This window comes from Perissodus microlepis, chromosome 10 (assembly GCF_051167445.1).
Source record: "Perissodus microlepis isolate ML-2025 ecotype Zambia chromosome 10, ASM5116744v1, whole genome shotgun sequence".
Lineage (NCBI taxonomy): Eukaryota > Metazoa > Chordata > Actinopteri > Cichliformes > Cichlidae > Perissodus > Perissodus microlepis.
Genome location: NC_140470.1, coordinates 12,310,727 through 12,382,815, shown reverse-complemented (window position 1 = coordinate 12,382,815; position 72,089 = coordinate 12,310,727). Strand labels below are relative to the sequence as shown.

The window sequence follows — 72,089 nt, the reverse complement described above, 5'->3', positions numbered from 1 at the left end:
GGATCAACATAGTATACTTACATTGATTTGAAGTGATTTATTTAAGTATGTAGAGTGAAATTTGTTTTAATTCATTCTACACAAGTTAAAAACTTTAGGAAAACACAATTAAATCTTGTTGTTTGAACAACTACTGCAATTACTGCAAGTCTTGCTTAATAAACCAATATGGGGGCTGATGATTTCACTCATTTCAATCGAATTATTTCAATTAGATTTGTTTTCATTTGTTACACATTTAGAAACCCACTACTTTACAAAAAAAGTCACAATCAGATTATGATAACATTAACTTTATTAACTGGATTTAGTGGACAATATAAAAGCTTATCATTTTTGTACACCTGCAAGCATTATTCCACTTCAAAAGGTAAAACGTTAGAATACTTATTTACATAGGTAATATGTTGGAACCAAAGCTTCCACAACTAAAAACAGATGCAAAATTTGCTCAATATATCAAAAAAATGTTGCGTGACCCATGGGTCAACATTTTTCCTCCAAGTGGCGTGAAACAGCGTGCAATCGGCTTTGAGATGTGTTTTCTCACCTTTAGTGGTGTGTCAGAGGTATCACAGTGTCAGGGGTGATGCGTATATATAAAATTCAAATAAGAACACATGTCATTATTTATATAACCAAAATTAAACCCAAATGAAGAAGCATTGTGTGCAAAACTAATAACAGCCTGTGATCCAATAACCTGTAGAACCACCTTTAGCAGCAATAACTTGAAGCAATAGTTTTCTGTATGACTTTATTAGTGTTTCACATCATTGTGGAGGAATTTTGGCCCACTCTTCTTCACAGCGTTGCTTCAGTCCACTCCTGAGGTCCCACCACAGCGTTTCAGCCAGTTGAGTTCTGGACTTTGAGTCATTGCAACACCTTCTGTTGCAGATTTTCTGCTTTGCTTGGGATAATTGTACTATTGCATGACCCAGTTTTAAATAAATAACGACGCTATAAAACATGCTGTAATATGTCATGTCTTGTTGTATTTATCTTATTTTAACACCAGCTAAGGACAAGATGATCGTTTATTATGTTTTGATATGGTAACCATTAATTAATTAAAAGAGGATCTACTTTCTTTTTTTACTTTTTACATGATTGTATAAGACTATTTCTGCACAACTGCACTTTACTCTGACCTAATCAGCCACCCTTGGGATTCCTTGTCTGGGTGCAGTATGTTCTGTTCTTGTACCTGGAAGCTTGACATGATTTTATTGGAGGATTTCATGTTTCATGTAATATATCTGAGTTGGTTTTCCCCTCAGTTTGCTCACTCTCACGCTTCATGTTAAGCCTTTCTCTCCATGTTTCTATCACAGAGAATCACAGTGGGTTGAAAGTCATTCTGAATGAAACTGCCCCACAAAAAGGGAACAGGTCACTTCACAGAGGAATTTTAGAAACATCACTTTGTAATGATTCATTTTGGGTACTGCTCATCTCCTCATGAAAGTACCACCACTGACACAAAAACTCCAATTTAAAAACATTTTTGTGTGCGATTCATTTCCCTGCAGAGTTCTCACACAAGGCTAATGGAAACATCTGTTTGCCTCTGTGCTATTTGCCGATGATGTCGTCCTTTGGGCCACATCTGCAATCTCTGGTGTACACTTAAGAAGTTTACTGCTGTGTGTGAAGTCAGAATCACATTCACATAATCCGCTGTAACTATTATTGCCACAGTGAGGTAAAGAATAAACAAAGGCGGCAGCTGTGACCTGTTTGTTATTAGTTTGCGGCAGGAGTTCATCATCTTCAGTTTGACATGTGGCTTTCCTCTGGCTGTCTTGGCTAACAACAGATTCTTAAAGTATTTTATGTAAAATCATAAACTGTTGGAGCTTATTGGCTCTTACATTATAGCACTGATGTGCCAGGCCAAGTTGAAGTGCTTCAGGGGCTCCGCTTAGCCCTGACATCAAGCTGAAGCAAAATGCCCCGTCATGTTTCTGAGGTGCAGCACGTTTGGCAGCTGATCCACAGTGTGCACTGGCTTTCTAATTCAGCGCTTGTTTTGTAGACGTATCAGTGCAATCACGCAGTCGACTGAGAAAAAAGCCATTTGGAGTTTCACATTTTTTAGGACTCATTGTGATTGAAGTGTTTGTATTCAGAGCGCTATGTGTACTCACATCAAACAGGTATATTTAAAAAAAAAGGTTTTTCAATCTGTGGAAAATTACAGAGATATTTATGTCCATGTAATGAGAATGTTTTGTTTAGTCATCGTTTGAGTCACTGAATCATTCCCTAATCTACTTTTTTTTATTTCAAGCAGTTACAGTTATTACAAGTGATTAAACTGTTTATTAGCTGCAATCTGCAACTTCGAAACCTGTTCGACAGATGGGCTTTTAAGGAGCAAGCATCTATAAATCTCCGTCACATAAACGTGATGGTTTTGTCTTAGAAAGGATTTGTTTTCATTTGTTTATGAGAGAAGTAAACCAAATTTCTAATGCCAATCTTATAAAGTCTGCGGTCGGGTAGTGTTTCATTATTTTTTCCTCTTTCAGCTCAGACTGTGAGGCAGGCACTGAGAAAAAATATTTATCTGAGTAGGCTCTAAGATAAAGTTTGATTTGCCAATTAAACAAATAAGCCAGGACCTATAAATTCTGAATACTGCTGATGAAAAATCCATTTTATTTTGCTATTCTGGCAGAAAATAATGAGTTTGATGGCAGCCTTTAAGCTCTGCAGAGAACCCTGTAAGGACATTTCAGTCTGAGAGGAACTGATTGGAAGCACCTGGTGGTAAGTGTGTCAGACAGGCAGGTTGTCAGACTGTTCTGTTCTCATGGATGGACATGCCTTTTCTGAATAAATGCAACATGTGTATGTTATTCAATGAAAGTATAGGAGCTCCAGCTTGGGTCTCATTTCTAATGTCTCTGGACAAAGCCTCAGTCACACAGGCCCAGAGAAAGGAGGCCCCCAGTCATTAGAGAACAACATGTATTCCCCAACCGACTGGTGAGTGGTTGCTCGCTATCACTCGGTGAAATCAGCATTAATTAGGGTGCTACATCAACTGCAATTAAATTTATATAGCACATTTCATTACATGTAAACTCAATGTGCTTACCACAGATGATAAAAACATAACAACCTGTGTAGGTTACCTTACTGCTTTATGGCAGTGAACAGCACTGGTTAGCAGTTGTTGTTGTTTCAAAGAACAGGACCGCAATAACTGAAAGCACACTCACAACACTTAGATCTATTTCTGGGAACATTTAAAAGATCTGCGCCTGATGACCTGAGAGGTTTAACTGGTTGTAGATAATGAGTGAGACATGTACTCGTGAACATTCAACACTCGCCATTTGCTCTCCGAGTTGCAGCGGAACTTGAAAAAGTGCAACACAAACTGGAAACAGAGAATGTTTGCCTTCAAAATAAAAGTTTTTCCCTTAACGATAACAACTTTTAACAGTCTGTGTTTTTGGTTTGTGCCCTACTTTTCACAATTTCACACAGTTTGCAGTCAAGTCGGTGTCTTCTCTGCAAACTGCCAGGGATTACAACAATTTACGATTGAGCAACCGAAGCAGTTGCAAGGAGGTTTTCGGTGTAGCACTGTATACCTCTTTGCAACCAATTTCAAGATAATGATTCCAGCAACCATTCTCCAACTAGTTGCAGATTATGCAACATTTCTTAGATGCCAGCGGTTGCCAGCAGGTCTCCAGGACTGGATGAATGGGTCTTTAACATTTAATACAAATCTTTAAACTGGATAGAAATTGCCTGCCTACTGCTTTTAAAAACACATGCATATATGATTATTGTTTACAACAATGGAAACTGCATTCACGTTGTTTTACTGTCTGGAGAATCTAAGCATTTAGATCAAATTGTAATGAGCGATTAAACCATCCTACCTTAAGTTTACATGCTTAACATCATGGCAAACTGGCAATAATAACACCAACTGTAGGATTGCTTGCTGCCACTGAGAGCTGAACGTTTAAAAACTTTTACAGTATAAAGTTTATCATCAGTATTATTTCATAAGCAATTTGTCTAATGAATAAAACCTGAAACAAAAGCTGATACAACTGCATAAAAATGGTAGGACGTTGTAGAAAATGTGAATAAAATCAGGAAGCAATCATCTGCAAATCACTAAGACACTAAGTGTGTGTGTGTGTGTGTGTGTGTGTGTGTGTGTGTGTGTGTGTGTGTGTGTGTGTGTGTGTGTGTGTGCGCGTGCGTGCTTTAAGGTGCTGATTCCTGGAAGACAGCACAGACAAGATGACCAGAGAGCCTGCACTTCAAAGCAGGGGATGAAGTGTTTTGTCAACGAACTAGCAGAGGACTCATAAAACCACAGCACCCTGCAGTGCGTTACTCAGACTGCTCTGCTGGTTTACTTCATAAAGCAGAGCTGCCTGACTGCATATGCTGATTAATGCCCCACAACGACTCTGCGAGCACATCAAAAAGGTCAGCTTTGTTTAAAATACTTCATGTGAACCCTTTCAGCGTAATCCATCATTGAAATGGTATGATGGTATATTGGGACCACTGTATATTCTGAGAGAAAAACTCCTTCATTTCCAAAGTAAGGCTGTAAATTATTTAAAAACAAAAAAGCCTCTGTGTATTTTCATCACTGAAAGAATATAAAAGGTAGCAACAGTATCCTCACCTGTTGCCTTTTGAATTCCTGTTTTCAAGCCAGTCTTTCTGAATTTGTCCTTTGCTATGTTGCTATTGCTCGGTTAAGCTCATCCATAGACAGTATGGCAGCAATACACACAGATACATGCGAAATCGTGCTATATAACATATAAACAAAACACTACAATTTCACTCACTTCACTGTCACCTCCAGTGTTGCCAACTCCTCAGTAAGGAAAATCGCTATTGGCTGTCCTAAAAGTCGCTATAAGTCGCCAAATGACGTCATCGCCTAATTTGCATAATTGGTCATGCTAATATAATTGTAACCTACGTTGTTGGAGAGAGAAATAACATCGTGGAAGACACATAAAGTGAGTAAAAAACGTCCTAAATGCAGTTAGAATTTATTTAGAACTACAAATTAAATTTCTTTTAGCAATTATTGTTTTTTAATGTCACAATTCCAACCCTGCTCCTTTATCCGGGCCTGGACCGGCAAAAGTGACCCGAAACTGGCACTCTGGTGGAGTTACTTTGTGTGTGAGAGTGTGTGTTTATAAGTAGTTTTAAACCTTGTGATCCACAAAGCAGCATAACAATAAAAGATGAACTGACTGCGTTACAGTCAGTGCGGGAGCAGCGGCTGCGCTCATGCGCGATTCATTTGCCTTTTGGACGCACAGGTGTGAACGTCTCCTGTATGGGCTCAAAATGTGGTCATAAATATTTTGTACTTGTAAATCAGGATTTGTATGTGTAAAAAAAATTCGTGTGTGTGTAAAAAAGATTTGTATGTGTAAAAAAAATTTGTGTGTGCGTAAAAAAGATTTGTATGTGTAAAAAAGATTTGTGCGTGCGTAAAAAAGATTTGTGTGTGGACTTAGCCAAAAAAAACCCTGTAAATTACAAGTACAAATTTTGACCCTATTTTTCTTCCTTTCATCTGATTGGTCAATGTCATGTCAATCACAAATGTAACAATCCAATCAGAGAGCAGATGGGTTTGGCTGTCGGAGGGGCGCTTTTTTGAACTGCAGGTCCTTGAAGGGTAGCAGCTAGGTCCCCTAACTTTCAGTAGCTGCTGAAAGGATTAACACAAAGTCAGGGCTGACCCGGGACCATGGCTGTGAGTCACAGCATAAAAGTCCTTTCACATCAGACGCAGGATGTGCTGCTAATGCTAACTGCTAACTAAAAGCAAAGGATCCAGAATTTGTTGCGCTGGCTGCTGGGCTCTGTGGGTTTTTGCAGCAGCTCTACCTGTACTAGATGCACCTGCTCCTTGTCTTTTCTATCTCTGACTTTATGTCCTCTACAAGAGTTTCTGGGTTTTTTTTGCTAGTTCTTCAAATGTTCAATAAAAACATGTATGCTAATTGATAACGAAGAAAGCTTTGTAATGAAGACTGTCATTTCCAAAACACTGCCCGCCCCCCCCGCGGTCCGCAGCGCTGTTGAAAAGGCTGTGGAAGTCCCTATATTAAACACGTAGACCTGTGACACAAAAATCCCCAAACTCGGACGACCACAGACTGTTTTCCTTCGTGGTGATGAAGGAAAACGCTGGGTTGGCATGTAAAAGGGCATTTATTCCCTTCAAAGACCTGCAGTTCAAAAAAAAGCGCCCCTCCGACAGCCAAACCCATCTGTTCTCTGATTGGATTGTTACATTTGTGATTGACATGACATTGACCAATCAGATGAAAGGAAGAAAAATAGGGTCAAAATTCGTACTTGTAACACACACAAATCTTTTTTATGCACACACAAATCTTTTTTACACATACAAATCTTTTTTACGCACACACAAATTTATTTTACACATACAAATCTTTTTTACGCACACACAAATTTATTTTACACATACAAATCTTTTTTACGCACACACAAATTTATTTTACACATACAAATCTTTTTTACGCACACACAAATTTTTTTACACATACAAATCTTTTTTACGCACACACAAATTTTTTTTACACATACAAATCCTGATTTACAAGTACAAAATATTTATGACCACATTTTGAGCCCATACTCCTGCCCTGATAGCAGCTGGGGAGGACTATCCTCCGCCTGGGAGCGCTTTGGCACGGGTGAGGTGCCCACCGCAGCACCGCTGCTTGTTGAGAGTAAGAGCGATACGCGTTTTCACGTCAAAAAGTCGTCATAAATAATTCTCCAATAATAGCAGAAAAAGTCGCCAGATTTGTCGCTAGTCGCTTTTTAGAAAAAAAGTCGCTAAGGGGGTCTGAAAACTCGCTAAATATAGCGACAAAGTCGCTAAGTTGGCAACACTGGTCACCTCAAGAGACTCCAGTAGAGGTGAGGCCCAGCAGATAGCTGTATGTTGGGCCTACGAGTGACCACACCCTTGTCAATCAAATCTCAAAAAGTTGATTCAGTTCATCTGGATGTAGCGTTTTCAGTGGGAGAAACGTTTCATCACTCATAGAAGTGCTGAAGAAGTCTCAGAGACTTAAAACGCTATATTCAGATGAACAGAATCAACTTTTTGGGATTTCTTTATCTGGATGATTGCACATGCATCAAGACTTGTCAAAGTTGCTGCAACCTTTACTTTTAGGTTTGACACTGACTAGATGATCAGTGTACTGTATTTGTAGTCTAGGCATATATATATGTGTGCCCTCTCCTCCTCAACGGGTAGGCTGATCGGAAGGAAACTGCAAGAACATTGTGACACATCATTAACCTATATGTTTAAAAAAAAACAACATTTTTGTATATATCATCGTACCCCTGCCTATGTGTTTGTTTCACGTCTCACTTTCATCATGCACCGCCTGTACATAACTTACATTTTTTTTATCCGCGATAGAATTTTGTTCGAATCACCACTAAATAGAAAATGAAAAACTTAAAAATTAAGGCTTTAAGTATCACGGACATATTGCTTAAATGTACTATGTCCTTTTATTAGGCCTTTAAATGTCTTTTTAAATGACAGGTTACAGATTAGGTTTTTACCAGTGGTAATAAAAAGAAAACCGTCGTTTCACACAGATCTATTTTTTTTTATTGCTTGCTTTGGGAGACAGCCTGAAGTGCCCTTTGAAGGAACAGTTTTCAGCATGTCCATGTTGACTTAATCTTTCATTCCTTTCTCACAAATGTATGACTTCTCAGATAGCAAATGAGTGATAGGAGATTTTTTTTTCTTTGTAAATTTCTCATTTTAAGCTGTGTTTTTCTCAGGTTTTTGCTCCATCCTTCAGGGCTCTACAGGAATTCTTTTAAACTACAATGACAAACTACAATGACCCTGATATGCAGCCCTATAAAAGTCTTCATTAGACCACAAACAGGCACTTACTAGTGTTTGTCAGTTGGATGACCTGGTTCCATAAACACCTGAAGAACATGTTTTAATTCATTTACAGTGAACACACATCTTTATGTTGTAGTATGATTAGTACAGTTAGCTTTTCCCCCCATTTAATATGTAAGTCCTGATTCCTTTAACACCATCACATAGACTAAGAAAAAATAATATAAAAAACCAAGCTGACGTGTAGAGACAAAGGAAAGCAATGACGACATCCATGTTCCATATTGCTGTTAACTTATTCCAGTATGTGTAGACTCGCATCGCTCAACATTTCCACTGCTATCTCCCAGGAGAAAAGCTGTTGTGTTACTCAGCCATCAGCGTGCTGTTGTCATGGACTGACTGGCCCAACGCTTCAACAACAGCCTTTCTGGAGGTTTACTCAGATTGTAAAGGAGTCAGCAATCCAGCCCAGCCCCACCCTACTGGAGCCCACCATGTCTTTGATGGCAGAAAAACAGCCATCAAAGCAGAAAAACCACATTATCTTTCTCAGGCTTCCCTTCCAAGCTAGCGAGAGAGAGAGAGAGAGAGAGACTGTCTGACGAGGGGGGGGAAAAGGCTGGGTTGTTACTGGAAGCAGAAAATAAAGAAGATACTTGAGGTGAGGTATCAGTGCTAGGACAGCCATCTGGTTTTTTTTTTTTTGGTTTTTTTTGTATTTTTGGTTTTTTAAAATTTGGTTTGTTGTGGCAACAGTAATCCAGATAGCTGTACCCCATGTAACATTTTAGCTTGTTAATGAAAAACAGCTTTTTTTTTGTCCTGTTGGGAATGGAGAGTTGATGTCACCTGGGTTTATCTGCTTTCAGCAGACAGTCTGGGTCTTACCTTTAGTTTGATTCAGAAACTTGTTGTTGAAAAGTACCTTTGGTGAAGTTTTGCTGAGTAACTAGAGCGCAGTTATGGACAATATGAGGATTTACTGATATTGTTGAGCAATTAGCAATAATGTCACTCTTACTATGTGTGGTTATTGACAGCTTACACCAATGAAAATGTCAGAAAATCCAGCGAGCATTTCCTCTGACTCTTATAATTCTTCTTTGTTAAACTCATGAAAGTGTAAAAGTGGCGCATTATTGTGCTAAGCTAAGCTATTTGGAAAGCTTTTCTCATCGGGTTTCTCTGTCACTGATTCCAGCTTTGTGGTATATTTTCGTAGGTGATTATATCAAGTTGTGGTCGCAACTAATGAAACACTCATGATAAAAGTGAAGTAACTGCAAACGTTCTTGCCTCAACACTCACACGTCTTTGAAAAAGTGAAATGATTCATTGACGTGTCTATAGATCAAGGACCACATATTCAGATTCATGAAGTTATGTTTTCCAGACTTTCGGTGAGGAAAAAAAATCATAACACAAATGCAAACCCCTGTTGAAGACTTTTTTAATTTTACAGTACTATGCAAAAGTTTTAAAGTGGTCTTGAGAGATAGTCTCCAGATCTTTCAGTGTTTGTTGGGTTTTTTTGGACATTGGTTGCTTTATCACATATCCCACATTTTTAGCCCAGCCCATTACCTGATCATTTTCAGAAGAACATTGTTTGTTAAGTAACTTAAAACTGACCTATGAATGCTTCAAGCATTACAAAAAGGCATTTAACTCGAGCAGTATTGCATCAACTTTTTTTAGGTACTTTGTTAGCCTGTTCCATAAAGACATATTGCTAACATTTCTTTAACTGAATCTGCAAAAGTTTGACGGACATAAAATAGTATAGTGTGAACTTTTGACAGTGTACCATCTGTTCTTATATAAATGGTAAGTTCAGAACAACAGTCTGATGGAAATCATATTAATACCAGTCTGAAATCTCCCTAATATTGCCTCTCAAATCCCTTTCACGCACTTTCAATCCAAAGATTTTCCAATTCAAATTTAGTTGGGGCTAAAACATAGAGTCTTTGCCCAGTTGCACAATATTTTGCAAAATGGTGCATGCACAAATTGAGAAAATGTGTTCTTTAAATTATCTGTGAAAATAAACTGAGTGCACTCAGGAGCGATTTGTGAGCTTGTAACATTGGTGGAGAAGTCCACTAATATTTGCGGTTCCTACTTTGGCTCCATTTAAGGAGAAATTTGAAAGAAGTAGCACAGAGTAAAACAAAATGCGTGACAAATGTGGCTCCGCACAAGAAAACACTTTACATATTTCTAATGAAAGACGATCTGCATTTGATCAGTGTTAAGACTTGATAGTCAGATATATCACAAACACATGCTACTCTAGAAGGCATATGTTCACTTCAATATATGCAAAGAGCTTCAGCTTGACATCCCTCACTGAGCGATCAGAGCAGTTTGTTAACTTTAATAAAAGCCTTGGAAAATACAGAGCAGAGAGACATCAGGGGTGTTGGCTCTACATAGTTCAGAGTTTTCTCATTTGAAGTTAAGCTGAACTTTGTTCTCTAACTTTATGACTAAACTGGAGTATTTATCTTCATTAACACCAACTACATTTTAATTAGGGACCTCATCTAAATATTTATTCTGTAATAATCATTAATTAATATTTAGATCCATCAGTTAGATGTCTTAAAACTACTTGCCAGTCTGTTTTTTTCCACACTAGATGCAAATGGTGTATGGCGTGTATCTGTGTACAAGAGAATCACAGGGCCTGATCCATTCATTTATCGGATACTATTCAGAGGAAAAGAGCAAGCTCACGGACACATGCACACTCTATTCCTGACAACGAAGCTAGTTAATAATACAATTTGGAAAGTTTGCTGTTTCATTAAGATGCTTGCTGTTGTCACCAATAACCACAAGTAAATCAACCAACAAAGAAAGCAAAATAAAGCTGTAACTGTAAACAGTTACAGTGTTCATGTTAAACATGGTGAAAGTATGTGAAAGATCACTGTGAGGGAAAACCTCAGGCTTCATATTGCCCTAAAAGCTTGACTTCCATTGTTTTTTTCTACTCTCGAGCCAAGTTAACATCAGGCCGCCACAGATGAACTTATATGGTATTATCAAATTCCTTTTTGCAAGAACAAACCATGGGCCAGCAAATCAGAATAAAACAGGCGTTTGGGGTGGGGTAAACACGAGCTAGAGGGAGAGAAGAAACCGAGGGGCTGCAAAAAGGGCTGTTAAAGATAAAGATACTCAAGTTGAGCCCAGGAATTAAAAAAAATACAGAGTTGGAGCATACTAGGGTACTTTTAAACTTTACCTGCTAATGGTGTAGTATTCACTAGATCTGAACAGATCCTCTCAACTGTGAATATGTCATATGGTAACTGTGCTTTAACCCAAACACACATTTTTCTTACCTCCCAGCTCCCAAAAGTCTGAATCCACTATAGATCATTCAAACATAATCTTTCATTAAATACAAACCCACAGACACAGAAGACATTTCTGTATACCAACACAACACCTGGCTTTAATAAAAAATTTAAGGCAAGAACCAGAAAGAGCACAATTGTCAAAAAAATGTTTGACCGTGTATATGAACATCTGTATGAGAAGGAAGGCTGACGTGCATTTTCATGTGTACACATGGGCACCTTGACCCCGACTGTCAGTGAACATGCTCCTAGTATTGTTTTATGGCTGAAGCACCACAAGCTCAACACCTGTACAATAAATCACTAACTTAATCGCGTAGGTATCACATAACCCAGCAGGACTTTACTGACATCCACAGAATTACCCATGGTGGAGGGCCTGACATGGGTGGCAGGAGTTGACTCACATGCTTGTCATAGATGGTGCTTCTCAGGTAAGGAAAACATCCATCCATTGTCTGTCGTCTATATAGGCTCGAGACAAAGGGCCCTGAACCCTCTTCTTGGCAACTTCCTCAGCTCATCTAGGGGAAGACCAAGGAATTCGCCAAACTAGCTAAACGAGAGACATAATGTCTCCAACATGTCCTGCATCTGGCCCAGGGCTTCTTCCCAGTAGGTCATGCCTGAAGAAGCTCACCTATAAGCAGTTAAAGAGGCATCCTAGGGAGATACCCGAACCATCTCTACTTACTCTCATTTTAAGTAAGTAAAGTAAGTTTATTTATATAGCAGCAGTCTGTTTAATAAGAGGTTAAAGTATATATTTTCGAGCTTGCCAATGTAGTGCTCTGTATGTTAATATAAAAATTTTAAAACAAATTCTAATATCAAATGGGAGCCAATTTAAAATGGAGTGGTGCGAGCCTGCTTGCTACAGTGCGTTACGCCACTTGCTCTAGCATTTGGTATCGCTTGGAGGTGCGAAAGGGATTATTTATATTAGCTAGTAAATAAGGTATTACACTAACGTATGTGATAAATGATATGCATGTGCAGTGTTTTTCTTTTCTTTTTTTAAAGGCAATTATTGGAGAGCTAGTCACTAATCCAGGATAAACAGTCAGCTATGGTGGAAAGGCTATCCAGCTGGTGAGACTTAAAAAACATATAGGAGAATATCATCGGCAAAGAAATTATAAGAAATGCCGGAAAACGATTGAATGACACAGGCTAAAGGAATGACGTAGAAGAGAAATAATTACGGATCAAAGACTAAACTTTGTGGAACTCCACATCAATAATATGTCTTTGTCAGGTTTATTGCTTCTACTCAAATAAACCTATGGTATAATAACATTTCCCCCTTTCCAAAATAATGTTTTAAAGTAAGTTTAAAATCATGCTGATAGTGTTTATTTAAAAAAAGGATAATTTTGCCTTTACGTTCATAAATGATTACCCCTGTCATAGTTAGTATTTACAATGGTTAACCACAGCAAATAGATCCACATATTTGATTTAGCACATATTTTTACACCAGACACCATTTGTGACATGACCTTCCCAGAACTTTTTTTGGCCCCAGTCTTAAAATACTCCACTGAAGCCTGTTTCATTGTTACTAAACCTTCAAAACTTCATTCAACAGCTGTAAATAATTACCACCTGACCTCTTTACAAACATATTTGGTTTCTTCTATTTCACTAGCTGAGCTAATTTTCTTTGTTGTTATTTTAAACCAGTTTGTAGTGTCTCCGTAGTGTAGTGGTTTACACATTTGTCTAACACATGAAAGATTCCTGCTTCAAGATATGAAGCAGACAGAATTGCCTGGAAGGTTTGCAAACTATATCAACTCAGTTACAGACCAAAGATCATTTTAAATTATATCTCTGTAGCTTTGTATACGGTGGCCCTGAGAGGCCAAACGGACTGCAACTTAAGAAAACACCAGCAATAAGATAAACGCTGCAAAAGCACACAAAACACAACGGAAATAGGAAAAACGAAAACAGAAATAGGAAAAAACAGATTTCCAAAACAACAAGGGAAGTGTTTCTGGGGAGACAATAACCCGACGGACCAGTTGCAGGAACCCAAAACATGTTAAAATGCCAAGTTTTACTGTAGAAATGACGACTTCATGATAACAGCACCGTATGGGAATGCTTTGATAATTCACCCATTATTAAGGATGTATTAAGGAAAAAGTATTGCATGACTAGGGGTGTGGTAACTTGAAATTAAAGGTCGGTGCTGTTTGTCATGACTTTGCTCTTAGGCTGTTTTTCACTTTGTGGACTGTCTCCACTGAGCAAAAGGTGGCGTCACAATGGCTATATCCATTTAATTTGCTGATAAAGGTTAGTTTAATAAGAAAAACACCGTATTGTTGTAGTTACTTAATAAAAGATGCTGTTTCTGGCCAAATGGAAATGACAGAAAAAGAAACCTGTGAGTTTGATTCTGATTGCACAGAGTGGAGGTACACCAGTTCTTGTTTCCATACAGACAGTAGAAAGCATCCAGAAAAAAAATTATGTGAACACTTAAATAAATCAGACCAAACTGGAGGGTGATATGAGATCATGAAGTTTTATCTCAGCAATCACAGTCCAATCAGTACCATGGGAGTGGGTCAAAGACACTTAAGGAGTGAAGACCAGCTAAAGCCTGCACGATAACATGAGGGGGAACACTGCATCCACTGCACTCATGTTTCTGGCTGTTTTTGCTTTGTTTTTGCAGACCCCATCCCTTCAGCTCAGAGTGTTCTGAATCGTGGCATGGAACAACCTTCCAAAAAACAGGAGAAACATTTCAGAAAGTCCCTCTGTTTGGAGCCAAGTGTTAATGCAAACCCTTTGACTCTACAGGAGGCAGTGAGGAGGAGGAGGTGAAACCAACCCAAGCTGAAGAGCAGCACAGGCGAATGATATCACTTCTCTCTTCATTAGTCCAGCTTGCATGTGATCTCACCCTATATTCACAGAGATTGAATATCTACTTTGCATTAAGTCAGAGCACAACACATAATGTCAAAAGTTACTCTTTTAGAAGAAGCTGTTTATATACTCAAGTCTAAAGTGTAAAGAAATTAGCAGAAAAGAGAATCGTTTTTCATCTAAAGTTTCACCCTAACCAAGAAAATTTAGATTTTAAATATATTTTCTATTGTAACAGAAGAGCTAAAGGTTATTCCAAACAATTTGGACAACTTTGGCGTTTCATTTGGCGTTTATCATTACAAAAGAACAGATTTGAATCATTGTAGTGTCCCACAAAGACTTGTGATTAAAATGTAATTGCTTTTTGCAAAATTAGACAAGACTTTTAACTTTATTCAAACTGCAGTTGCCATTTTGTTTGTAGTTCATTATGTCATCTGCAGCTTTTGGGGGGTTTATTTCTTGTTCAGTGGGGAAAATCTACTCTGTTTTGTCTTAGAACAGGTCAATTAAAGTCAGGTTCAATATCTGAAGTGGAAATGCAACAGCAGACATGTGATCATCACTGACCAGTAGAAGTTTGATTGTGTTAAACTTCATAATTGAAAAACTGTTTCTTCACAAAGTCCCTTTCATTGAGTGTATTGCTGCCAGCTCCTCTGTAATCAAAAACTCTAGATGAGTAACTGGGCTCTGGTGCATACATCACAACTCTGGTCCAGAGCCAAGGAGAAAAAGTCAAAATTGCCCACTTCATTTCTCGATTGAAGCTCCAGATTTCCTGCAATGTCCTCGATCCATTTTGTTACAGACTTACTGGAGTTTCTGGAGAAGGGCACATTTCCAAATGTTTCTTTTTTCAGTGTATATTAGCACAACAGAGTCCACCAAACACTTTATGATAAACTCCTCGCGAAAAAAGTGGCTTATGGTTTACAGTAATTTTGTGGGAAATGATGAAGTTGGTCTTGACTGCACCGCCACAGCTTGGTAAAAAGCCCTAGTTGCTTTTGCGGATTTCTTTTTTTTTTTTTTAGCAAAGTTTCAGATGTCAATCTCCATAATCTCCATTGTGCAACAGTCACGTTGTTGTGTTTCTCTGCATGTTTAGGTTCATAAAGGCAATTCAAGATGTAATCTCTAAACACAGCAATCTGCTCTCCACAAACTAAGGTCATGGCTTTAGCTCTGACTTCACCACATAAATACTGCGAAGTCCATGTTTCATTAAAAACTCTACATACTCAGGCTTTTTATTATTTATTTATTTATTGCATGTGTGTGAATTGCAGCGTTAGCAAACTCGCATCTCTCATAAATGTGTTGGCACTGACATCACAAACATCAGACCCAAAACATTCATGGTAAAACTGTGTTCACTTGCACACATCTACATCCATAAATTTAAAAAAACAACAACAAAAAAACAGCAGTCATCTTAAAAATAAAAGAAACAAAGTAATATTGTGATTTACGACAAATTGAGAAAAAAAACAAAACAGGAAGTCATTCTCTGTTGGGGAGTTTATCAAAGAGTGTTCTGTGGTTGAAATGGGACAAACATGATCTATAATATTACTATCCATTTATGTTTATATCCTAATTATCCGGTCGTTAAGTCTGACGTCACTAGCCGTGTCTGGGCCTAAACTCTGCTGCAGGTCCATATATCAAACGATCACTATGGCATTACTGAGAGTTGAAAAACTGTCTAAAGTCTTTCATCTTTAATAAAATGATCAGCCTTCTGCTCTACCAGGTGTAACAATTGAGTTTAACATCCAGGCATCCATGAAAACGGAATTTATGACATTTAATGGAGTTAGAAGTTAGCAGGAAGTTAGCTCGCTAGCTTCTATCTAAATACAATATAGCGTGTCCTGACTGCGGGGTTTTGGAAACAAATTAAAACGTACAGCTCTGTTATCACTTCCAACATAAATGAAGACAGAAAACTAAACAGCAGTGACGTTTGTAGGGTAACTGAAGTTTGGCTAGCTGGTATATAATGATGTGCTAGCGACACAGCTATGTTAGCAGAATATAAACAAGCTAACTTTTTTTCCACTCGATAAAAGTTAACGTGAGTGTTCTCGGTGGTCAGGAACAAATGTAATCGCATGGCAGGATGCTGTAAAAGGACCAAACTTCAGCCAGGAGAACAACTGAGATAATCCATCCACAATACGAGGTTAGTCATTCATATACTGCTGCATGGGCTGGGCTGTAGTTACATCCTAAGGTTTTAAAAACTGAGCTTAATGAATGATTAGCGGTAATAAAAGCCGAGGGAGGTCAACAGTGATCACTGACTGTTTTAGGAGCTTTTTGAGATTAAATAGAAGAAAATAGAAAACATTAAACATGTTAACAACACAAAAGCCATATTAAATGCAGACTACTTTAGGCCCGGAAGTAGGATTCGTCACGTCATCACTTAACGACCGGATACATTGACCTCAGGCAGGTCGGTCAGAGAGAAACAACTGACTGAATGTGACCCGACTGAATGTACAATGGCCACTTGAATACAATACAGTCCAATGCTTAGCTTAATGGCTTCTCCATATATCCTAAGAAATGCTATACAGCCATAGCAAAAGTACACATGAAAAACTAGTGATCAGATATACAAATAAGAGTGATAAATGCCATTCATTTCAAGACAGAAAACTTGGCCAAAAAATTAATAAATAAAATGAAATAAAATTCAATTAAATATACAGACTGTGTGAGTCAATCATATTTGCAGAAAAGTTAAGAAAAAGCAGGATCTGAACATAATTGTTTGCAGCCTTGTTCCAGGTATTTCTTAGTGTTTTCCTCACACCTGAGGAGAGCAGTCACAGCCTAAATCCAATTATAACCATTTTCCAGAAGTCTCAAAGCCCCCATTAAGCTATCAGACCTCATTTGACCCAGGTCACTTAACAAACAGAAGTGTCAGGAGCCGACTGCTTGACTTCCACTTAGGTGTTGATAACGATATGATCTCGGCCATTTCTTAGGGTTACTGTAGATGGGTGAAGGGGTGGGCGTCAGGAATAGTCCTTTAATTAATGTTTAAACAGATTAAACAGGCGTCTACAGCCACTTTTCAGATCACAGTGAAATTTTTGAAATGTAAATGAGTTTTAATGACAGCCATACAGAATTTGTAAGGCTTTTGTCTTTTTTTTTCTTGATTGATATGAAACTGACTGTTTGTCACCATTTACCAAGATTACCTCATTTCTGCTGTGCAGTGTCGTGCTGAGCTGCCTGGGGGAAGGCTCAGGTAACAACTCCAAGGAAGTACCTGGGGAGCAATGCAGTCAAGCGCCAAATCCAAGCCCAAAAGGGGGGGGAGGGGGGGGTGTCTGTTTTGTAGCTGTCTTATCTGACTGATGACATTAAATGAAACTCCTAGATGTACTATTGCAGATATATTTTCACCGCATAAGAAGAAGAGTAATGCACAAAAGTTTTGGAGTTTCTGTGCTGCAGCTGAACAAGAGAATTATTTCATGATCAACTTATCTAAACCTCTTCTAGCCCCTTGTAACACTTTCTCAGGACATCTTACTCTGCACCACATTTTTGTTCTTCTAAACTAGCTGAGTGCAAGACTCCAATCTCCCATAATGTTAGCCCTAATCCCCCATACACTGATTTACACACTGTCCACACAGCTCGGTCTGCTCTCTGTCTGCACAGAGATCAGAATAATGACTTGCTGTGATTCCTGGATGCAGGTCAAATATGACTGCCTTTCCTGGGGCTGATATAGTGTCTGCCGTTTCAACACTCCTCATTGACCTCATACATGGCAGAAAAATAACAGGATTTCTTCTCTGTGCAGTACATGTGAATTCTGATAAAGTGCAGAGTATTTTCTGAAGTGGCAACTGCAAGCATGCATAAAATTATAGAGCATTTTAACCTAGCTCACCTACTGAGAATTTTCAGTAATATTTGAAAATATTATCTTATTAAACTTCTATCTTTTCTTTTATATGGTCTAATGAGGCATGAAGAACTCAAACTCAGGCCTCAGTGACACCCTTCCCACTGTGTTATATCTGTTTAAACAGAGAAGACCACAACTATAAGCCTGGTTTTCGCCCAGGGCTTAAAAAAGCTACTTATTAAAATGACAGGTTTTATACTTCCTTTGAGCTACAGGCTGTATACTCTAAGGTAAAGAAAGTGTACTGTGGTATGGTAAAAAGAAAAAAACTTTACGAGCATGTTTCATAATGTTCCGTTTTCAGGGGGCACCTTTTTCCCCCGTCAACCATTTACAGATGAAAAAGAGAATTCACACTCACATGTTTCATTTCATCGCCATGAGACCGTTGCAGTCTTGAATCTGCAATGTAATCTCCACATGAAAGCTGCAGTTTTTCTCTTTAATCTCTTATCAGCAGTTAAGACCATAATGTACAGATGTATAATTTTATGGCTATAGATGTATAGCTATGAAAACTATACGTCTATCTGTGTGTCAAGCACAAAAGAGCAGATGCGACCTTATATGGGCGACTGATGTTATGCACCAAAATACTGGAATACCAAAAACAGCACATTCTTTCACTGAGATTCAGAGAAATGGCTCTAGTGATCATTACCTTTTCAACTTGAAAAATGATAAGCATTTCCATATTCAACTGATTAGCACAAACAAAGAATGGCATAAAGACCCCTGTTTGGCATGTGCTCCATACCCATAATTTCAAATCTCTTTCAAATAAAGATGATTGATCTTAGTAAGCTCTAAGTAAAAGAGCTTAGATTCAGGACTCAAAGAAAGAAAAAGTCAATATAGGAAGCAAAGGGAAGTAGCAGAAAAGCATGCAGCTCATTAGAAAATGTTAACTTTAACAGGGGGGCAGGCTGACACTGACTGAATATAAGGGGTAGTAATTATTTTAAAATGGGCTGAACCACTATTGCTATACAGGCTGGACAGAAGGAATCATGGATACAAAACCACCTCTCAAAAGCTTTAACCTAGCCCTGGATGGATGGATGGATGGATGGATGGATGGGGTTGGTGTATAATCTTTTTGGCAAATATAAACCTGCTCCTGATGAACTTCCAGATAAACCACAGTTAAAGTCAACAGTTGTTACAGTTTCCAGAAGTCAGTGATAAATGCTTTGACTCACACAGTTGTTTCAAGTTGGGGTCACTATGAGGTCAACATCACCCTTCACTTTTCCCTTATCCATCGTATCATATTTCTCCTTTTTAGCCTGTTTTAAGTTTATAGTCTCAGAAATGCATTCACAGCATTGTTGCCTACCACTATGCCCACTTCCATGCAACCTCTTTCCTTCTACTGGTCAAATAATCAAATAAACTAGAAAAGGGGTGGAGTACAGGCAGTAGAATTGCTACTGGATAAAGTCATATAGCAAATGCAATTCTTTTTGAGAACACAGGTTTTTTTTTTCTAAGTAGATGGAAGTAGGGCAGGGTGTGGGGTGTAAGAGTTCCTTAAAGGCTGCACTGCACATCTGCACTGTGCAGCAGAGGACACACCACTAACAGGAACCAGATTGGCTTTATTGCAAGGTCACGTACTACAATCAGCAGTTAGGCTTGCTCACGCCAAAAGATTAAATTCTGTGTCATACAAGACGTATTCTTACGTCATTGGATATACAGGAAAATGGCAAGGAGTGGTGTACAAAGATTTCACAAGAATGCTGATTTTAATTACAGATTGAGTTTGTAAACAAAGTATTAGCTTAAAGGTCAGGAAACACATTTGTTAGCTGGTCGTATTCACCTGCTGTGAATAATCACTACATGTGGAATGTTTGCACAAATGTCCATGAGACTGTACATTAATCATTACAACACTGAAATTCCACTGTAAAACTGAGACAGTTCATGATGCTTCAGCAGCTGCTGGGCTTTTCTGACACTTTCTTAGCTGTGGTTGGTCATGCCTCATGTCACAACTATTGCAAACTCATAAAGAACATCTGTTGTTTGGGACCATGGTGAATTATAATGAAACTAGTTTAATACTATTGTCATTATCATCGTGTTACTGATATGAAACTCACGGCTTCTTTCTTAGGTACACCTTGCTGGTACCAGCTTCTACCTCCTTTTGCCTTCAGTACTGTTAATTTTTCGTGGCATAGATTCAACAAGGTCCTTGAAACATTCCTTTTGGTCCATATTGACAAGATACTATCACACTGCTGCACGTGCATGGAGTTAATCATCTGCTCCACCACTACCTAACGGTGCTCTATTGGATTGAGAGCTGGTGACTGTGGACGCAACTCGAGTACAGTGAACTCAATGTCATGTTCAAGAAACTATTTTGAGATTATTTGAAATTTGTGACATTGACCACAATGGTTTATAGGGATGGACATGGTCAGCAACAATACTCAGGTAGGCTGTGGTATTCAAGTTGTACTCAGTTGGTTCTAATGAGCCTAAATTGTGCCAAAACAGACGTCCTACACAACATTTATGATCAAACACTGATCATAACATTATGACCACGTGCCTAATATTGTGGCAGTCCTTCTTTTGCTATCAAAACAAGCCTAAAACATTGAAGCATGGACTTCACTAGACCCTGAACATGTGCTGTGGTATCTGGCACTAAGAAGTTAGCAACAGATCCTGTAAGTCCTGTAAGTTGTGGGGCCTCCATGAATTGGAGATGCTTGTTCACCACATTGCCCAGATATTTGATTGGATTGAGAGCTGTGGAATTTGGTCAACACTTCATGTTGTTGTGCTTCTTTTGTCTTTGTGACAGGGCATATTCATCCTGCTGGAAGAGGCCACAGCTGTAAGGGAATTCAGCTTCCATGAAAGGATGCACATGGTCTCTAACAACGTTTAGGTAGATGGTATGTGTCAAAGTAACATCCAGGTGAATGGCAGGACCCAAGCTTTTCCAGTAGGACAACTTCCATTTCTCTGTGGTCCAGATCCCTATGCAGCCTCTTACCCAACAAACTGCAATGAAAAGTGCAGTGTGTATTCTGATAATGTCTACCACAACCAGCATGAACTTTTTCAGCAATTTGTGTAACAGTAGCTCATCTGTTGGATCAGAGCATACTGGCCTTCACTCGCCATGTTCCTCACAGTTTCATTAACCAAAGCATTGGACACATTGACCTGAGGAACATCTAATGAAGATTTTACCAGTCATCCCAAGGAAGCCTACAACTGTGCACAACAAATTTCACTGTTTTCACTAAAAATTAAAAAACTCTAAGGGTGGGGGGATGATTTTTATCAGATAAATCACAATATTTTACAATATACTTTAAATGAATAATAATGCTTATTTGGAATGATTCAGCAATTCCTGTAATGGATCTAAGTTATGAACTTCCGTGGGTATTTGTTGCACTAAGCAATTTGTGGTTAAAATACAGCTGTTCCCACTCATATGTGGCCACCAGCAGTGCAGTTTAAGCATTTAATCCCCCCTGGTTTCCAGTCACAAACAAGTCCCAAAGCATGAGACAGGAGGTGGGGCCCCACCAGTATCAGACCATGATCTCATAAGAAAGGAAGTGAGATGTGCTAAATGTTCCTAACATTAACTTTATGAAGTCCTGCTGACCAGCAAGTGGAAACAATAGGAGTGGATTTACACCCTGACGACTGACAGTTTATATGTGAGCATATGTGAACAACTCCCCTGTTGTTGGATCTGTGCGCATCCAATATACAACTTTTGCTCACACTGTGGTCTTAAAGCTTTAGAAACTTTGTGTGTGTTACAGAATTATTCTGCTGGAAACACACTAAATTGATAGAAAAGTGTTTTACATTGGAAGAGATAATTGCAGAGCAGGGAAGAGCGCGCATTTTTGAGACTTTGTCAATCACCATGACAGAACTGCAAGATTTTTTTTTTCTTTTTACAGACGAACACCGTCTTTGAACTGATTGTAATTATTTCAGTGTTTCAGAGATTCTTTGCAATAGGCTGCCATACTGAATATTTAAGGATGCTTGACAGTTGTCTGAGTACCAGCCACCAGTGACCCTGTTACCCTGTCGTGCTTAACACGGATAATAAGTCTTTCAGTTCAAGTACAGAGTGCATGCAGATACCAAGTGATGCAGATTTTTTTCCCCTCACTGAAATAAAGATACTCACAAACACACACTATATTAGCCATCCATATTTAATAAAATTATGTTGCCATATGGAAGCACTCTATAAGAAGTGGTGACTTTTTTTCCTTACTTTTTTTCAATTTACCATTCAAGCAAAACATAAAGTGGTTTTGTAAATTATGCAGTTAATTTATCCCTCATCAGGGAATTTGGCTGTGAAGAAATTGGTATTTTTTTTAACTGCTCTCCGGATCAAAAGATCACGGGAAGACTAAAACACAATACTTATACACACTTATTTATGAAATATCAGTCGATTTTTAACTCCTTTCACACAAATAGTGTTTGTACAGTGAAAGAATGTGTGAGAAGAGCTGGATTATATGAATAAGTTACCTGACACAGAGGAGTAATCAAAGAAAACTAGCACAAAATCATCTTTGTGACGGCTAAAGTTCACTCTTTGTGTTGAAGACAGGGGGATTCCCCAACAGTGCTCTCAACTTCAAACATTTATTGACTCAGTCAGTACACCTGTCTGAAGTTCAGCCCCAGCTTTCATCTGAGCAAATCCTTCACACTGCTGATTTCACTCACAGATGTCAGAGGGCTCAGCTGAAGGCACTAATTGCACTGAGAAGCACAGTGAGACCTCTAGCAATCATTAGATAAAGGGCGACAAAAGACAGAATAAAACTTTATATAAAATCCTGGAAGAGCCTCCTTCATTTCCTTTCAAGCCCCGGAGATCTGTCGAGTTCTACATCTGAAGATCATACTTCAGGTAGATATCATGAACATATGCACTCATGCCAGCTGTGAACTTACCAGGCTCCAAAGTAGGAATGTGCACGATTTACAACCACATCAGAATAAATGAATGCATCAAGATAAAAGACAACAGTAACAGTGCATGTGTTTTCCTAACAGCGAATAACTGTGTTAAGCATATTAAACAACGTCATATGTTGTCTGCAACAGAGCCCAAGAGCCAAAAAAATGAGTTTAACTGGGTGACATGTTAACCAGACGTCAGTTTGCGTGATGATATAAATATGAAGCCAGGATCAGTCCTTTTTCTCATTAATCTGCGTGATTGATGCCGCTTTGTTGTGCCATCACCCTGTGGACTCCATTGACTACAGGCTTTTATGAATATGTCACATCCTGCACAAGTATAAGGCAAGCTGCATCTCCATGAACTGCTTCCACCAGCGATGCATCACCTAATCATCTTATCACTCCCCAAAAGACTAAAAATGGGGCAAAAGAGTAGGTATGTTTGGGATAATGTGGGACACTGTCTGAAACGTTAACAGATTTAACTTGAAAAGTAAAGAAATGGAGGCAGAGGACAAATACATGGTATTTTACTTGGATGCAAACTTTTTATAAGCTGAAATGGAAGCTCAAGCTTTTTTTATGATAATGAGATAAGTGATAAGTCTATCACACATATGGGAAGTTGAAATGATCATGAAATAATGATAGGAATTATATAAATATTATCTGGCAGACAATCATTTGTCAGACAGATATACAATGTTGTAGAGCATAGGTGTCAAACTCTGGCCCGCAGCCTAATTACATTTGGCCCGCGAAGCCATACCAAATTACTATTAGAGCTGGCCTACTGGTATTATACAGCTAATATATATATATATTGTTTAGTATTAAGCTTTGCTTGTTCCATATTCAGTTTTCCAGCAAAACTTATTTGAGTCCATAAGAAAAGATTCATTCTTATATCTGGAGGAAGATTTTTTTTCCAATAAATATTAATGTTAGCCCGCGACTTTGTTCCAGTTTTGAATTTTGGCCCACTGTGTATTTGAGTTTGACACCCCTGTTGTAGAGGGTGATAGCTGGCTCACAGAGCCAGCCTTCCTAATCAGTTTCTTCAGTCTGTTGTTGTTCCCAGCTCTGATGCTGCTCCCACACAGACCACAGCAAAGTACACTGAGCTCGCCACAACTGACTGACAGATATTTGTTTACCTGTGTATTCCATTTATCTATCAGACAAGCTGCTGAGAGTCGTGACTGTCATTCAGACCCGAGCCTGTCTGGTGATCAGTTCTGGGATTCAGCAGGCAGATTTTTGTAAACTAATGACGATCATTGTTGTCTCAATATGTGTCTTTGGTCAAGCTCTGTAGCAGAGAATGCTGGAAGTTCTCATCACACGACTCGGGGATCAAAAATTCCAGCAGCAGGTCACAGATGCAGTAAAGCAGATGCCTGCAGAAAAACACAGATGTAGGAAAAAGACATCAGGAAAATGACATTCTTAGATTGATGATATAATAGTATAAATGTGAAAGGTAAGAGGAGTTTGCAGTTCTATCTGAAACATTAACATTGTGGTTGTACTGTTTAGTGATAATCAGAGACCAGCACTGATACAGTTTCTGTTTCTTGTTTGCTTAGTGGTTTTGGTTGCTGACTCACTTGTTTATCTGGTGGTCCTGCAAAGACTCCAGCATAGTCTCCAAACTCAGTCTGTACTTCTCATTACCCAGCATGTCAGTGATGAGCTCTGCTCAGACACAAACAGTGAAACATACTGTCAGAAGCTATGAAAATCAGGGCAGCATTTAACAGCAGTAATCTGATTTGAACAGCTGTTATTCACCTGGGAGCAGCTGCATCAGGCAGTCCAAACATTGCTCCTTTGTTTTCTCCTTTTGTGCAGCACTTCGCTCAGGCTGTGGTTGAGCAGGCAGAGTGCCACCTGGCCATACAGCTTCCTGCAGCACTTGTAGGTAAATCACCCAGCAAGGAGCACTGGTAAGGTGGGCGACACCTACATCCAACCATCTGATACAGAAATCAGTTCAATACTTTAGTGAGTGCGTCCATGTTCAGGACATGTGCCAGTGTGTCAAACAGACAGATGGGGAATTAAATGCAAGCTCATGAAAAAGTGTGCTTTAACCAATTAAAGGAGAATGCAAAACATGAACCTTAAGCCAGAAGTGAGGTCCCAGAGGCAGATATCAAGCCAAAAGTTGTGACCAGTATGACCATTTAATGATAGCATAACATTAGGGGTAGGAAAAGCCCATTTCCCACACACCATGTGGTAAAGTGGGTCCAGTAGTTATTTAGTTTAGCAAGTAAAGCACAAAAACCCATAACATTTATGTGTGTGTGCTAAAAAACTCCTGAAAGACAATCGGAGAGAAGATCGTGCACCATTGAAATCCAACTAACCACCACTAACCTGTCCTTGTGTCCTCTAGATCTGGCTGAATGAAGGAAAAATAAATGACTGTAAATATGTGACCTGCTCACAAAATAGACCCCATAGCCAACTGTTGAGGCCTTGCTGTGATTTATTGTAATGAATAAAAATTCAATATTTTTTCCTGCAATGTAAATAACAGAATGACAGTACAAAGACTGCGAACAACCAAAAGGACATCACACAAACTATGGCAGAGAGTAGACAAACACCAGAAAAGTCCTCTAGCAGAGTCACCTGAGGTATAAGTTTTATCAAGTTGAAGTTTCGTGTTCCAGGTAGGGAGAGCGTCAGTCTCCTGATCCCTAACTGGGAGCTGGTTCCACAGGAGAAGAGCCTGATAGTCGAAGGCTCAGCCTCCCATTCTACTTTAAGAAACTCTACCCATACAGTATGATGATCATTCAGGACTTTCTATTCAAAGAGAAGAATTTTGAATTAAGTTGTGGTTTTAACAGGCAGCAAATCAAGAGAAGCTGATATGTTAGCACTCTCACTGTGGCCTTTGAACTGAAGGTTTTTCAGGGAGATTTTACCTGTTTACAGTAACCCACTCTAGAAGTAACAATCTCAAAGTCATTTTTCTGTCTCACTCTCACAGGATGTTTCTAAATTTGACAATATTGCTCAGATGAAGTGAAACAGTCCTAGAGATTTGTTTAATGTGTGAGTTGAGTGACATATCCTGTTCAGAAATGGCTCCAAGATTCGTCACAGTGTTACTCGAGGCCAAGGTAATGCCATCAAGATTAAGTATTTGATTATACGCAATGTATCTGATATTTTAGAGAGAAATAACACAATCGTTTCAGTTTTGTCTGGGTTTAGAAGTAGAAAATGACAGGGCATCCGGTACTTTAAGACTTGCCTGTAGTTTTACTAATTGCTATGAGTCATCTGACTTATTATCACAGGGCGTCCCAAGGTGTCAGAAGTTATTCGCCCATTGTGTAAGTCAGGGGTGTCAAACTCAAATACACAGTGGGCCAAAATTCAAAACTGGAACAAAGTCGCGGGCTAACATTAATATTTACTGAAAAAAAAATCTTCCTCCAGATATAAGAATGAATCTTTTCTTATGGACTCAAATAAGTTTTGCTGGAAAACTGATTATGGACCAAGCAAAGCTTAATACTAAACAATATATATATTAGCTGTATAATACCAGTAGGCCAGCTCTAATAGTAATTTGGTATGGCTTCGCGGGCCAAATGTAATTAGGCTGCGGGCCAAATTTGGCCCGCGGGCCAGAGTTTGACACCTATGACTTATGGCAAAGTTACAGTCTCAATGTTATTCTTTATTTTTTCTCAGTGTCTTCTTGAGGGACAGTATGTGTATATGTGTACATGATATTAAATGAATGTTTAAGTGCAGGTTATTGTGCAGACTCAGCACAAAGCATCAAAGAGTTGATTTGTAGTGTGTCACATCAGTGTGGTGGCAGCTGTCCTGGCAGCCATTTTTGGAATTCCATAAGATACTATGATTCATATCAGTATGTCACACATAAACACATTGTATTGAAGGACACAAAAACAGAATCTTATGAGAATTACAAGATTCTGCTAACATTCTGTCCACATTTGATGACCTGCTTACGATGTGAAATCATCATCAATGTGTGTGGGCAAAACAGAAGCAACTTTGGATTTCTAACTACAAATCCATTCTCTCTTGTTTCTTTTTGTCTTTATCCCACTCTAAAAGTTGGATGTAACAGTGAGACCAAATTCACAACCCAATAGAAACAGACCCAGGTACATTTACTGCAATATTCAAACTGAATACAGGCTGCTGGCCATTGACATGTAGTATCCTTTTGACTTGAAGTCACCTGGAACTGTAGCTGTGCTGTAAACAAATAATGAAGCACAGTTTGACCAGAATAAGAACTAGAATCTTTAACACACTAAGATAATAAAATACACAAGCTATTTGGCTGGTAACTGGCAATAAGCCAGAGGACTAATGGCCCAGAAGGCCCAAATGAAACTAGTAATGTCCAGACATCTAGCCTATATTACTTAATATTCATTAACCTATTTAAAAAGCACTTTTGCTCTGTTTCAGGTAAAGTGTAAATCTGCACCTCTGATTTGTGTGATTACATTTTCTCTTTGTCTTTTTCTGCTGCAGCAGCCAAAGTCTGATTTATTAATGACAAACCAGTGGTAGAAGCATCATAACATCAAGAAAACTGGACAGTTAAAGGATTTTTCTTTTTACATAAAAAAGAAAAAAAATGTTTGATGATCTGAAATGTTTAAGTGTGACAAACATACAAATAAATAGGAAAACGCTTTTTCACACCATTGTCATATAAAAGACTTACTTCCTTCATTCTGTTCATTTACCCCATTGTGGACCACTAAAATTTTGTATACTATGTAGTATATACCTTATTTACTTTATTTATTAAATTTTGGGGTTTTGTTTTTTTGCACTACATTAGACAACATCAAAATAGCGTTGTCAAAAATGACAATAGCGTTGACATTTTTGTTATTTGTGTTTTGTAATCTTTATAAAAACCTAGAAAAAAACACCTCTTAATCTTTGGTATATGGCGAGGCGCTGTGGACATCCAAGTTTGTGATTGTGTAGATTTTTCAAATCAATACCATGCTTGCATCTACTGAAAATCTCTGTGAAGCTTAAATCTCAGTGACCTTGACTTCAAGGTCAGAGGTCAACTTTTCTGAAAATCGGAGGAGTTTCACATTTATAACACAGGTATGTCTACTAGGAGGCTGAAGGGTAGCACTATATATTTATAAACAATCAAAAACAACAATTTATTTCCAATTTGTATGGAATTTATTTCTGTACACATGGTGTTTTAGGTCGGATTAAAGGACTGATGTGATGGTAAGGTGTCCGCTGCTCTGCTTTGAATATTGGTAGGCTTTTTTTTTTTTTTAATTTTCACAAGAATTGCTACTTCCCCTAGAGTTTTGGCCACCCCAGCAATCAGAAGATTCCCTATGAGCAAGCATTTAGCGACAGTGGGAAGGAAAAACTCCCTTTAAAAAGGAAGAAACCTTCGACAGAACCAGGCTCAGGAAGGGACAGTCATCTGCCGCGACTGGTTGGGGTGGGGGGAGTGAAAATTAAAAAAAAAAAAAAGCCAAAGTGATAATTATTGGAGCAGCTTAATTAATATTTCCAGTGTAATTTGCTGTTAATATCCTTTTCCAACCCCAGTTTGTGTTTTTATCACTTTTGTCCAGGGTGGAAGATGCCATGCTGGAGATTGACTCTGTATGGTTTTTCAATGTTGATATTTGGGAACCTGTTGGAGAGGCCAGGGTTGAAAAAGGGATGCCGTAGAACCTGAGAGGGTGTTATCCGCTGGTGTGCATCCAAGGCCAACATCTCTTTAATTAGGCTGACAAATAAGCGTTGGCCATCTTCTGGTCCTCGTCTAAACATCATTATTTGTTCGAGGTCATCCAGACGTGTCAGTTTTATGTATCTTGTCTCCAAAGATTCATATCCTGTCTCGTATTTAAATTGTTGGGCGGTCTTAAATGTCCAGCGTTGTTGGTTGTAGTTGTAGTTGTCTTTTGTGAAATAGTCTTCAGTGTACACGCCAGGATCGAGAACATGATCTGGCGGCTGACCCTGAGTCTCTATGATGAATTTCAAAACATCATAATATTTTTTTCCAGGGTAGAGTGGCATCCCTGTAACAAGCTCAACAGCCACCAGCCCCAGAGACCACATGTCACATGCTTCGTTATAAGGAAGGCCAAGCATAACCTCAGGTGCACTATAACCAACCGTCCCCACACGGTCACCAGGCATCACTGCAGACGCAGGACATGCGAGGCCAAAGTCTATAAGTCTGACTTTGATGGGAGACTCATAGCGATTTACAACCATGATGTTTCCAGGTTTGAGGTCAGCATGCACTATTCCCAAAGAACCCAGGTGGGACAGAGCATTTGTGAGTTGACCTAAAATTGGCCTGACTTCGCTTATGGGGAGACGCCGGTTATTCGGGTCCCGTATGTAGTCCCACAGGCATTGGTCTAGGAGTTCAAATTTCAGGCAAACCCGCTCTCTGTCAAGGAAAAAGCCGTTCCATTGAACAATGTTGGCGGCATCTGGATCCAACCTTCTCAGCTGTTCCAGGATGAAAATTTCCAGTTTTGCCTGTTGCAGAATATCAGTGCGGTTCTTGTTCACCTTAATAGCCACAGCTTGGTTGGTTTTGGTATCACGGCATTTGGCTACAATACCAAAGCCCCCTTCTCCGAGGAAAGCCTCTACCTTGTAGTGGTTTCCCAAAATGCTCCCTTCAACTATTTCAAGCTCATCTGAGCTGAAGGATGGGCTGGCTGACGTGTGGACGAATACTTGCTGAGAAAATTCAACCGAGTTTTGAAAACTGCAGTTGATTTTCTCTGATCTCTTGCATTTCAAGTTTGAAGGGTGCTGAAAGACCACAGGGTTTTGTGGTCTTTCAGCACTCATGTCAATGCAAGGGGAACTCTTAGGGTTGAAAAAGGGATGCCGGAGAACCTCCGACGGTGTTATGCGCTGGTTTGCATCCAAGGCCAACATCTGTTTAATTAAGCTTACAAACAAACGTTGGCCATTTTCAGGTCCTCTTCTAAACATCATTACCTGTTCGAGGTCATCGAGACGCGTCAGTTTTATGTGTCTTGTCTCCAGGGACTCATATCCTGTCTCGTACTGAAATTGTTGGTCAGTCTTAAATGTCCAGCGCTGTTGGTTGTCGTTGTCTTCAATGAAATAGTCTTCAGTGTACACGCCAGAGTCTAGAACATGATCTGGTGGCTGACCCTGAGTCTCTATGATGAATTTCAAAACATCATAGTCTTCATTTCCAGGGTAGAGTGGCACCCCTGTAACAAGCTCCACAGCTACCAGCCCCAGAGACCACATGTCACTTGCTTCATTGTAAGGAAGGCCAAGCATAACTTCAGGTGCACTATAACCAACCGTCCCCACACGGTCACCAGGCATCACTGCAGACGCAGGACATGCGAGGCCAAAGTCTATAAGTTTGACTTTGATGGGAGACTCATAGCGGTTTACAACCATGATGTTTCCAGGTTTGAGGTCAGCGTGCACTATTCCCAAAGAACCCAGGTGGGACAGAGCATTTGTGAGCTGACCTAAAATTGGCCTGACTTCGCTTATGGGGAGACGCCGGTTATTCGGGTCCCGTATGTAGTCCCACAGGCATTGGTCTAGGAGTTCAAATTTCAGGCAAACCCGCTCTCCGTCGTGGAAAAAGCCGTTCCATTGAACAATGTTGGCGGCATCTGGATCCAACCTTCGCAGCTGCTCCAGGATGAAAATTTCCAGTTTTGCCTGTTGCAGAATATCAGGGTCGTTCTTGTTGACTTTAATAGCCACAGCTCGGTTGGTCATGGTATCACGACATTTGGCTACAATACCAAAGCCCCCTTCTCCAAGGAAAGCCTCTACCTTGTAGTGGTTTCCCAAAATGCTCCCTTTAACTATTCCAAGCTCATTTGAGCGGAAGGCTGGGTTAGCTGACATGGTGAAATGTGTCGGCTTGGTCAGTGAATTGCTAAGTAACGCGAAATTCAATCAAAACTCTCCAAAAGGGTTTGCTTACTGTCAGGTCAAGGTCCGTTGAGCAGCAAAGGTTAACAGAGCAAAGCTCCTCCTACTTAAGGGCTTTTTCCCTCAGCAAGATGATGACATCACAAGGGATCAAAGGCATTCTATTTTTCATCAATGGCATTCTATTTTTTCAGTTGAAACACTGAAAAAAAATAGTGTTTCAACAGGGCAGGCTGGCGCCCTGTGGGAGGCAGAGGTGATAGGGTAAGGATGCAGAGGATAAGAAAAGATCTTATCTGTCAGCTCATCAGCAAGCAGCCGCAGAATCACAGGTGCAGCTTGGCAGGGGATGGAGAGTGAAGACAAAATCAACAATGACTTATGGCATAAGTCATTGTTGATTTTGTCTTCACTCCTGATTTACTTACAGTGTAAGTAAATTGTTCCTGATTTACTTACAGTGTAAGTAAATTGTTCCTGATTTACTTACAGTGTAAGTAAACTGATTTACTTACAGTGTAAGTAAATCAGGAACAACAGTTCACAAACAGCTGCAGATGCGGAGGAACTCTTACCTCTCGATGAAAGTCCCGAAGAGCAGTCTGATGGCCTTCTGGATGTTCTCAGTGCACAGCCAACTCCACTGATCCCTCATCAGCAAACACAAGATGTTCAAAGCGACATCTGCCACAGCTGTGTCTGCAGCACGCACACAAACACACGCGCACACACACAAACCCCCATTAATTATACATTTATTTCAGCACAAGGATGGTAATCTTCACAACTGAATTAAAAAAATATTTGACTACTTGTAAAGGCAGAACACACCATTAGTGGTAGTGGGCAAAAACATGGAGTTACCTTTGTGTTGTTAATAAACAATCAACCAAAAAAAATTTTAATGAGAATATCTATTAATAGATGCTGAGGTCAAGATTTTTCACTGCAAGTAAAAAAAAACATTCTTACAAAATGTGGATTCAAAAAGTCTCCAAAATGTGTTTGTGCCCTATTGCTGCAAATCGTCTACTGCTCAGCTACAGCCACCACAGACATTGGGCTTTGCTGCACCCATGTGGTAAAACTGTGTCAGTGCATCTTGCCAATGTGGATAAATCTACTTCAGACAAACTCAACCTGTGCCGTGAGTTTTCCCTGAAGTCTTCTTCACATCTTGCTCACACCTCTGCTTGTTCTCTTTCCCATTCAGTCCACATAACAGTGTTTCCTGCTCACCAACAAAATTCTCGAGGTGGGACAGTGACATGCCATTGAGGACCTAGAAAATCAGAATAAGCAAATGATTTCTGAAGAAAATGTCAACGCTCTCCCACATTAGTCTGAAACATGTTTATGTTGATAGTTCATGAAGAATAATAACTTACAGTGCTGCCTTCACTGAAGCAGTATGTCACTTTAGGATGTAGATCAGGAATGTTGGGTATATTGAAGGCTGGGGAGATTTTGCTTGGGAAAAGCCTCCTGAAGCACAGAACATAAAACAGGAATCCCCGTGTTACAAAAATAAGTGAATTAAATCCAACATAAAAGAAGCTGAGAATTAACTCACTGAATTGATAATAAGGAAGAAAAGTAGATTTGAATGTGTGTGAAGACTGGTATCAGGCAGATAGAGCTCTTACCTGTATTTTCTGTTGTCCATTGTTCTTCCATCAGGATCTCCATCAATGTCCTCTGTTGGGCTGAGGGGTTCTGGATGTGGGAAAGCTGTCTTCAAAGTGTCCAAAGCATTTTCCATCATCTTTCAATCAATCAAACATATGTGAGATAATTAAATTCAAGTTGTAGAAAAAAGAAAGAAAAAGCATCCAGTTTTTGTCTCATTCTGAACATGATTAGCTTCTTGAGTATTTATTCTTCTCTATTTTGTGCGTTCTTGAGTATTACAATGTGGAATTTCTTTACACATTTTCACAAAAGGTCCAACTCCATGCTCAAGAACAAGGCATAAAACTTCTTACTTAACTCTCGCAGGGGAGTAATGGAGTAAATTTCACAAAATGCAACTACTTATTGGTTTAATTTTCTGTTAGCTTGTTCCTACCTTATCAATTCTTGACTTGGCAAAAGGTTTTCTTCCAAAATATGTACAGACACCTGAATTGAGAGCTAGGAACTCCTGCATGTCTTCGTTGTTGGCTATCTCAGGAATGCTGCTTAATTGCTAGAAAACAATAAAAATTATATCACAAGAACAAAAAAAAAACCCCAAATATCAGAATCCTGCAAATGCAAAAGTTATAATCCCAATGCTTACTTTTAGGAAGACATCCAGTTGGCTTTTACGCACTTCAACCTTCTCACCGTCTGGACTGCTGAATGAGAGATCAGGGAAAATCCTCTTTGGGCCCTTGACATCTGAAATGCAATAAATAAATAAACGTGGCATCTCTTCTTGGACTACTAGGGTTTGGTGATGTCTTAAAGCAGAGGACGATGTCTTACTCTTGATTAATTTCTTCATTTCGGGCTTCTCCTCTAATCGTGTCTGCAAGTTGAGGAACTCGCTGTATCTGCGATTGACAGCGTGACAGGCCGCATGCTGTGGAGTGGCGCTGCCATCACTGGTCGCTGTCTGAAACTGTTAAACAGAAAGAGGGGTGCAGTATGCAATCATCAATAATCCAATTTCATAAGACAGCTTCATTGTACCAGGCTGTGACATGACTGTACCTTTACAGTGTAAAGAATATAGGGATGTGTGCCGGTGCCACGCTGCTCTTTTGCGGTGACGGTGCCACCAATTCTGACATTCTGGATGTTCACAGGTGCCACTGCATTGCTGGGGGAATCCAAGTTATAAGAGGGTAAACAAAGCTTTCTTCTAGGGCAACCTGGAGATTTCTCTTCAGCTATGCCTGCTGGCCACTGGGAGTCCACCGGCACCACCACCTTCTGTCCTAGATTTCTCAGTGGACCGAAGCATCCATAGGCTTCATCATCTTTAGAAGTGAGCATGCTGCAGAAGTTGTTTGAAGGACCACACTCGCAAAAGCCTCCTTTCAGATCATCATCGGAGTCAGACTGAGTTAGCGAGTCCAGTGAAATTATTTTGGACTCTGACGAGTTGGAGTGATGGGCAGATGTAAGCGGACAGCAGTTCACTTTGTATGATGTGAGCAGACCTGGGCGGCAGCTTTGAAATTTCCCAGCTGACGCCAAGCTAACCATGCTGCTCAGTGAGGACTCCGTCTCATGGATCGTGCTCCGGCTCTCATTCAGGTCATCAAGGTCAGAGGTGCTTTTGCTGGCGAGACCAGCTTGATCGGAAGAAGACAGTGACATGCAGGTGGCCCAGGACTCCTGGTCGATCTGACATTTGTATAGGGGATCTACTGGGAGGTCATCCACGTTGATTTCCTGGTGTGGTTCTCTGCATCTGGTAAGTATGTCTACAATAGTCTGGTTGAGCCAGTCAGGATCGGATATCCTGGTTATGAGCGGTAGCAGCACGTTGCAGGTAATAAGTTCTGTAACCATGTAACCTCCTGTCCTGGTTTCCATCTGTGGGTATGGAACCAGCACGTGTAGTACAAGGTGAACTAGAGCTCTGGAGTAGCTGAGCTCAGCAGCTTTGCTGCTCACAGCTGGATGAGGGGTGTCTACTTCACTGTAGAGCTGCCAGAGGCTCATGCTTCCCTTTTGTGTTGACTGTATCTGTCTTACTGTCATGTAGTTCTGCAGGTGACCCCCGTACACCTCCAGCAACCGCTGAACCATGGCTTTTCTGTCCACTCGCCGGGCATGCTCCTTCAGTTCCATCACTGACTCCAGCATCGAATTACGCACCGCACGCTCAAACTCGCCCTCCACCTCGGGCAGCAGAGTGCGATACCACGAGGACACAAAGTCACGCACTGCTTTGTGGACAGCGCTGTGGATCTCATGGTTCAATCTCCACTCATGCTCAGGTGAATACTGAGGTGGGTTAATGTTGCCAAGAGGCAAGAAGTGCTCCAGGTGGAGAACGCTGTTGGCATCCAGCAGAGCCCGTGACCCAAGCCAACCTCCGAGAACTACCAGGAGACTGGTGAAGACGCAAAGGAGCCAAACATTAACAAGAAGGTGGAAGAGGACGAGCCACACCAGCAGAGCTCCGACCCCCAACAGCTTCCCCTGCCCAAGAAAATCCAATAAAGACATTATGATCGGCAGTGGAGATTTGTCCTGTTGAAAAAAAAAATGCATATACTGTTAAATAACAAGCAACAAGAACATTATAGTAATGACTAAATTTCAGTATAACTGTTTAATGCAGGGGCGGGGGAACTCCAGGCCTTAAGGGCCGATGTCCTGCAGGTTTTAGATGTGTCCTCTATCCAACACAGCTGATTTAAATGGCTAAATTACCTCCTCAACATGTCTTTAAATTCTCCAGAGGCTTGCCAATGAACTAATCATTTGATTCAGGTGTGTTGACCCAGGGTGAGATCTAAAACCTGCAGGACACCAGCATTTAAGGCCTGGAGTTCCCCATCCCTGGTTTAATGGCTTCAATTCTCACATGATAAAGCCAGCCAGCTACAACTCTCACTCAGATCTATGTTTACACAGTGTTTGTGTCTATGATGGGGCTTTTGCATATCCCTTTATAGGCCCTCCATTAACAAATATATGCATTATAATGTAATCTATTTCCCTCAAGTTTTATTTTACAAATTTCCTTTTTTCATTTGAGACTTTTTTGTAAATTAAAATCTAAAAAGAGAAAAAAGAAAAGAACTAGGAAGCCTCCACAGAGATAAGCATCTAAATCCTCATAATTAAAACGGTAAAACCGGAATATGCAGGGAATTAGAGCAATAATTTAGCATTTTTTTAAGTTGATGTTTTTCTTTGTGTTTTTATAGAAAATTAATAAAACACCACACCTGATATGACATAGGCAGAAGTTGTGTTGTGTTTACTGTAAATGGCCCACAGAATTTGGAGGATGTGTGATTTAATTCAACTGACCATTATACATGTTAAAATTTAGATGGCTTGCAGTGCTGTACTGGATTCAAAACACTGACCCAACAAAATTACAGTTCCAGTAAAATCACTTCTACTGAGAGACTGTTTTATATTTACTGCCTTCATGAGAATAATAAAAAATGATCAGATAACGTCCGAAGTCATTTGGAAGTAAAAGGTCCATATGACAGCTATAAACCTATTATGTTGTTTGTATGGAGTATAATGTTCTACTCCATTAACTGCCCCGTGACAAAGTAATTACGCTTGAATGCACCATCTGTTACAGTATCATGTCAGAGGACTTTCTTCCATGTCAACAGTAAATTGATATCAACTTTAATGGACAGCGAGTATTGCCTGTTGTTGAACTTTTTTCTGCTTTCTATATTTTGCATAACAGTCAAACCTCGAGAGAAATCCAGAGCGTGTTTACAAAAGTACTGTGGGCTAGCAGCAACTGAGGTCAGAGCAGAGGTCAGTGAAGCTCACCTATTATATGCAGCTAGCCCGTAGCCTACTGACAGTGGATTTCTATTAGTTTAGGCTATGAAGCAGAAAAACATACATTACCTGAAAGGTTAAAGGACTCTCTTTGGACAAATGCAGGTCGTGTTGAATGTCTTCCTGCTCCGGTCTTAATCCTCCAACAAAGATTATCTGGATAGACGCACAGAGCCCATATGGACAGCTCTCTGGCTGCTGGTTGTCTACTTGAGACAGTTAAAGAGCAATACAGTCATCTATGTGCAGCTGAAAACAAATGCTAGCGATAAGTATGCAGATTTTAGAGAATAAAACTATGTGACCATAAATAAATGAACAGACACAAAACAAGCATACAAATGATGCACATTTAAGCGCTAGTAGCTAAATCAGCATAAGTTAAATTCCTTTACTCCATTTTTACAGTTCTGCACACTTAAATATTTTAAATTTATTATCTCTACATTTCTTCTTGATTTAATTGCGTACTTCTGTGTTTTCACCAGTGTTTTCTGCAGAGTAATGAGAGTGATCTGTTTTACAAGTTGACCAAAAACTATATATATATAATGTTATGGATACACATAAATGTAGGAATAAAGTGATCGGCAACCCATAACTGTAAAGTAAAGTTTTGAAGTCCTGATTCATATATTCTATATTGTTCTTACTGGTGTATATTAAAGCAATATATTAGTCATGGGAGACATTGGGGGGGGGTCATGCAATAAGCACTTTCTTTGTCTGAGCTCCTTAAAACATTATTTTTTCTATTTGAGATTATGTTACATCACAATGACACAAAAGATTTGATTTTACTACAGTAGATTTATATATTACCAATGCTGTCATCAGAATTTTTATGTAATAAACATCAAGGCTTTAGTCCTTAGCCCTTGACCTTCAGGGGGAGTTGCGCTCTCTGAGTGGTCTTGTTTTATGTTTATTATCCTCAATAGCCAACGATATTCTATTACACCTACACTATGTTTTGAATGAGTAGAGGCAAACCTTAACTTGGAGAACAGTTAAGATAAATTGCATTAGCATAGATGCTACTGCCATAGTTTGTCAGTTGCTTGCTGCTAAAAACATTTGGAGGTAAATAAGTTGTCTAAAGTGCTCCTAAAAAGTACTAAGACGTTTATCTCTCTTCTACTCATATCTTGGTTGTGCAATATTTAGTGATTTCCCTTCCTGTTTCCTTTAACTCTTTCCCATGTGTCGTCCTTTAGTGTCTCCCTGTAAAGTCAGTCATGTCTGTTTGTTTACTTTTCTTTATGTCAGCTTTGTCTTTGTCTCTGCCTCTTGTTTTATTTTAGTAGCTCCTGTCTTTTGTGCACTATGTTCAGTTTTGCTTCCCCCCTCTCTTACTCTTGATTTGTCCCCACTGTGTCCTCAGCTGTCTCCACTTTCCTAATCACCTTCCTGTGTATTTGATTCTCAGACTTTCCTTGCCTTTGTTCTGCTTCTTGTGGGCTGTCTGTGGTTTTGTCCTTATGGCCTTAGAAACACATTTATACAAAAACAGAGTATCTGCAGTATAGCTGTTTTACTTTATCCTTTGTCTTTTCTGATAAATTGGTTCTACTGGATGGCTGTGCTGGCATTTCTCCTGCGGGGTTGCTATCAGTGTGTGAAGAGTGGGAGAAGAGGGTTGCATTGACAATCCAACACAATGGGCAGCACATTGAACACATTTTATAAGTGGTCAGAAACTTGTAAATAACTCATGAAAGAATAAAGTTACGTTGAAACCAAGCACACCATTGTTTTTCTTGTGACATTACCAATAAGTTTGATGTGTCACATGGCCCCTAAGCAAAGATGTTAGACATACAACATAGAAACCTGGAAAATCACCTGTTAGCACACCACGTGGTTTAAAGCAGGTGTAGCTTATGATTGTATAGGCCTGTATGTAGCTGCTGTTGTAAATGTTTATTCTTTTTTTTCTGCCTGCTGTATTTCATAACCTCTGTTTTGTTAGCACCGTGTGTAACTGCAAGCCCAGGCGGGCACAAGTGACTCTCTCCCTCTCTTTCACTCTCTCTCTCTCTTATAGCTTACATAACGCAGTTTACCGGTATCGCTGCAGGCGGCTGTCGCAGCTCCACGCACACTAGTGGGTTTCTGTGGTCTAGCAGGACACGGATATAGAAATCAGGAACTGCATCCATCAGCTGTCATGTCATCTGTGACGGTCGAGCGTGCAGGTAAGCTTCCTCCTTGTTGTGAATACTGTACAGTAATACAGTTCAGATTGCACAGAACGATGCGCTGCTGGTTTCATAACTTACAGGAAGTTGCACGTTTTACAAGCCACGAGCATTTGAAGAGCACTTGATAAAATCGCATTTATCATATTTGCATCTCTATAAATCAGCTGGACTGTTGAGAGCGCGGTGATGGGCGGTTGTGACTGTATGTACAGTAATATCAGTACAGAGTGTTCTTTCAGCCTCACGTTGGTATGTGTGGATTTAATTTCACAGGCCGGTGGATATGAAAAACTCGGCAGGCATTGCACTACCAGAAAACAGAGTAGAACTGAGGCTGTAATCGGAGACTTGGATATCTGCTGTTTAGCTGTTTACAGCACAACCGCCACGTTTATGGGGCTTTTGTAACAGCCCGTCTGCTGTAGGCCAAATATAATTAGCCATAACTTATAGCAGAAAATTTCCCTCCACATCAAACTAATCGTTTCAACACCGATTTATTCAAGGTTTTTCTTTAATTTGTCACCCCCCTGTAGTACAGCACTGGGTGTATTTGGATAAACAAGCTTAAAGCGACATGTTTGTCATTGTCTCAAACTCCAGAAATTAAACTTTTGTACATTGTAATTTCTCTGAGTGGATCTCCAGAATATACTGTTGTTTAAACAATCATGTGCTTTTGCTTTTGTAAAAATGAAGCCCTTCCCTGTCAGTAGTGGCAGGGGTGGATGGTAACAGTACAGCTGACTGTTGTGAATAATTTAAATCATGCGTCTTTAACACTGGAGTCAGAGAAGCAGTTGGTGACTTTTTCACTGAGGATCTGAAGCGGTGGTTAAACGGGGTTCTCTCTAAAAGATCTCAGCAGGGCACTGAGCTGTTTATTGTAGCTTCTTTGAAACAAAGGACCGCCCTAAACTAGAACAGCAGATTTCAATGTCACTGTTATTTTATACTTTATATTTTATGTTCTAGTAGCTGTGACACTTAAATGAACGACCTTTTAAAGACAAGTAAATGCACACTTGAAAAAGTAATGGCAGGTTTTAAATGTTTCTTAATCAAGGTGAAAGTTGGGGAGGCGTTTATTTTATTTTAATTTTTTTTATATCCCCGAGATGCTGACAGAAGGACAAACAGTGTTACGTAAAACTTACCAAGCCAAATGTCATTAAACTCTGCTCAGAAGCAAAGCTTGGGCAACTAAAGAGCTCTAATGTGGCACAGACCCTGAGTGCTTGTTTTCATTCCTTATTTTTTAATTTATTGAGCTGCATGCAGAACTGACAGTTTCACCAGAAAAGTAAAGTTTATACTTGGGTTGCCAGAAATGTTGTTTACAGCAGTTACTAAGTAAAAGGGAAATATTGTCCAACTGTAAGAAGTGTAAAGCAAAAGTTGCACTAAAGAAAGGTAATTTCTGTCCATTCTTTCATTTGGGTTCAGATCAGGCAAAAAATGCCCACAACGGCAAGGTACTGAAGGGGCTGGAGACAATTGCTGCCCTGGTCCGCTCTGTTGAAGAGACCCCTGAGCCAGTAGCTACCAAATTAGAGGGAACCATTCCCTCCTGGATCAATGGCAAACTCCTCCGCAATGGCCCTGGGAAGTTTGAGTTTGGAGAAACACAGTGAGTTATAAAGACCTGCTGCAAAGCACAAAATGAACATTTCTATAACAATGGAGTCGAGCTTTAACATCTGTGTTTCATGACAGCTACAACCATTGGTTTGATGGGATGGCCATGCTGCACCAGTTCAATATTGAGAGAGGTGAGGTGACGTACATGAGTCGGTTCCTGCAGAGCGATACCTTCAAAAAGAACAGCGAGCGGGACCGGATCATAATGTCTGAGTTTGGCACGCTTGCCATGCCCGACCCCTGTAAAAACTTCTTCCAGCGATTCCTTTCTCGCTTTGAGAAGTTTGGTGAGTAAATAAGACAGTGGGATGAAGTATATGTGCATAATGGATCAAAAAGCAGGTTTTCTGCTGCAGTTAAGAAAAAAAGCAGAAGAGCCACGACAGCTAGAGATAAAATCAAGTTTATACTAACTTTGCTTTGCTAAATCCTCCTGGGATGGAGCTTCTTAAGTGTTCTGTATATACCCAAGTTGCATAACAAGGCTTTACAGTGGGGAACCAGGGGGAGCACAAAATGTTTTACATTCACACTGGACCCTCCAGTATAACTACAAACTGTAAATCGTATAGCAGACCAATTTCTTTAAAAGGAGAAAAGCTTTCAGTCCTAAAAAAACATGTCATCCTTTGTTTGTCTTTGCTACAGAACCCACAGACAATGCAAGTGTGAGCTTTGTGAAATACAAAGGGGACTACTATGTCAGCACAGAGACAAACTTCATGCACAGAGTGAACCCAGAGACCCTAGAAACTTTAGAGAAGGTAATGTCATTTGTTATGTGCAGTAAACACATTTATTTGTCATTGTGTAGTCTGGTATAAACACAGTATACATCCTTATCATTCTGTTGTTTTGCAGGTGGACTGGAGTAAGTTCATTGCAGTAAATGGAGCCACTGCTCACCCCCACTATGATCCAGATGGTACCACCTACAACATGGGCAACTCCTATGGAAGAAGAGGTTTGTTCCTTGAGTCAAGTATCCACACTAAAGTCTGCACAGTTACATGGCTTTTTTTAAATTTATTTATTTATTTTTATTTTTTATCTTGATTTAGAAAAAAAGAAATGAACTGTACTTTGTTGGAAGAAAGGAGGTGCAGCAGTTAGCAGTGTCAAATCACAGCAAGTGTCTGGATTCAAATCCACTGGCCGACTCAGGTCTTTCTGTGGAAAGTGCGTCATCTCTGCCTCTCCAGGCATTCCAGCTTCCTCCCAGAGTCCACAGAAATGCACATTAGATTAACTGGGTTGGGTTAATTAGGTTGATTCTAAATTGGCCATAGATATCACTAGTTGTCTGTCTCTGTTATCCTTGCAACAGACTGGCAAACGGTACAGGGCGTACCCTGCCTATCACACATGACAGCTGGGATAGGCTCCAGCTCCCACTTCCTCAGCAACTCTGAATTAGATAAGCTGAAGAGGATGGATGGAAAATGGATGGAACAATGTTTTGTAAAACACTTCTCCTTCCAGGAGTCCTCTACAATATCATCAGAGTACCTCCTGAGAAGACGGAAAGCGAAGACACTCTGCAAGGAGCCAAAATCCTCTGTTCTATTGTGCCTGCAAACAAGTCCCATCCCTCCTACTACCACAGCTTTGGTAAGCCAGCACACCAGGGTACCACTCATTACGCTTGTTTTTTTTCCATTTGCTGCCCTCATCTGCAAAGCTTGGTAATCTTTTTCTTCCTGCTTCCAGGCATGTCTGAGAACTACGTGGTGTTCATCGAGCAGCCAGTCAAGATGGACCTGCTGAAGATAGTCACATGTAAATTAAGAGGGAAGGCTCTGAGTGATGGAATCTACTGGGATCCCAAACAGGAGACAGTCTTCCACCTCGTGAACAAGCACACAGGCGAGGTGAGATGCGACCAGTAGCGGTTTTAGATACGGGCGACACGGGCGGTTGCCTGGGGCGGCATCGTGGTGGGGGGTGGCATCACGGGCATTGGCAAAAAAAAAAAAAAAAAAAATGCTCGTACTCATGCTGCCCCGACGTCAGCCAGCGCATATTGGGAATGGCATAGGCACCGATCGGTTTTCTATCGCCCATTTGCTGGGAGTAAGGGCGCCCTCCGTTTGCGAGGTGCGCCTGCTGCTTGCGGCGCAGAGAGGAGAGGGCGGGGCGGCGGGGGATTCTCTGACCGGCTGGAGCAGCATCTAATAACCAACTCGCAAAATAAAACAAAATAAAAACAAACCAACAAACATGAAAACACCAGACATTATGATACAGACTTATAATTTGCACCGATGTTTTTTCGAATTTCTATGCACAAAAAGTGAGCGCGAGAGCCCTCGGTGCACCTGCTCGCTGCTGAAGTCAAAGTAAACTTCATTGTCATCTCCGCTACAGTCCAGTATATAGAGAGACGAGACAACGAGTCTCCAGTTACAGCTGTGCAAGTAAACAGCACATTTCATTTATAATGTTGTAAATCCAAGCCCATTATGTATTCATGATTTGAATCCTGGGTTGTGTGAAATCTCAGAAATGCACCCTAGACAAAGTGAATCTGTGAACTAAGGTGTAGGTGTGTTAGATCATGTTGTGGTGATCCTTGGGTTGGAAGATGGACAAGAAAAGTTCAAAGCCATCAGGTGCTCAGTTTAGAAAAAATAGAAAAGAAGAGGAGGAGAAACGAGCAAAAGATACAGGTAAGCAGATGTGTCATTGGATAATGGCAGGTCAGAATACTTTATGTGGGCGATCGTGGCTCAAGAGTTTGGAGTTCGCCTTGTAATCGGTTGCTGGTTCGAGCCCCGGCTTGGACAGTCTCGGTCGTTGTGTCCTTGGGCAAGACACTTCACCTGTTGCCTACTGGTGGTGGTCAGAGGGCCCGGTGGCGCCAGTGTCCGGCAGCCTCGCCTCTGTCAGTGCTCCCCAGGGCAGCTACAATGTAGCCACAGCCATCACCAGTGTGTGGATGCCTGGATGTGTAAAGCGCTTTGGGGTCCTTAAGGACTAGTAAAGCGCTATACAAATAGGGCTGGGTATCGTCTCTGATTTCTAGAATCGATTCGATTCCGATTCACAAGGTCCTGAATCGATTCGATTCATTCAATTCGATTTGAATCTGGGAAATTTTGCCTCAGACAGTCAGAAATGTTATAATTCAGATCTGTACATTTACATATTTTTGTATCTATAAAAAGGAAGCTGACACATGCAAGACTTTATCAAAGGTGTGAGCATCACAGCAGAGGCCTTTGTGTCAAAGTAGCTGAAGATAAAACAGAAAAACATGAAGGTGATTTTCCTGGCGAGAGAGAGAGAGAGAGAGAGAGAGAAATGTTTGGTGGTTTTGACGTTTCACCTGAGATTCTGGAATTTTGGGCAAAATACATTTATATAAAAAAATCGATATCACGTTATCCAAGCCAGAATCGATTTTAATCAATGAATCGATTATTAAAACCCACATCTATATACAAATACAGGTCATTTATTAATCCCTAAGGTATTATGTGCGTTACAGTTGCTCCAAGAAGAAATGGTAAAAATAGCAACAGTAACAGACTAAACTCCAAACATTACATTATTTTACAGAGGGAGTGTTCGCCCAGGGCGCCAAACAGGCTAGGACCGCCACTGGATGCGACTGTTAATATTTTTTTTTAACTGCACTTCAATATTATATTTATATACAATAACAACTGATGTTCCTGTTGATTGATTATGCAAGAACTAGCAAGCCTGCATGTAATGTAAATGTAAAAAGAGGCAAAGTGTGGGCAAAGACAGAATCCGTTTAAATTGGGTGTGGATTTGAAACATTGGTTGAATTCCACTCCAGGCCATTAGGGGGCTACCTAGGCTGAAAATGTTCATCTCTGCTTAGCGCCACAAATTTGCAATGACATTGCAGTAGGAAAACTCCCTAGAGTGGCCCCATTTAAAGGGCTACACAGAGAAAACTAGGTGATTCAGAATGTAATGTAACAGATGTAATAAGCATGTTGTGTGTATATATTAAGCTTTTATTACTCTATGTTGATTTTTTTTTTTAAGTTTTTAACATAATTTGTCTTCTGAATAAGTGATGGTGATGTTGAGGAGTACTGTCCTTAAAGGAGAGTGTCCTTGTAGTTTACAGCTAAATGAAGTACTTGACAGAAATTCTGTAACTGTATACGCTGTACCGCAGGTCAGCTCAGTGAAGTACCACACCAAAGCCTTCTCCAGCTTCCATCAAATCAACGCCTTTGAGGAGGATGGATTCTTGATGCTCGATATGTGTTGCTCCGACAACGGCCAAGCCATCAACAACTACCTCATCCAGAACTTGCGTAAATCAGGAGACGCGCTGGATGAGGTCAGTATAATTGCATGAACACATTGTTACAAAATAAATGTAGCAAGAAAAACAGATTTTTATTTTTTTTTTGCACTGTACTTAAGTTTTGGCATAATAAATATTTATAACCGGGGAAGACAATATTGGCTTTGCTAATTTACTAAATAATTTAGTGAGAAAGCTATTCAGTGTTAGCTTTATGGATTTCAGTCTGTTCAGATTTGAATTAACCAAATATCTAAAATGTACAAATATTGTCCCTCTCAGGTGTACAACACCTTGTGCAGGGTTTTCCCTCGGCGTTTTGTTCTGCCACTGCATGTGACCAATGAAACCCCAAAAGACCAGAACCTGAACACTCGACCCTGCAGCAATGCATCGTGTGTCAAAATCGGTGACGACAAGGTGAGTTGACTTCTTGCTCATGCCTTCATTTACAGTTCACCTGTAGCACACATGCTGGAGGCAGTAACTAGAAATGAGTTGTCTTGACAACTCATACAGTGTTGTACAAGTCAACAAGCAGGCAGTGAAAATATTAAGCTTCTTATTTTGAAATTAATCTAAGTGGCAGAAGTAAAGCGTTCCCTTGAGTAGAAATGTTAACGCTACACTACGGTATGAACAGATGCAGAAAATTAAGTTAACAAAATGAGTTCTAGGTTTTTGGGAGGGGGCGGGGGTTGAAACGTATAAAAAAGGCTTTTCATAAAATTAGAAAAGCCTGCTTAAAAGTAGAGATGGCACGATACCACTTTTTTATGTCCGATACCAATACCGATATCATAAATTTGGATATCTGCTGATACCGATATGAATCCGATATAGTGTATTTTTTAATCAATAAAACAGTTTTTTTTAATATCTTGCTGCTTTTTGTATAAGTTCATACTCAAGTTAAAAAAAACAAACACTAAAGCTATTCTGTTATACCTGTATGCAAAAAATACACTGCACCCAAAATATTTCATAGTTCAGCAAAACTGATCAATCTAATAAACTTAAACCTACTCCATCCTCCCTATTCTGGTATTTTAAAGAGTACTTAGCAGAAATATTAAGCAACCTAACTAATAGGGTTCTAAAACTCCCAGCAAAAAAAATAAAATAAAATAAAATAGGGAACCACCTCCCACCCTCCACCTCATGATGCTTAATTGACGTAATCAACTATAATTTGATGCAGTGTGAAAAAAAAATACACAGAAATCAGTTATTTTTCAAGAATAATCAAATAGATTCAACACCTTTCTTCAACAGAACTGCAGACTGCACAGATGGTGCCTTCCCAAAGGAAAAAGTACTATAGCTTACTAGGGTATATTAGACTTAATAGTTACTATATACAGTAATGGACTTCTATACATTTTACATCAGATTAAAACTTTGGGTGTAAGATTCGGATAATTATTTATTAAAAGCTAGACATTTTAAATGAGAATAAGAAAGAAAAGTATGTCTTTGTGCCCCCTTCTCCCTGTTCATGCCCTATCGGCCCCCCTGGCTAAACTTTGCTAGATCCGCCCCTGCACAGTTACCAGCCATCAGCTGCGTAGAAAAAGATCCTGGTGTAGAAAGTAATATTAAATAAATTCTAACAACAGCTTATCAAGCTTAAACGTGCTGCTGTTGTTCAGCCGCTGGTTTCCTCTTTCTGGCGCGAAGTGAGCAATAAAAGAAAAACAAGAGAGACGGACTCGCGACAGAAAAGCCGATCAGCTGATCATTAATCAGTTTCATGATTGAAGTAGCAGCAGAAGAGGGAGAGAGAGAGGCGGTCACTCCATATATCTGTTGTTAAGCTTAACGCGGGAATGCTTTACAAACATTCAGAGATGAACTTACACACTTGCTTTACTTCTCTCTGGGATAACTTCCTCGGAGATGAAATGCCGGATTGCTAGCGAGGCTACAAATACACACACCCACTCTATCACATGAGCCGAGTTACGCCATGTCGCAAGTTTTGCTAGGTGCTTTTTTGATATTTAATGGATCGGATTACATTTTTTTATTTTTCTCCGATATCCGATCCAGTAATTTACGTCAGTATCGGACCGATACCGATACGTAATATCGGATCGGTCCATCTCTACTTAAAAGTAACCGCTACATTTGTAAAACTACTGATTAGTGAATTTGGGATATTTAGGTAACATCAGCACAAAATCTATTCTGTTATCTTAAGAGATGTTTCTGTAGTGATTTTTTATCATTTTTGCAATTTGTGTAGTTTTTGACCTGTGTGGATGGAAGTTTAAATAATTTCTAGTATGTTAGAACAAATGTATGCAATCAGAGTTCACATAACTAGATTGCAGAAACATGAGTCCAGTTAAAGGTGAAGCTCATGGTCACAGAGCTCGCACGCTCGACTGACCTTAGGTGGTAGTTCATCCTCTTTTTCAATAGGTGTTCTGCCAGCACGAGGATCTCCACGGAGAAGACCTCCATGAGTACGGTGGCCTGGAGTTCCCGCAGATCAACTACGCCAGATGTAACACACATCCGTACCGTTATTTCTACGGCTGTGGCTTCAGACATCTGGTGGGAGACTCTCTGCTCAAGATGGACCTGAAGGACAAGACATTCAAGGTGTGTATGATACTGTGCAAAGGGCTCCACCTCATTTAAACACGAGAGACGATGAGAGAGCGTTAGTGAATTTGATCACATTCACTGCTATTATACTGTGTAAATTATTAGTTAACATAATTTAAATGGTATATTGGCTTATTGCAGCTTCTTTCTGGTTAATATCAACTGTCTTCCTACACTGCTGCAGACAATTGTCTATACATTCAACCACATCTGGGCGGTCACAGTAAAAGCTCATGATCTTTCTGAGTTAAAGTTTTATGTATTGTTACTTAGTAAAAAATATTTAAAACGATGCCTCAGATGAACTACACGTGAAATATTAAACCATTACTCTTGTTAAAAGTAAGGCCAAAAATGTAGAAGTAGCATTGGGAAAAATTAACTACATCCTGACTGCTTCCATAGCAACTGTGATTATCAGTGTGAGCAATTTGCTGCTCTGGGAGCATTCGTGTGTGTGTGTGTGTGTGTGTGTGTGTGTGTGTGTGTGTGTGTGTGTGTGTACCAGACTGGAACTGAGCCAGTAGTTGAAGAAGCAAAATTAAGATGGAGAACAAGAGCAACTTTAAAATGTGGAGTTAAACTGAAAAACACTGACACTTGTGAAAATGATCATCCACAGGTCTGGTACCAGAAGGGTTTCTACCCCTCAGAGCCTGTGTTTGTGCCGTCACCTGATGCTGTGGAGGAAGATGATGGTGTCATCCTCTCGGTGGTTCTCACCCCGTCACAGGTAAGCAAATACATCTACCTAATTTGCTGATCATTGTGGAGCTGCATGTGTTTTATACTTTACCTTTTTTCTTGTATTTGACTCTATAAAAAAAAATAAATAAATGTCCGTTCAAACCTTGTTGTGTCTCATGACGTTATCAGAGGTTTGTGGTTTCCTGAATTTGAGGTACCAGCATGTCTGCAAGTCCGCCTAAGCTTGATTCCTTTCCGCTTCAAATTCTTTAATCAGCTGGACACGATCTATCATAAATATTCATGTGGGTGACGAGCAGAGTCATAAATATGCATTGCTGAATTTACGCGAGTGAATTTTTGGAATTAAAAACAGAACTTTCTAAAGCCTTCAAGATTAATGGCAGAAAGTGCACTTGCTGGCTACATTAATGGTGCCAGTAAAAGATTTTCTGAGTAATGTAAGATTTTTTTTTTTTCTTTCCCAAAAATGGTGTTCTACTACATCCCAGTGTCCGTCTTCCTGACAGCACATTGGGCAGCCTGAATCAAAACTGAGCATTGTGCTATTGTGTCCATCTTCCCTATAGCAAATGTCAATTGTTCATTTGCCCGTCTGTTTATTTTAAAATCCTAATCAGTTTTAATTACCCCTGAAACACTGGATGAGGACCCTTTTAATATTCTTTTGTACACACAATGCGTTCTGGTCCTTGAATTTAATTAAAGCTGCTATTCTAAAGACATGCACACCTCTCAAGCATACCTCCACCTGGTGTATTGAACCTAAGTGAAGTCTTTCACTATGTGGTGGTGTGTAGAGAAGTGTGATTTGTTTTGTGTGTGTTAACGCCATCAAACGTTTCTCTCCAGGATAAAGGGACCTTCCTCCTGATTTTGGATGCCAAGACATTTGAAGAGCTAGGAAGAGCCTATGTGCCTGTTAACATGGCTTATGGCTTCCACGGTACCTTCAGTGCCTCTGCATAAACTTCTTGTTTTTTAGACTCCCCATGATTCATGGGCCATGAATACAATGCATCAATAAGCATTAGCCAGTTATATATCAGATGGTACTGAGTTGCTGCTGCTTTTTATGCTTAACATATATACTGTCTACAGATATTCACTACAGGTGGGGATCACCAGACATTATGTTATCACCATATTTCACTGACAATACAAGCAGTGTGCTGGGTATTACAATAACCGGATTTATCATATCCAGTAAGATTATGTTATCTCTCTTTAGCAGTTTGCTGCAAATAGACGTTGGAGGTTGCTGTCCCATTTTTACTCCAATGACTGAGCTGTTAGCTTGTTCTGAATTAGGAGGTAGGTAGCTTTGTCAAGTGAAGTGTGATCAGTGTTGGATGGATTTTCGACTGGTAGGACTTGTAGGGTACAGTTGAAAGTAAATCTGTGGTCACCCAAGTGCCAAAATGTTTTTTAAAAGAAATTTTAATAATTCCAAAAATTTTTACAAATCTGACTTTTGTACTGTTTTTTTTTTTAAATATAATTTTTTAATTAAAGTTTCAACATTAACACTTTTCAGAGGTGAAGTGTCTGGATTCTTTTCACACACTGAATCAGTCAAAACACATGGTTGAGAATAATGTACATAAGTACGATTTCTCACATCAAATATTCTTTTACAGTCTTTTACTGGCAAGTGTTACATGTAAGGTCCCAGGTTTTATAAAGTCAACATGTGTTGCTATTTATAACAATTTGTATAGCAATCAAATTTGCCTCTTTGGCATTAATATATATATTAATCGTTAATTTGTTATTACCTTTGTTCAGATTACGTGTTTCACAGTATAAATTAAGCCCAGAAATAGACTAAGTGGCACACAAATCACTTAAACTAAACAGACCCTATTTTACATAACAATGGGGTCTTTTTAATTGAGAATTGAAAATTGCATTAAAACTAAGTGGCATTTCTTTACCATACAGTTTTTAATTCTGTTAACTTCTGCTCCACTGTAGGGAAAAAATATAACTCTTAATCCACAATTTGACAGCTTTTAATTTCCAAATTACTCTTTTGTGTTACAATAAAACATGCTACAACATGTTTAAACATTTAAAAGACACATCGGGGTCTCCAGCTCCTCAAAAGTAAGGATTGTCTTTAAATAAATGAATAAAACACAAATTTAAATTCCATTAGTGATGGTATAAACCTAAAAATTATTTACAAGGGCTCAACTAGAAGGCAAAAAAAAAAAATTGGTGCTAATAAAATAATTTTGTCACAGTTAAATAACACATTTCTGCATTAAGTGCCAACTCTGATTATGTACATCTTATGTAAGCACATGTATTTTACATGTAAGTGATAACTGTGTGTGCCATTTGTACTTCCTCCACTATTCTAATGCATAATACGCATTTATAGTGGTCTAAATTTGAAACGCATGCTTTATTAAAGTCTGGGTGCGCTTCACCCAGATTTCAGAAGTATACAGAATATCGTTCACAGACGTATTTCTGGGGTAAATGTAATAGGCTAGGAAATGGTTTTACTGTGTAGAGAATTTATTAGAGGTCCTCTCTAAACTATGACTCAATAGAGGCTATTTTTCAAAAACCGATTAAACTCTCTGCACTTACACTAGAAGATGAATTTGAAAACCCATGAATGAAAAAGCTCTACACGGTTGTAACTGAGGTGTGGCTTTTTGGAGGGTTTTTTTTTTTTTTGGTTTCTTTGCTGTTTATAAGAGATCCACACATCATCCACTAGAGGTCAGCATGTGATGACATTTACCTCCCTTCAGTCACGTTCTGGATCTGCAGAGTTGGAACAACGACTCAGTACCTGACCAGGATTTATGTAAATTAATTTATAAATTAAGAAAAAAGTTGTATACTACTTTGTGTCGTGTGTGTTTTGTAACCATGTTCGCTCTCTGTATTGTAAACCTCGTGAACTGCAAGACTGTTTTCAGCTTTGCGATTGTGAATCGTAACGGACCCATTTTCTGTCTCATACAACAGTCTGAACAAAGGGGTGAGGCAGGGGCAACGTCTCTGAAGGAGGTGGGCTCAACATGGCCACACGGGCTATAAGAGGGATCAAACCTGTGACCCTGTGACAGTGGGACAATCTGTAACTGCCAGCCCACCCTGCCACTTCAAAAACACACTGCAAACAGTGGAGGAGCCCGGCATTGAACTTCACAGGGGTTATTTCCAAATCTGTGACCTTAACAACTGTATTTATAGGACACTTAGAAAAGAGTGCCTCTTTGAGGGGGAAAAAAAAGATAAGATAAAAAAAAAAAGGGTAGAACTTTTTTTTTTTTTTTTTAAAGAGGGAAAAAAGGGATTTCAAACAGACTATTATCGAAACTGTGGATTAAAGCAGAGTAACTCAAGCTGCACTTTTCAGTCTGCGTGTGTGGCCAGAGAACAGATGCGCATTTTCATAGAGGATCGTACAAAGGGGAAAAGGAGAAAAGGAAAAGAAAAAAAACTGTTCCCAACAGCCGGTTAAAGCAACAGGACCCAAAACTACACCTCCAAATGTAGAAGTTTGGGGGGGGGGGGGGGGTTCTCTAACTAGTTTTTAAAGTTTTGGGATGCTTTTGTAGGACAGAACATGCATTTTTAATATCTGCAGGAGGGCTGCAGATGGCACTTTGTTACAACAATGGTGATTCAAAAAAAACTTTAACAACAATGCTGCGGCTGATCAAACCTTCAATCAGTGCTCATCACTGGTGTGTTGTTTTGGTATTGTTTTATCTAAATAGAAAAGTTAGTGACTAGACTAACGACGGCACTATATAAATTAGAATTATGTGATTTATTTTTACATCCACCCTGTTTAGTCAGAACAGCTCATGGATCAACTGTTTCAGATTTCTTTTCTGCAGGAAAAAAGTGCTGACAGATACAGCTGCTATCTTTCCTGTAGCAAATCCTCATTAATCAGTTCAGTTAATGAACTTTCTCCTCAAAGTATCCCGCTGTCTTTTCAACACACAGCAGACACTCGCGATAGAAATGTATACCTAAAGATTCTCGCTGAACTCATCTCAGTCTTTTACAGCACAAACATTAAGCAGACAGCAAGTAACATGAACGACTGTGCTCATATGCACTACCCACTGTTTGATTTGCTGCTACAAAGCAGCGGGTTCTGTGGAAGCAGAATAATGTCTATTGAAGCAGCCGGTAGAGTCTCGGGTCACGAATTGTGATTTTCCTGGCAGGAAAGCAGTTTGTGATCAGTCGTGGCATAAAAAGCAAAACATTTATTTTTAGCTTGTTTTTTGATGGTGATATGAATAACTCTAAAAAGCTGCTGCCTTTTGTATAAAATCACAAATGTGTGAAGCCAGACACCCCTGAGAACAGTGCTGCTGCAGTCTTCTCAGGAGGGTTACTATGTTATAGAGAAGCTGGATTTTAGTCTGGATATTGTTATATTATATACAGCAGACTACAGAGTGTAATAATGTAAATATAGTTTAACTGCATGTATTACCATTTTGTTTTTTGGGCTTTAAAAAAAATTACTTTGACTAGAAGATGAGCCCTTAATGTGCATTATTGCAATACATTGGTTGTGATAAATTTTGCAGGTTATGCAGGCAACATGAGTTTATATTTTAAGCTCCACCTGACCAACAAAGTCCAATATTCTTTTTTTTTTTTTTTTTTTTTTTAATCTTTGGTCTACTCTTCACGTCTTTGTGTTTCTATCATTTAGTCTTCAGTAAGTACTCGTGCTTTGCGGTGAGTTTTTTGTCCATCAATGGCTAAAAGCAGCATCTGGAATCAATGCAGAAAGCAGTGAGGTTGAACTGAAAGAGCAAAGTTGCCATTTGGGAAACCAAAACAATGTGCTGAAAGAGACTAAAAATCCCAGAGTTCAGGAGAACTGACAGACATCACACCAACAATCCTCATCGATCTTTAAGCTGTTAAATACATAGAAAGTCACTATGCAGTATAACTGTTTGCTTTGTACCAACCACAAACTCACTCACAAAATACATATATATAAATATGCTGTGATTTACCATAAATATTTCACTCATAAAAATTAACCGTGGCAACATCATAGAGAAAAAGAGCGTCTCCCAGTGTGTTTTGATATTTTTTCCCTACACATGAAATTCAAATTTGGCACTTTCGCCCAACCACACGATTGTTTTCATGTGTTTTGATGGAGCTCGGCCCAGTCGGACACTGGGTAAAGATGGATGCTACATTAGCTCAACAAACACGCCCAGCAAACATTTTGATAGTGAATGTCACTGTTCTCTTAGTCGAAATATAGAAATGAAAGTGGTAAATGGGCTGTTTTGTTATATAATGTTTTTCTACTCTATGGGAGCCCTCGGAGAGCCTCATTCATACAAAAAAATATGTACAAATATTTCTCTACACCTGAGTGCTTTCAATCTCCCATTTACACACATTCATACTCTGATGAATGCATCAGAGAGCAACTTGGGGTTCAGTATCTTGCCCAAGGATACTCTGGCATGCAGACTGGAGCAGGAAGGGATTGAACCACCAAACCTCCTTAGGGGATGACTGGCTCTACCCCCTGAGCTTAAGCCATCCTTGAGCTTAATGGACTTTCAATCAAGTTTACAAGAATTGTTTAAAAATCCTCCTTTCATCAAATGTGAAAAGATAAAATTCTCACTTGAGCGAAGAGCAAATATGTGCAAAGCAAATCCATCGCAATGGAGATTTAAACCGATGACCTCTCACTTCTTAGCCAACTTAGCGAGCCAACGCACACCACACCACAGATTTATAATGTTGACGTGCAGCAGAGAGATTGCTCAAGCAGCCAATGAGACAGAATGTCCATGTAAATATATGTAAATGCAAAAACACATGAGAGTCTGACTGGGATGTTACTGTACATGAAAACAACATCAGCGTCTGTCAGTCTGTTTACGCGGTCATGCTGTGACCACGTTTGAATCTCTGCTCGGCGATTACTATATAAAACATACAACAAAATCAGATGTAAAAATACAATCAAATCTGCAAATTCTTGACCTCTTTTTGAGTGAAGGCGGAGACTGCTTCCAGGTGCAATAAATAAAACTAAGGAGGGATGTCAGTGAAGCGGTGAGGACACGCCCACACAGCTCTGAGCAGGGGTCTAATCAGTGAAAGTGAAAACACCTGTGTAACTGTACCGTGTTCGCGCTTTTAAATCTACATAAACCTGCAATGATCTAAAGGGGACTAATTTCTGGTGTGCAAAAGGAGGCTGCAGGAGGCTATTTAACAGAAGGAGTAGGAACTACACGTGATGCTTAAAAAAACAGACTACAATTACTGCTTTGTGGTTGTGCACCTTTGTAAACCCATCAAGCTGCAGACTCATAATATCGTAGGAGTCTGAAAGGTGGGCACAAAGATTACTGTAACCAATTTAATATCTAAAATATGGTCCCAATCTGCCTTTTTATGTCGATATCACATCGTATCAATTGCATCGTTTGTGTGACTTTTTTTCTTTTCTTTTCTTTTCTTTTGAGTTATGAGACCACAGTGACCTCGGAGCACAATTCTAATAAGTTCATTCTCGAGTCAAAGCGAGAGTTTGTGCCAAATTTGAAAAAAATTCCCTGAAGCTGTTAAAGACAAGCTATGTTCAGGAGACCGGGTCAGACGTAAGGACACAGAAAATGCACAAAACATAATAAATATGGCGTTACTTGTGCGTTGTTTAGCTTACACAAAAAAACAAAAGGAAATTTAATAAAAAATGACGCCATTGTGTTTATGTATGTCTGCCTGTGCAGGTGTAGCTCATGAGAATCTTCAGCTCCAGGAAGGCTGAGTAAGAATTTAGTAGTAAATGGTCATTTTCACTGGATTATTATGACAGCGTTTCATACAAATGTCTAACAGAATAACATATTGAAATGATAACTCAAGGTCAACTTTGCTGTTACATCATATTTTTCTGCAAATAATACACTTTCCCTGGTGTTCAGCTCCATAACTCAGCAGCAGAAGGATACATAAAGAACGTAATTCACATTTTGCAGGTTACTGAGTTAACTCGGAGGCTGAATGAAATTTCCAACACGTACGGTATCTTTAATATGTCTTTATGAAGGATAAATAGGGTGTGAATAATAAAAGTAATAGTATCTGAGTTTCTATGAAGCTGCTTTGATTTCAAGATGCCAGTATATGAAAAGTTATTTATCATTTATTTAGCATTTCAGTTACTACAAAATGTAAGTAAGACAGTATTTATTTCACTTTGAAAAAGCTGTTGTTGTGTTAAGGTTAAGCAAGTCTTGGAGTTAAATGTGCCTACCATGAAAAAAAAGCTTCAAGAATTTATTTGAAAAAGTACAGAGAATTCGAACTTACTGACCCTGTCATTGAAAAGAAAAAAGTCTTTTTTTCCACCTGTCAGGTTAAAAAAAACCGACACACACAAGATATTTCCCGACAGATTTGTTTTGAGATGCACGTCATATTAACAACTGTACAGTGTGTTCCCAATTCGTAACAACCGTCTTTTGAGGAGCATCTGACTGCTGAAACAGAGTTAAGTTTTTCACTTCTGCTCCTCCTTTGTGCTGCATTCTCATGATAATCACGCACAGGTGAGGAACCCTATTTCCAGTCTACTCTGTTTTCAGTTCATTAGTACAGTGAGTGTGCTGTGTATGTGTGCCTGTGAACACTACTCAGAATCAAGAGCATCCTTTGACCTCAGAGCACTGTGTATGATTTGTCAGCCTGGCAGTTCCCTGGCATGCGTGTTCTGTGGACTTGCACACAAAAAGCAAATACCCGTACACTAAACCCCTGCTGCAGTGTTTTCAATACATCCAGCCTGATTCACGTTAACCCATAAAACATGTCTGACACATTAATCAGGTCTGCATGTGGGGGTAGCTCTACTATTGCACTGCTGCTCAGGGCAGGGCTCTCATTGGGCCGTCTTACGCATCCTAGCGGCCAATAAGAGAAGGCTGATTCTCTCCTCTCCTAGCAACAAGACTCCTTCTCTGCGAGCGAAGCAACCAGCAAACTGACACCTATAATTTTACAATATGAATAATTGTAACTTTACAGTGTTGCAGAAGAAACAGAGAAGCACGAGTCTGTCCCTTTCCACATCGAGGGAACATCTTTGTTTTCTTCCTTCCTGCCTTTTCCTCCCTCTCCCTCCTCTTCTCCATCTTGGCTGCAGCCATGCCTCTGAGTGAATTCAGGCAGCTCCCATCTTACCATCTTAAAGGAACAGCCCTGAATATTTTTTTGGGTTTTTTTGTTTTTTTCTTTCTGTTCAAGGGCATTGTGGGTAATGGTCTGTACTTGTTGACCTCACAGCGCTGAATGGCGGGGCCTCTCTCAGGAGGGAAGGAATACCTTGGCACAGAGCTATCTTTTCCCTGAGACACTACCAACCTCTCAGCTATGAGCTTCTCTTTCTGTGCAGATGTTCCAGCTACAGCTTGGCTTGTTTAAAGAGTTTCAACAGAAAACAGAATAATAAAGGCAGCTGAATATGTTCATATGCAGTATTGCTACAGAACAGATAAAAGACAGGAGCAAATTCTGTCATGTCAGATGAAAACGAAGAAAATGTTTGGCCTAATTGAAGGATTGCTGTACTCTTTAATGACTTGGCTGCAGTTCTTGCACAGCACCTGTTGCCAGGCTACAGCAGTGCACGTGTCCGACCCCTGACCCCAAATGCATTCCTGTCCTTGCCCCTCTGGGAGTTAGGGAGAGCAGAGCACATGTTACATGTCTGCACAGCAGCCTGAAACAACCAGAAATGACTTGAATTTTTCAGCTATCGTATGACTTGTTATGAGCCACAGTTTGCTGTGCTAGAGATAAAAAGCTGTCTTTTTTCCCCCCATGCATGCTAACTCAGTCTTTGTGTATTCAAATTAGGCTCGAAAGTTGCAGGGCTGAGTACCTGAAGAGAAATGCCTGCACTCAAAAGTGTCATGGCTGTGTGAAATTTGACATGTGGCAATTATAGCAACAGTCCGACCTTACACTTGCTAGACTTCTCAAATTTAGCAGAACAATATCTCATGGTCATTATAGGTCAATTGGGGTGGGATGCGGAAAGTGTCTGGCGTGTTGAGATGAAGATAATTAAGTACCCATTTGACCTCGTGTCCTTTTCAGCATCTTCGGTCAAGTATCTAAATTGTCAAACAGCAGGGAAAAAAATCCCCCACAGAGTTCGTTTTGCCCAGTTTCAATAAAGACGGACAAGAAGAAAGCACTCGCTCTTTGAAGTGCGTTCCCTCCGTCTTGCTTCTGCCCCACCTTCTGTCCAGTGGAGCAAACCGTTGGAGTAGGAGTTGCTCTAACAGGCAACCAGAGTTTAACCTTAGGTGACCCTTGCTCTCATCAGACCCGCCCTCTTCTGGAGGAATGCTGCTGATGGGAGTTTTTAATATTCCCTGGCCCTGTGTGTCCTCAAATGTGGCGGTGCGGCATTAACACAAGCTGACACCACAGATTAGCCACAGACATCAGGAATGCTGCGGCCTTTTTGTGCCACGTGGATTTTGGCCAAAAGAGCCTTTGGTTGCAATGGCCACAAAGACCTGCGAAAAACAAGTCCATGACAGAAACACGGAGACTCCTCAGTGAGGCTGTCTCGTGATTCGCTAGCCATCAAGGTACAAACCTGCGGTCGGTTTCTGTGCAAAGGTAAGACTGCACAAGCGCCAAATCGAACGTGCACTTCTGACAGTCAAGGTCACAGTGGGTTTACATGTAGTTTGGCTAATTTTGGTTCACTTGAAATGATTTGCTTCTGTTTCTATTTAAACGTAGACATCGGAAGCTTCTGAACATCTGGATACAATGTGGAATCCATTCATCACCTGTAATTTCTGTATGCATAAACTGCTATTACTTTAATTCATATTGCTCATGCTGGTATCCCACCTTTCCTCTCAGCAGTCTTACCCTCTGCACGGATAATTCCTTTATCCTCATCCTCAGCAGGGGATTGGATTATTTGATGCTTAGAGATAGTATTTCATAACGGAGGTATTTTACTGCACGCGGGTCGTGTTTCAAAAGTTCTTGAAGGATCACATTTATACTTTTTCATCTTCACATACCATTTGAGCTAAGTTCTGCGTGACATGGGGCCATAAAACCTTTCTCCCTGTTATTGTAGGATCCTTACTTTACAATATAAATCATCTTCAGACAACTGTTGGTGTGATTTGACACTATATAAATAAAACTGTGTTGAACTAAAAAATAACAGAGTTTAGGTCAAACTAACGACCAGACTCATTGTCTCACTAACTGTTTGCTTGTTGAGCTGTTGTAAAAGCATGTGTGATAAAATGATATCCGAGCCATTTCTTTGAGCCTTCTGTAAATAAAACAACATTTTAAAGTTTACACTGCTTCTGTGTTAATCTCTAGTCCCCTTGCTCTGCGCTTGCATCTTCTCTATTGTAAATGCTAGATGAATGAAAGACGCCTGTTGGAGTGAAAGTTTGTTCTGTGCAACATTCACCAACGCACTTCTTTTAATTTCAGATTGCACACAACTAAATTCCTTGATTTTATTCAGTGGCCTGCAAATAAAAGCAGACTGGGTTTAAAAAAATAGGTTACATTATCAAAATGATGAACCAGGTTTTTATCCTGGCAGATATTTCAACCTTGGTTACATTTGAATTGGATGCTTATATCAGGCTCCCATTCTGCTCAGCGAGACCTTTTTAAAGAGAGAAACAGATATATTGTGTGAGGGAGAGGCGAGTTGTTTTCAGACACCTTACTTTATCATAGCTTTTATTTTACACATTTATATGGCAACGTTGAGGTTGTAGTCATGCACACAGCTTTCTCTTTTCTGCTGTTTTTAACTAGGACTGTATACGCAAGATGGATGTAACCACAGTGGCATGACTGCTAACTAGCAGCTCCGTTAATTCGCTTAGGTTTTAGTGCAAAACACAGATGCAGATATCTAATGATTTGTATCAAATACAAATAAAAAAAAAGGAGAAATACACTCACCAAACCTCATGTACAAATTTCTTCAATTGCTGCACTGCACAGCAAACTGCATTAACTGTCATGATTCTGTTTTAAAAAATCCATAGGTAACAACAACACAAATTTATGTTTATTTATCTTATAAGCGAGGGACTGTATATCTCTACGCTCACATTTTCCGTGCAAACAGCCATTCCTCTAATTTTCAGCTAACAATCCTGAAGTGTGAGTTGTAAAAATAAATAAATAAATAAAAATAAAATAACTGTACAGTGATTATGAAGGGGAAAATTAGCTACAGTGAAAGCATTTTGTATCATCTTTTAAGCTGGGCCTATTGGTTTTTGGTACTTTTAGCTTGCTTTGAATGTCTTGGCAGCAGATATTTCGATATGTTGCTTTCTACTATAATTTAACAAGTTTTTGCAATTGTTTTATAAAAATTGATATGAAGGTGTTCAGTAGGGTTAAAAATTAAATTAAAGAACCCTGTTTAGGGGCGTTTTGAAAGAAAAATGAGAAAACTAAATTTTGAGACCACGTCTGTGGGTTTTGTTTGGCTATTTTCAGTTTTCTGTTGAGATTTTTTGGTTTATAGTTTTAAAGTTTCCTTTATTTCTGTAATTATAGTAAGGATTTTTTTAAATGGTCGTGCTTATTGTCTCTAGTTTCTGCTTAATCTCTCGACTCCATTTAGTTTTTAGTTCTTGTTTCTTTTGTAATCAGTTTTTCAGTGTAAGTTTGGTCTAGCCTCCATGGTGTCATCCTGCGCCTTGTTGTCAAGTCTTTCTCTGTATTACATGCTTCACCTTTTAGTTAACTCCTGATTTTTTCTGTTAGTCCTCCGTCTCTTGTGCCTCGCCATTAATCTTTCATCGCTTGTTGTTGTCTTAATTAGTTTCAGGTGTGTCTCATTACTCTGGTGTTTCCAATCTCGTGATTACCTACTTTATCTATTTAAAGCCTCGGTTTTCGTGAGTTCTTTGATGAGTCATACTATGCTCTTCTCTGCTGTCTCTTGTTTGTGTGCTGAGGAATTTGTTCTTTATTTGATTTTTTGCTGCCTTTTGGATTACCTGCATCACCTCAATACAGCTTTCTTTTTATTTATGGAGTCTGCTTCAGAAGCTTGAATTTGGGTCTACAACCTACAACCCTTGATGCCAGTGGTTACTAGCAAAACTGACGTTTACTCAGTGAGTAAACAGAATTTGTGGCTGCAGAGAAGACATTTCACCATGGAATGAGACAACTGCAGTAGTTAAATGGTTTACTTTTTCCCATTTTGTTTGTATTTGAATAAAATAAATGTTTGCATAGCTCACAAAATGGCTTTTAGAACAGCTAGACTAGTACTGAACAAGCAAACAGAAATGAAAAATCAAAAATGAAAAAGGCGCTGGCAGCACACCAAACATTAAACGTAACGTTGGAAAGACTGCAGGGCCGAGGGGAGTAAAGGGGAATGTGAACCAGGAAGAACCAATATCCACTTGAGATTGTTTTTTCCCCTGTCAACATTAAATATGAAGATGTGAAAGGAGAATAATTCACTAGTTGAAACAAACAGGCAGCAGATTTGACTATCATGATTTCATTGTTTAAACTCTTTGTTTGAGGTTGACGAAGGTAAAAGCAGAAACATTTACAATTAAGTGTTGATCAGTGTTTATTAATATTATAAATTATTATGAATTAATCTTTATGTATAATCTACTTTTGGTTTTATAAAAAAACAAAACCACGCACTGTTGCCGCACAGCAAGAAGGTGGGTTCTCTCCCATTACTGCGGCTTCCTCCCACTGTCCAAAGACATGCAGCTTGTGGGGATAGGTTAATTGGTTAATCCAAATTGCCCATAGGTGTGAATGCGTGAGTAAATGTGAGTGCGAATGGTTGTCTGTCCCTGTGTGTTGGCCCTACAACAGACTGGCAACCTGTCCAGGGTGTACCCCGCCTCTCGCCCTATGACAGCTGGGATAGGCTCCAGCGCCCCCCGCGGCCCTGAAAAAAAAAGGATAAGCGGAAGTGGATGGATGGATGGTTTTATAAAGTATTGGAGATATATTTTTATTTGTTTGTGTAACTGATATTAAATGATGCTTATAAATGTGCCTGAAGCGGATGTTTTCTTAACTTAGAAATAAATCATCTGTTTTTTGCCAGGTCCTAAAATTCAGAAAATGCAATCTCAGACCCAAAAAATAAATGAACAAAAATGCAAAAGGAGTGTAAACAACTAAGCAGACCTAATGAGTCAGCCTAACAACCTTTAGCAGTAATAATTTGAAGTAATCATTTTCTATGAGTTTCTCTCTCTCACACTCTCCTTTACAGCATTACTTCAGTTCATTGAGGATTGTGGCCAGTTCATTTATGCACAGCACTCTCAAGGGCTCGCCACACCATTTCAATTTGGTTGACATCTGGACTTTGACTGAGCTGCAACACCTGATTCTTTTCTGTTTCAGCCTTTCTTTTGTAGATTTGCTGGTGTTGGGATCTGTATGCGTCTGTATGGGACTGGGATCATTGTCTTGTTGCATGACCTAGTTTTGGCCAAGCTGTAGCTGTCGGACAGATGGCCTCACATTTGAGTTTAACGGTTGAAAGTCGATATGAGGTCTTTGCTGCGTTTGGTTTTCACCAAACATGGCACTGTGCATTATGCCCAAACATCTCCACTTCGGAGAAATACACTGTTGCAAATTAAAGCTGTACTGCAATGTTCTTTTCAAAGAGAAGTCTTTCTTCTGACAACATTTCCAAACAAGCCATACTTTTCAGTCTTTTTCTGATTGTAATGTCATGAACTTTAACATTTTATATGCTAACTAAGGCCTGGAGAGTCTGAGATGTAGCTCTGAAGGTTTTTTGCAATTTCTCAGAGCACTGCACAATCTGACCTTTGGCTAAATTTGCATGCACATCCACTTCGCTGTTATTTTTTTTCAAAATTTGCTTTTTCTTGTATTCACATTATATGTATCCATAATCATATTGGGCCTAGCGAATAGTGTGTGTATAGAAATGTTCTTAACCTGTCCAAGAAATAAATGTACAAGCGAAATTATCCCTGGATTTACAAAATGTGTGGTAAAGTTTGTTCTTACCACCATGCTTATGTTGGTCAGTCAGAATCAATCTAAATCAACAGGTAATCTAAGGAGCTTGGAAAGAAAAGCGGCTGGACTTCTCTAAGTTTCTCGAAGACGTTTTACATCTCATCCAAGAAGCTTCTTCAATTCTAGGACCGAATGGTGGACAGTCCCAGGTATTTAAGCCCTAGTTGTTCCTTAAGAGAGTCGTTTACCCACTATTGGTTCCTCATCACATGAGCCAAGATGTGGAAAAGGGTGTGGGTCATTATCAGCAGAGGTTTCATGTGAAACCATTGTGAGGCCTTGTCTCATCATATCATGTGACCTATAGAGATCAACTGACACAAGGTGTGAGTGGGCATTACGGCATCAGGGAAGAGGTCTCAAAACTGGACTATAGATGGCTGACAGTTGGTGTCGTAACCCACCGTCTCTGTTCAAAGATGGCCGTTCACAGTGGACATAAGCCGTGTCCCAAAACGTCGGCTGCATCCTTCGGAGGACCCGGCCTTCGCGGTCTACGTGGGCCGGGTCCTTCGAAGACCGAGAAGGCCGGAAGTGCGAGGTTGTGAAATGGGACGGTCTAGCCTTCAGATTTGCGTCACCGCTGTCTCGGTGGAGTTTAATGAACTCGGTCGTCTGCTCCTTGCTATTTAAAATATAACAGGACACTGGCGTAAATTCTCGACCGTCTCACACTTCTGTTTAATCAGTTTTCTGTTTAACGTTTATTCAGCTGTGTGAAAATCCCGGAGGAACCCACCCGATGGATTAATAAAGTTTTATTTAATCTAATAACTTTGATCTCAGCCAAACCGATTTACTCCAGAACAAATAAAACACAGAAAAAAGGCAAACAATTACATTTTTAAGTTATCCAAGTGACTTATATATCATGTTTAACCTGAGTAGCAAAAGAGTGGGGGTCTGAAAACGATGAAGCCGGGAGTCCGCTGCTCTCGCCGGCTCGAGTGACCATTGAACCCCCCGGCTTGCTATTGAGCTGGTGGGTAACAGACGTCTCCGAAAACGTCGGAGCACTTTGGCAAATATGCGATGTCTTGATAAACCAAGCAGATATTTGTAATTTACACCGCTACTTTCTCGCCTGAAAATATGTTAAAAGTTTATTTTGCGACCCAGAAAGATTAATAAGACTAATTTTAAAACTTAGTAGCGGCCGCCATTGTTGGCAGCTGAAATTTGGCTGGGCTGCGCTATGAATTCTGGGATATGGTGGGCCACGAAGGACACACCCGACACATCCTTCAAATTCGGGGAAATGAAGGACGCATTTGTCGGCCGCATTTGAAGGAGTCGACGAATTGGGACAGCCTTCGTCGCCTGGCTGTGACGTAATCGGCCTTCAAATGCGGCCTCCGGAGGATGCAGCCGACGTTTTGGGACACAGCTATAGATGGCTTCTTTCCATTTGTCTTCTCAGTCCAAAATGTAGACACTGGCATCCTCAAAAGAGTGACCTTTGACCTTTAGATGCAAATGTACAGCTGTAGCGTTGTCCTGTCGAGGTGGCTCTTCTGTGTTGTGCCATGCGTTTATCAAGTGGCTGTTTGGTTTCTCCAATGTCTGAGCACTCCTCGCTGCACAAACCTGCTAAATATGGAATGACAATGTTGTTCTGTTTCTCCCCAACTGGTGTCTGACCTTCTTTGCTGATTTGATGAAAGCCCAATTAGGATAACCACATGTTTTAAGAGCTTTCTTTGCATTTGTGTGTTCCCTCTTTTTCTTTTCTGGCTTAGAGGGAACATTTTCTGCCCGGTGTTGTAGGGTCCTGATTACTCCAGGTTTTTGTTCCAGAAGGTGGTGGGAGTCAAAGAGTAGGTACCGGTCCGTGTGTGGGGGGCTTCAGGTAAACTGCACAGTCCAGAAATGGCAAACTCTTATCCTTTGTATCTTCCCTGGTGAACTTTATGTTTCTATCCACAAAGTTGATGTGAACAGTGAAGGATTCCACTTCTTGGGTTTTGATTTTGACCCAAGTGTCATCCACATATCTGTACCAGTGACTTTGAAGAAGCATAAATGAGTCCAGTCGCTTTTCTTTCCAAGCTTCTTTGATTACCATGACCTGTATGACTGAGAACCTACACAGACTTAATCAACAGGCTTGTGACAATCTGGATAATTTCCATTCGTCTATATAATGAAACATGTTTACTTAAGTTAAGTGGAAAAAAACCATAAAGTTGTTGTATGAGCAGGAAATAGGAGAAAGTCTGGCTAAAGAGAATAAAACAATAGTGTCTGAGAACAAAGCCAGAAAAATCACATCGCAGCTAATGACAGTGAGACCAGACTCATTTTGAAGTTGCATTGCCACAGATCAGCTTCATTTATGTGGGATAAAACTATCCAGACTGTTTAAGGTGCAAGCAATGAGTGGAAAACACTGTTGGATCCTGAAGGAATGTGTTCTATCGCTTGTATGAATTACATTAACTTAACAAATCAGATCAGATAGGCCCAGCAGCAGAAAGGAGGTAAAATGTCAAGCTGACTGTAAAGATGGGCTTAGGAAGAGTTTACCTCAGAGTCCTCAGTCCTCACTCCAAAATAAGAAGAAAAAATGAAGGGAGGGGCGGGGGGATCACATGCAGGCCCCAGTCTCATTTCTATGGCAACCTGAATGCTATTATAGCACCTTGCTATTCATTATGAAAGGACTTCAGTTGGTGAGCAAGATGGGGTGGGGAGCGGGACAGATAGTGCAATGCTGCATTTTCCTTGCCCAGAAAACAGGAGGAAAAGTAATAAACCTGTAAAAGCAAAAACTGCAACATGCAGCATAGAGCTGAAAAGTTTACCATTAACTACAAAACATGACTATTAATGCAAAACGGCCAGTGACTGAATGGGTGCTAAAAATTCCACCATGACTTGAATTGATATTTGGGTTGCAAATTGGGTTTAAAACCAGTAACTAAATAGTCTGAAAAGAAGCATCTCAAACCTAAAATAGGTCATAACAGCAAAGACAGTAATTATCATGGAGGATGCTGTTAGCGGCTTCAGGTGGAAATGTTCTCCATTTTGCCAGCCTCGTTGTCTTTTCATCTTTTTTTCTTCCACTTTCAGAAGAGTCTACAGCATGTTGAAATGTGAAAAATGCTTTAACATATTAAAATGATCTTATTTATGTATATTTTAACCAAAATTACAATGTCAGTGATTTGGCTTGAAACTTTACTTTTTGATAAAACTTACAGTTAAGGCTGGTTTAGGTGACCCTGAATCCTCCCGTAACAAATAAGTGAACATGAAAGCAAACCACAAGTGAAAGTTGTCTCAGATGAGAGTCAAACTCTGCTTTCCTGGTCAAAGGTGAGGTGGATTTGTTTTTAGCACTACTCCTATATGTTGTTTCAGGAACGGTTGTGTCAGATTTTAAAAAGAGCCGATATAATCGGTTTGTCAGAGGACTTGTTGAGTAGTCAAGACCCTAGGAAGCAAACTGTGCTTTTCTAAAGCGCTGACGCATGTTGATGCACGTCGACACCTGAAATCAAGGCAACAATGTCAATGATCCACAGTCTGCTCACTGCGTGAGACAGCTCGAAAAGTAGTGAGTAACAGGATCTTGATCATAGTTTAGATTTTTAAAGTACTAAACCAGCATTACCAAAGGAAAACACTGCTCACAAAATAAAATGTCTTATATAATAACTATATAATATATTTAATCCATGATAATACATAGTTTATATAGTCATACCTTAAATATCCTTTGACTATTACTGCATGCAACTGTGATCCACAGGCTCAGCACATGGACACACTGACCACAGCCAATATACAACATGAAGTAAATGTTATCATTTTAGGTTTCATTTTTAATGCTCTTAAATAGCAAAAATTGTTTTATTTTATTAATGACATAAATGAAAACATAGTTACTCCTCACACCAGTTTGATTTGGTAAGTGGGGAACATTTTCCTTCCACTCAGGTGACAACAGTTCAAGTAGCAGGATTTCACTGAACCACAAGCAAAAATACGTCCTTTAGCCAAAGTTAGCAAAAACGATACCGAGCCCAAACTCTTCAAAGATAATTTGACTTGTTTAAACTCTACACGTAACTGAATACCGTGTGCTTGTGTAGGTCGTTAGTATAATCCATTAAGCCTACCTCAGTGTGGGGGAGCAAACTGCCCCTAATGAGTCGACATAAATAAAGTGCTAATGAAAGTGAAATAAGTCTAACTGCACTCAACAAATAGCCCACCTGCCATATCTCTGTTTGCAGGCACAGAAAGGTGGGCAAATGAGGCAGTTATTTGTGAAAGGACAATCTAAAGTAAGTCTTTACGATTCAGTAGGTTGCGAGTTTAGTTAAATACATTTCAGTTCTGGGAGCAGCGCTGCTGTTGCTAACTGTGAGAATACTTAGTGGGGTTAGTGTGACAGTGCATTAGCAGCCCGAGTCCATTCTCTGCGTCCCCAGAGAGACCAGAGCGGGCATATTAACATTCTCCTCAGAAGGGCCACAGGATCTGCCTTCAATGCCGTCTGACTCCAAACAAAAGACGGTGCGTGTGTGTGCGTGTGTGTGAGTGCGTGTCCGAGTGTGAGACGCAGACAGGCTGGGAGTGTGCATGTGTAACTGTGTGCAAGACGAGGAGACAAAAAGGAGGGAGAAAGAATAAGAGAAAACGGTCTATAGGAGGAGGAGGTAAGTTTCAGTATATATTTACCATTGCTGGGTGTCTATAGTTTAATAATGTAACCACACTGCGTGCTGCAAATCAATGTGCAAGGAATATTTTCTGGTAAACGAGTCCTCTTTTGAACTTGTTTTTTTCTCCAAGTTTAAAAAGATCAATTTCCGTAACATCTACAAATGAAGGACAAAATTGAAGATATCGATATAATGACCTCGCTTATATTTATGTTTTATTTATTTTTGACCAATCATTAAATCCACAACATTCACAACAACCTCTCAGACTCTTAAGCTTTTCTTTATTTTTTTATTTTTGAGCAAAACTTTATATATATAAAAAAAACTGAATTAGTTGCTATGCAAACTGTAGCCAGGTGAATCATAAGCAACACCTCTTACTCATATACTGTTTCTATTTTTATTTAGGCACTTGTGTTTATGTAATGTTTTTTGATGTCTGTTTTTTTCAAACCTGGAACAAGTATTGCTTTTATATACAAGCTGTAATATGTGAGTGGGCTTCCTTAAATTTAATTACGTGGTATATGCCGGCGATGGTTTCTGGCATCATCGCTTCATACAGTACCCGGTACCAACTGTAGACCACTGACTTCCTATGCATAACTCAAACATCTGGCCTTCATCACTCAGTGCCTGAAATCTTTCTGCATTCCATGTGCAAACTGCACCATGTCATGCAATCTATGTCTACTCTGCTGCTGTGAAGATAATTCACTGCAGTCTACCAGGAAAGGCTAGTCTCTTCTCTTATTCATGACTGCAATATGTAAGTAATGCAGCAAATCACTAGCTTTGCAGTTGTTTAATCGCAAGCCAAAATACTGGAACACTGGACACTTTAAAAAAAAAAATGCAGACAGGTACACTGAAGGATATGAATATCGGCACAAACTTTAATGGAAATCCATCCAGTATTTGGTGACTTATGAATTTTAAAACCACATACACCCGTACATCATTGTGCTGGTAGCACTAGAGGAGAAAGTTAGGGATTGCCTGCAGATGCATCTTCTGGGAGAACAATGAATGTCAAAATCTTTTGGTTTTTGGTTGGTTCCTCACTGAAAATGAGGAAACATTTTACTCTGGGAGAAACAAAGTCTCAAGTATGGATCCTCTGGGTGAGGAAATGGCACTTGTTAGCAGATTATCCTGTTTTCCGAAGATTTTGCATTTATTTCTGAAGGAGCAATTAAATGTGAACACCTGACAAAGGACGTTTGTGATTTTTACTTTATTTACTTTTGACAGCTGTGCATTATATATATGTAACAAGAAGGTGGGCCCAGATACACCTGTAACTCTTTTTAAGAAGTCGTGCTTTGACAGAAAAAGAGGAAGAATGAATAGTTCATGTCACGTGCACAAACCTTGGGATTCTACACCCATTCCCAGCTGGGATTTACATACTTTTTGGACTGCAATTCTGGGAAATGGTGTAACGGATTCCAGGACAGTTGATATGGAATAATAAAGAATGCAACATCTTTGCATTCGACACTCAGTAAGTATGCTCCACAAACTCTCCACTGAAGGCTGAACTGCTTCTATTTATACTACAAATGGGGAAAAAAAGAACAAATGAGGCGCTCATTGTTGACCCTGAATGATCAACGTCCTCCGCTCTTGTCCAAAAGAAATTCTTCCAATCGTTAACTGCTTACGGCATTACTCAAGCCGGAGAGTTGAGGGCTTTATTTCTGTTAACTGGATCATAGAAAACATAGCAGGACAACTCCCAGGCTGATGAAGGCTCACTTTGGATTATAATGAATTATTTCATTGGACAGGCTCTCTGAACTTGTATTGTGATGTTCCAGTATGGAGCTTACCTTCCAGTAAGAAATTCATATTTGCTCCTATGTGCTTTCTGCATAAATTGGACTTTTTGACAGTGAATAATTCCTCTAAATGGGATCTAATCGTGCAGCCATTCTTAGCTGATGGACTGCAAGTGTTCTGTATTAGCCATGCGACTGGTAATGAGTCCACAGTATATCCTGCATTTTGCCTAAAGATGACTTGGACTGATTTAAATATGGATTTAAAATGCAGCAATATTGCTTCGGTACTGTTTCAGCGATCTGCTCTGAAGTCTCTGAAACTCCAACTGAATTTGAAATTTTTAAACTAGATTAATAACATTCATGAAAACTATCAGTTGACTATTGTTTGCTTTTAATCATCGATTCAAAGTTAACTCTGCGTGAGACCTGGTAGCTCGATAAACTACGGATTCTTTGCTCTGTACGTAATACGCTGTTACTTGCTGTTTCTAATGATTCCATCCTTACACAATGAGGACAACAAGCAATGTCAGCATTGATTATAGTTAACCACGATGCAGACAATTTAACTTTCTCGGCCAATCTCAGTCTGACTGAGTATGAATTTCACTCCCTGATAACAAGACACGTAAACAAACAACTGCAGAAACGCAGAAGCATTAATATCCGAAGGTTTCGGAAATCAGACTGCCTGCAAATGATTCCTGACAAAGTATTAAAAGTACAAATTTTAGACGATCGGCATTTATAGGCCACACGTGTTCAGACAGCTCATCTGCCATCGAGAGCAACTAGGGGTTCAGTGTCCTGCCCAAACCTGCTCCACCACCTGAGCTCTCTGAATAGGCCAGAACTGCTGGTTCTGTAACTGAAACCACCCCCAACTTATAACGAGCGTTCGTTCGACTGCATTTAGGCACCTAAAGATGGCGGACTGTGTATAAAAGTGGCCAAAATTATTCAACGTCATATTTCTGTCCAATATTTAAAGTATGAACGTTAATTGCATCTTGATAATTTCTATCTAATTCTAATTGTACCCTGTATTTCATAGTAATATCAGCAGTGATTTACAGTGATTTTACATTTTCTTCCTTGTTATACATAATAAATATTACTGTGATTTGCATACCTTTTGTAACCCGCTGTCCCACTCAGCTGGTGGGGCAAAGGGTGATCTTCACTGACCTGATGAAGGTAATCATAAGATAAAGGCTGAGAGCATTTTAACCCTGAAGCAAAGCAGCCTTTGACCTTATAAATACAGTATCACTGCAAAGCTACAGTACATGTATACCCAGAAGCAAGTAAAGTAAAACTGGCAACCTCCGATGCATGGATGTATTCTCCAGGGACAGCTTGTTTTCTTCACCGTCTTTATGATTTCATTAGCATGGTGTCTTCTTGGCATATAGTCTTAGAGGATTGAAGACCTTCTGAACTCACTGCTGTATCACTCTGGCCTCCACCTACACACTTCCACTTGTTTTGCACCAAAGCACAGTTAAATGCAGAATAAGATTTCCATAAGCTGGAATATACTTGCTGTGTTTGTATCCCGCTCTCCTTCTAATGCCCATGTTTTAACCTCATACTGTGAGTACAACAAAAATAATTCAAGGTAGAGTGCACACTTTTTAAATTATTTATGACTTCCCTGTAACTTATTTATATTTGCTGGAAAATTATCTATTAGTTAATCTAATTGCGTTGAGACATGTGAAAGTCGTGTCCTCTGAGTCATTCTGAGCATGTGCAAAGCCTGCTCTCTGCACATATGGTTAAACAGCACAGTTTCTGCCAAACAGAATTAGGAAGACTTTCTTACCGACGCTTGATTCCTCTCTCTTTCTCTCTCACTCCCCTCCTTTCTCTTTCCCACTCTCTCTTTACAGCACACAAGCTCACAAAGATAGCATATACAGTATATGTGCTCAGGCATATGGGCTCTGGAGAAAAATATATACACAGAATAAGGGACAGATTGTGGTTATTGATTTTCTTCGACGGGAGCAATTTTCTTAAATCCTGCGAAGAAGACATGCCACTTTGAATCATTTGTAAATTTGTAAAATAACATTTCACTTATTTTTACTTGTTTTAATGGTGTACGGCATGTCAAGTCCTTAGCTAAATCTACATCGGGCATAGTGTGTATTACAATGGTACAGATCTTACTGATGGTTTGAGAGATGCTGACAACACCGTCTGCAGCATCCAATCTGTGGCAGCTATTAAAAAAACACCCAGATAAAAGTTCCAGGTGCTTCTGTGCAGCAACGACATGTGTCCGGTAGCTGGTGCGCAGCACTGCGTTGTGACAAAGCTGCACACAAACAGGAGTGGCATGGAAACAACCGCAGGCTGAGTTTGATGATTTGGTTTGAGTGCAGCAAAGGCAGGCAGACCAGTAGCACAGGCAGTAACAAGATGGCGGCGGTGTGCAGCAGCGAGTGTAGCAAGCTCTGTCCAGGGAGAGAAGAGACAGAAAGACATAAGCGGAACCTACTCAGGGCACGTAAGTGAAAAGTATAACAGTGATTTGGAGCCAGCCTGTTCCACGGGGTGGGGTGGGGCGGGCAGAGCGGCACCAGCACCTACAGGAGCACTCATAGGTAGAGGGGGGTGCGAGAACAATGGAATGGCTGCCTCCCAGACAGAGCTGCCGTACTGCAGTGATGAAGGAACAGGAAGAGGGGGGGGGGAGAGGAATGGCACAGGAGGTAGACACACCTGCTCCTGCTGCTGTTGGAGCAGCTAGTGTAACAACCAGCAGACAAAGAGTAAGCTGAATTCAAGTCCTGCCTCTCATCTAGCGATCAGAGGGCATCTCAGGACTCAGAGTGCAGCAGTGAGGTCACAGCGTAAGGGGTGAGAGCAGGAAATGGCTGGTAAAGAAAGATATAGAGCTGATACATCTGCAGTTCCCAACATATACTAATAACTCACATTAGACACGTTTATTCACATATTTAGAGATAAAAAAAAAAGTTTTTAAAAAACTCTCTAAATTGATGAGATTTAAAGAGTTTTACAGTACAGTAAGTGTACAGTGTATGGTTTTGTAACTTACAGTATCAGCTCTTTATTCAGCACATAAACCTCAGGGAACTGTTACCTGCTGCTTCACTAAATCACTATCGATCCAAATATCAATAGTATTGATACCAGTGCTGGTATTGGTATCAGATCAATACCAATACCAGCGCAATAGCATCGATACTCGTCTCTATCCTCTACGTTCTGTACGTAACCCGCTAAATTGTGTTAAAGAAATAACTTTTTTAGAAATATATACCTCAAACATGCACTATGAAAAATGTGGGAACCTTTTTTGTTGACTGTCATATCTATTTTATTTAGAGCCTAAAGCACATTTAAACAACAGAGGTTGACGCTTCAGGGTCTTCAAAAATT

General features: G+C 39.8%; 2 protein-coding genes across 4 annotated transcripts; one reads left to right on the top strand and one right to left on the bottom strand.

Moving 5' to 3' along the window:
- Nucleotides 1-19,891: 19,891 nt before the first annotated feature.
- Nucleotides 19,892-47,264, bottom strand: snx19a (sorting nexin 19a). 3 transcript variants are annotated; one of them, XM_084942079.1, is made up of 13 exons: nucleotides 47,148-47,264; nucleotides 36,683-36,819; nucleotides 33,827-35,320; nucleotides 33,599-33,734; nucleotides 33,411-33,511; nucleotides 33,198-33,317; nucleotides 32,776-32,894; nucleotides 32,518-32,614; nucleotides 32,270-32,411; nucleotides 31,705-31,828; nucleotides 24,950-25,134; nucleotides 24,766-24,853; nucleotides 19,892-24,555 (listed from the first exon to the last, which is right to left on the bottom strand). In XM_084942079.1, exons 3-13 carry the CDS (start codon nucleotides 35,294-35,296, stop codon nucleotides 24,444-24,446), a joined length of 2,694 nt encoding a protein of 897 aa, XP_084798205.1. In that variant the 5' UTR covers nucleotides 35,297-35,320; nucleotides 36,683-36,819; nucleotides 47,148-47,264; the 3' UTR covers nucleotides 19,892-24,443. The 3 variants fall into 3 exon arrangements, with proteins under 3 accessions (XP_084798205.1, XP_084798204.1, XP_084798206.1); XM_084942078.1 differs by lacking the exon at nucleotides 47,148-47,264 and adding an exon at nucleotides 38,680-38,757; XM_084942080.1 differs by lacking the exons at nucleotides 19,892-24,555; nucleotides 24,766-24,853; nucleotides 47,148-47,264 and adding an exon at nucleotides 38,680-38,757 and having other exon boundaries at nucleotides 25,019-25,134; nucleotides 32,317-32,411.
- LOC146378921 (carotenoid-cleaving dioxygenase, mitochondrial-like) lies at nucleotides 38,701-49,332 on the top strand. Its single transcript, XM_084942081.1, has 12 exons — nucleotides 38,701-38,811; nucleotides 40,264-40,447; nucleotides 40,534-40,745; nucleotides 41,107-41,222; nucleotides 41,320-41,422; nucleotides 41,941-42,069; nucleotides 42,169-42,329; nucleotides 44,618-44,785; nucleotides 45,035-45,172; nucleotides 47,180-47,362; nucleotides 47,991-48,101; nucleotides 48,929-49,332. The coding sequence occupies exons 1-12, from the start codon at nucleotides 38,784-38,786 to the stop codon at nucleotides 49,043-49,045; spliced, it is 1,650 nt and encodes a 549-aa protein (XP_084798207.1). The 5' UTR covers nucleotides 38,701-38,783; the 3' UTR covers nucleotides 49,046-49,332.
- The last annotated feature ends 22,757 nt before the right edge of the window (nucleotides 49,333-72,089 follow it).

Excerpts from the sequence above, each read along its gene's own strand:
- snx19a (XM_084942079.1), bottom strand. The coding sequence starts at position 35,296 with ATGTCTTTATTGGATTTTCTTGGGCAGGGGAAGCTGTTGGGGGTCGGA. Across the intron at positions 33,735-33,826 it reads ATATTCTTTACACTGTAAAG|TTTCAGACAGCGACCAGTGA; the intron begins GTACAGTCATGT and ends TCTGTTTAACAG. Across the intron at positions 24,556-24,765 it reads CAGGACCACCAGATAAACAA|GCATCTGCTTTACTGCATCT; the intron begins GTGAGTCAGCAA and ends GTTTTTCTGCAG.
- LOC146378921 (XM_084942081.1), top strand. The coding sequence starts at position 38,784 with ATGTCATCTGTGACGGTCGAGCGTGCAG. Across the intron at positions 38,812-40,263 it reads TGTGACGGTCGAGCGTGCAG|ATCAGGCAAAAAATGCCCAC; the intron begins GTAAGCTTCCTC and ends ATTTGGGTTCAG. Across the intron at positions 40,448-40,533 it reads TTTGAGTTTGGAGAAACACA|CTACAACCATTGGTTTGATG; the intron begins GTGAGTTATAAA and ends GTTTCATGACAG.